Genomic DNA, 72,089 nt, shown 5'->3' with positions numbered 1-72,089 from the left:
CCACTTCCTTAGGTACTGTAGCAAACTTAAATTCTACTTATGTTTGTGTTGGGTTACTGTATTTTCAATCTTCCATGGCTAATACACCCCGATACTATCCATGGTTTCATCAAAATAAGCAACCAACTCAACAAAAACAGAATCTGTTAACAACAGACCAGTCTGTAGCAATTTGTATACTTCGTATACTTCTGGTACTTCAAAAATTCTGAAAATTTACGACAGTCTGAAGAAATTGTGTACAAATCAGCAGCAAAAAGAATCAACTCAAAATCTCTAACAGAAAAAAATGAAAATTCTTTTCGTGAGCAGAAAGTTTTTGTCTTGTCCAGCGTGATCAAACAATCATCACCAAGACTAATCATAACGGCTTTGCTTGGAACAAACACAAAAAGAAACACAAAAAACACCATCATAACAAAATTATGAAAGTGTGGAAAACACAAAACAGAAAATAAAAAGGATAAATTCGTTGGGTTGCCTCCCAACAAGCGCTATTGTTTAACGCCCTTTAGCTAGGCATTGATAATTCAATGATGCTCACACAAAAGACAAGAATTGAAGCACAATGAGAGCATCATAAAGCATGTGAAAATCACATCTAAGTCTGACATACTTCCTATGCATAGGCATTTTATAGGAAAACAAATTTTCAAGACGAACAATAGCTGCCAAATGCAAGGAAGAAGAAAGAGACAAGAGCAATCTCAACCTAACGAGAGGTAATTTAGTGACATGAAGGTCTTTACCAAAACATTTTCCTCTCTCATAATAATTACATGTGGAATCAAGATCCACATGCATGCAAAGTTGATGCTCTTCAAAAATAGTGGGATAATCATCAACTAAAGTCATGACGTCTCCAAACCCACTTTCAGTAATATTGCAAACATCATATTCATCATGAGGCTTAAACAAATTTTCAAGATCATAAGAAAAATCATCACCCCAATCATGATGTTTGCAACGAGTAGTGGACATAGCAAAACTAGAATCCCCAAGCTTAGGGTTTTGCATATTTTTAGCATGATTGTCACTCATAGAATTTATAGTGAAACCATTGCAATCATGCTTTTCATCCAAGGAGCCCTCGTGAATCACTTCATAAATTTCTTCCTCACAATTTTCAGATTCACGCATCTCAAGCAAAACTCCATAAAGATAATCTAGTAAGCAAAACTCACTAGCAATTTGTTCAACATAGTTGGACCTCTTGAAAAGATTAGCAAGTGGATGAGGATCCATGTCACAAGATTCTTAGCAAGCGAAGATGCAAGCATTTTGAAGGCACATGGCAACACAAGCAAACGGAAACCAAGCGAAAAAGACGGGCGAGAGACAAAGGCAAATGAAAACGGCAAATGTGAAGTGAGGGAGAGGAAAACGAGAGGCAACTGGCAAATAAAGGTAAATGCAAGAGATGAGTTTGTGACACTTACTTGGATAGATCTTGACTTGATCCTCCCCGGCAACGGCGCCAGAAATCCTTCTGCTGCTGGCTACGCCTATAGGGACTTCCTTGGCAAATATGCAAAGGGTTCCCCCGCGGCCTTGGAGCCTTGCGTTGGTGTTCCCTTGAAGAGGAAAGGGTAATGTAGCACAGCGGCGGTAAGTATTTCCCTCAGTTTGAGAACCAAGGTATCAATCCAGTAGGAGGATCGCGCCAAGTCACAAGTACCTGCACAAACACAAAGAGCTGGCACCCAACACTATGAAGGGGTTGTCAATCCCTTATAGATTGTTTGCAAAGTGAGAACTGAAAGCAAAAGAAAGCAAATCAAAGTAAAAGTAAAAGCTGAGATTATAATTGTGAGTAGACCCGGGGGCCATAGTGTTCACTAGAGGCTTCTCTCATGAAAGCAAGTAGACGGTGGGTGAACGAATTATTGTCGAGCAATTGATAGAACCGCGCAAAGTCATGACGATATCTAAGGCAATGATCATACATATAGGCATCAGATCCAAAACAAGTAGAACGATACTTTCTGCATCTACTACTATTAATCCACACATCGACCGCTATCCAGCATGCATCTAGTGTATTGAGTTCATAAGAACAGAGTAACGCCTTAAGCAAGATGACATGATGTAGAGGGACAATCTCAAATCAATGATGAAAACCCCATCTTTTTACCCTTGATGGCAACAACACGATGCGTGCCTTGCTGCCCCTTCTGTCACTGGGAAAGGTCACCGCACGGTATGAACCCAAAACCAAGCACTTCTCCCATTGCAAGAATCATAGATCTAGTTGGCCAAACAAAACCCAAGACTCGGAGAGACTTACAAGGATATCAAATCATGCATATAAGAGATCAGCAAGGACTCAAATAAAACTCATAGATAATCTGATCATAGATCCACAATTCATCAGATCTCGACAAACACACCGCCAAGCATGTGGGTCTTCACTTGGTTCTTCGGAAGCATGTGGGGCTAGCGAGGGTGATGGTTCCACTTGAGTAGAGCATTGTCCTTCTCCTTCAGCCACAGTGGGTTCCTCAATGGGGAGTATTTGACCAATCCCCATTCTTCTTATGGATTGGGGAGGAATTTTATCACCTACATCATAGAGACCACTTTGCTCCACTTGGGAGCCATTATTTTCATCAAACTCCACGTTACACATCTCCTCAATTAGTCCGGTGCACTTGTTGAGGACGCGGTAAGCATGAGAGTTTGTAGCATAACCAAAAAATATGCCTTCTTGAGCTCTTGAATCAAATTTAGCCAAACATGCACCTTTGTTGAGAACGAAGCACTTACAACTGAACACCCTGAAGTACTTGAGGTTGGGCTTGTTCCCGGTAAGGATCTCATATGGGGTCTTATTCAAGCCTTTGCGAAGGTAGAGCCGATTGGATGCATGACATGCTGTGTTGATGGCTTCGGCCCAAAAGTTATATGGAGATTTGAACTCCGCCATCATTGTTCTTGCCGCGTACATCAACGTCCAGTTCTTCCTCTCCGCCACACCATTTTATTGAGGGGTGTAGTGTGCTGAGTATTGATGCTTGATCCCCTCGTCACTAAGGAACTCATCCAAGGTGTAGTTCTTGAACTCGGTGCCATTGTCACTTCTAATCATCAAAATCTTTGCTTCACGTTGACGTTGAGCTTCATTAGCAAAATTGATGACGGTCTGTCGAGTCTCACTCTTCCTCTTGAAGAAGTGTACCCAAGTGTATCTTGAGTAATCATCAACAATCACCAAGAAGTAATTTCTGCCCCCAAGACTGTCAAAGGATGGAGGACCAAAGATATCCATACGAAGGAGCTCCAAGGGCCTCTTCGTGTAAATGAGAGTCGTGGGACAATTCGTAGTTTCATGAATCTTCCCTTTAATACAAGCACTACAAGCACGATCTCTCGCAAAAGTCACATTTGTTAGCCTCACGAGTGGTAGTACCGCCCCATGAGCGGTAGTACCGCGTGGTTACAGATCTCATAGTGCAGGATACACCACTTCAAGGGCTGCTGATCGCATGGAAACTGAGACTAAGGAGGCTGATACTGATGCTGGTTCTGAGGATGAGAGCAACCCTGACACACATACCCGTTCTTCTGTTGAGCCATCTTGGGCCTCGAAGCTGAAGGACCAGATGAGGACGTTATTCTGCATGCAGGCGAAGGGGCAATACATTACTCACGTGCCCAGAAGGAGAGCCATCAGAGAGATAAGCTTATCATGAGGAAGCTTGACGTACACTCCTCGAGCGGTTCTGAGGAGGTCATCACTCCAGAGGCTGATTGGATGAAGGCGAGAGACCTACAATGGGCTGAGTCTAATGAGGAGGCTGAGGAGGAGGCTGAGGAGGAAACTGATGAGGAGGCTACAGAGGACTCTGATGAAGAGTCCGATGGCTGAGCTACCGCCTGTGTCGTAGGTGTCCTCTGTGCCTTTTTGGTGTCCTGATGCCAAAGGAGGAGAGAGTGTAGGGATCTACTGTTGGTTTATCTTTATTTTTTTAGTCTCTCTTTGCTGAACTTGGCTGATTTTATCTTGTTGGATGGTTTATTATGTGTGTGAGACTCTTAGTCATATGGTGTGAGACATATGATATCCCTTTATTATCTTCATTGTCTCTCTATATGTGTGCCCTTATCCTTATGCTCACATGCCATACCTTGGTTCCTTTCTTAGTGTTGTATCAAGTCGTTGCAAGGAGTATCCGTCTATGTTCTCTAGGGGGAGTGCTTTTCCGTGGATTGTGTGCTTTGCTGTTCATAGCACTACTCTAATCATGCACACATCCAGGGGGAGCCAGTCTCTAGTCTATAGACTTTGGGTTTGCATATGTCTTCATTATATTATCTTTTGTGCAAATCTGGTATTTTCATCAATTCACCAAATAGGGGGAGATTGTTAGGGCATATTTCTTCCTAAGTGATTTTGGTGATTGATGACAGTACCTCTGTGGACTAATCGTGTGCATTGAGCATTTGAGATAATACATAGCAAGGCACAAGACGATTCAGTGCCCCTCGGTGTTCTTGAAGCACGGTGGCTTCTACGGTTCTCTTTGGTAGTCTTGAGTCATAGGAAAGCCGTACTATTAAGAGGGGGTCCGCATCGGAAAGGTTTGGGTAGAATCAACTCTTAGGCACACTCTTATTCTTTCCACCACCTTTCCCCTGCATCAATGGAGCTCCGACCCTTTCATTCCCTGCCTGTGCAGAAATTCCAGGGTAGTACCGCTTGGCGAGAGTTAGTACCGCTCCAGGGGGCGGTAGTACCGCTTCGGGACGGTAGTACCTCTCTCTGAGCGGTTGTACTTCGTCGAACTTTTTGCGAATACTTTTTCAGCAGTGGTAGGCCCGGTAGTATTATTTTTACTACTGTGGCTATGTGCCTACCAAGCGGTAGTACCGCTCCAGGCCTAGCGGTAGTACCGTTGGGGCTAGCAGTAGTACTGCTCCCTGCCAAACGGTAGTACCGCTAGGGGCAGCGGTAGTACCTCTCCTCGCCAGCGGTAGTACCGCTAGGGGCAGCGGTGGTACCGCTACTCCCGAGCGGTAGTACCGTGCTGCAGGTGCTATAAGTGAGGGTTAACGGTTGGATTTGTTCCCTCACTATATAAATGGTTCTTACGCTCCAAGAACCCTACATCTTACCTCCCTAAGCTCCATTGTTGCTCCAAAGCTCGTTCTTGCCTGATCTCTCTCCCTAGCCAATCAAACTTGTTGATTTCTAGGGTTTGATTGAGAAGGCCCTGATCTACACTTCCACCAAGAGATATTTGATTCCCTCCACTAATCCCCTTTGGATCTTGTTACACTTGGGTGTTTGAGCACCCTAGACGGTTGAGGTCACCTCGGAGCCATATCCATTGTGGTGAAGCTCCGTGGTCTTGTTGGGAGCATCCGAGCATTGTGTGGAGATTGCCCCAACCTTGTTTGTAAATTTCCGATCACCGCCTTCAAGGGCACCAATAGTGGAATCACGGCATCTCGAATTGTGTGAGGGCATGAAGAGAATACGGTGGCCCTAGTGGCTTCTTGGGGAGCATTCTGCCTCCACACCGCTCCAACGGAGACGTACTTCCTGTCAAAGGGAAGGAACTTTGGTAACACATCTTCGTCCTCACCGGTTCCATTTGCGGTTATCTCTTATCTTTACTTTATATTTACTTGTGTTGTGGTGTATCGTTTACTTACTTGTTGTTGTTGTGGTTGTTAGCATCATATAGGTTGCTCACTTAGTTGTTCATCTAGAGAACCTTTTTGTTGCTAACTCTAATTTGTTAAGTAAAGCTAAAAATTGGTAGTTGCCTATTCACCCTCCTCTAGTCAACCATATCGATCCTTTCAATGTGGTATGCTCCTATAATACCACAGTTATAACACATGGTTTGTAACTCTATGCATCTATAACCTTCCTCCTTGGATGTGCATGAAGCGGAAGTTCATTATGATGCCGGTGCTCATCCAAGGTCGTAAGCAACCCGACAATGATATTGTTGTGTACCTAAGGCCATTAGTTGAAGAACTTTTACATTTGTGGGATAAAAAATGTGCACGTGCGTGGGATGAGCACAAACAACACGAATTTGACCTACGAGCATTGCTGTTTGTAACCATCAATGATTGGCCTGCTCTTAGTAACCTTTCAGGACATACAAACAAGGGCATCCTTTTCTTTACCAGTCACTCTCGTGCAATGACAAGTGAATAAACATTCATAATGAGAATAACCCGCTTAGCATGGAAGATATTGACCGCCCCGATCACTCCATGAGCGGTATGGGCACACAAAACAAATGTTTATTTGAAGGTTTTAGAGGTGGCACATGCAAATTTACTTGGAATGGCAGTGAAATACCATATATAGGTACGTATGGTGGACTCTCATGGAAGAAACTTGGCTCAAGGATTTGGATGCACAAGTAGTATCTCTACCTAGTACGAAGTTTTGGCTAGCAAAAGGTTCTAAACAAGCATCACGTGTTGGAGGATCCATAACAATATAGCTTCTATGCAAATATACCCCAAACATAAATATCACTTTGTCTTCCTTGTACAACTTCAACTAATTGATCAAGGTTGAAAATAATTAATGGGTATTTACAGTCATAAAAGATGTCCAAGATAATATATTTGTATGTCGAAATTCTCTTTCTTATACTAATCATTCGTGAATTGCTTGTATGACCAATATTGTGATTGTCAAACTTCAATGTATTTTTATTTCTAAACCAAATGTGGAACTACTACTAAGCATAAAGCACATTGATAATTTCAGATTTATGATATTCAATTCATTCACAATTTACTCTGAGGATGTAAGTGAAGCACATGAGTAAACATGAGAGTGCTCTCAAAAGATATAAGTGAAGATCAATGAGTAGTTTAAACAATCAAGTAGCTAAGTGGGGACTCTCTCTCAATGAAGATTTTCAGATATGTGATTTATTTCAACAACAAACTAAACAAAAAGACACTCCAAGAAGAGCACATATCATGTGGATAAATAAAAAATAAGGCTCAATATAGGCTAACCGATAGTTGTTGACGAACAGTGGTGGGATGCGTAGCATCCCCAAGCTTAGATGCTTGAAACTTCTTGTAATATTTACTTGGGGTGCCTTGGGCATCCCCAAGCTTGAGATTTTGCATCTCGTTCAATCATCTCATCTCCCAGTTTCACCTAAGTCTCTAAAACTTCATCCACACAAAAATTGAAAAGAACTTGTGAGATAGGTTAGTACACATAAGAATAAATCAACACTTGATGTACTGCAAAGACAAGTTGTATAATATTTTTCAAATATAAGGTATCGTATACTATCATTTTCACAATTTATATCTACCAATATAAGCTACGAAAACTCTAGGATAAGTAGACAACAAAACTATGATAACAATATGTCCAAATAGAATTGTTTGTGTCAATCTATTTAAAGAATGTACTTCTGTAACTCCAAAAATTCTGAAAATGTAGTACATGATAAAGAGTTTGTATGGAAGTAGGGTGTAAATTGTTTAGAAACTTTCCATGTTCCAATATAATCTTATAATTCAAATACTACAGCAAAAGTTTCTGTTTTTGTACAACACATATCACACATGTTGAAAGGACGTGGATGTCGCCTAGAGGGTGGGGGAGGGGGGGTGAATAGGCGCTTTAAAATAATTATGGTTTGGGCTTGAACAAATGCGGAATAAAACTAACATTTAATTTGCCAAGCACAAAATCTAAAACAACTAGGCTCACCTATGTGCACCAACAACTTGTTGGGTAACGTAGCGAAAATCAAAAATTTTCCTACGCAAAGAGGATCTTCCTATGTAGAGACCAGCAATGAGAGAGGGGTGAGTGCATCTTCATACCTTTGAAGATCGCCTAGCGGAAGCGTTGCAAGAACGCGGTTGATGTAGTCGTACTCACTGCGATCCAGATCGCCGCGATCTAGTGCCGAACCACGGCACCTCCGTGTTCAACACACGTGCCGCCCGGTGACGTCTCCCGCGCCTTGAACCAGCAAGGAGGAGGGAGAGGTTGGGGAAGTACTCCGACAGCACGACGGTGTGGTGTTGATGGAGAGACGAGGTCTCCCGGCAGGGCTTCGCCAAGCACCGGCAGAGAGAAGGAGGAGGAAGAGCAGGGCTGCGCCAACAGGAGAGGAATAGGTGTGTTCCCCAAAGGCCAAAGTGCCCACTATATATAGGGGGAGGGGAGGGTTGTGCCACCAGGAGGGTTTCCCTCTCCTGGGAGGGGCGGCGGCCATAGATGGGAGAGGGGCGGTGGCCAGGGTGGGAAGGAGGGGTGGTGGCGCCCTCTCGTGGGCCTAAGGCCCACCTGCGCCTAGGGTTGTCCCCCCTTCCCCACCTTCTGTGCCTTGGGGCCACTTGGGGTGGCGCACCAGCCCCCTTTGGGCTGGTTTCCCACCACCTTTTGGTCCACGCCACCTCTCGGGGTGGTGGTCCCCCGGGGCCACTTCCGGTGGTCCCGCTACGTTACCGGTGACGCCCGAAACACTTCCGGTGTCCAAACCCATCCATCCTATATATCAATCTTCATCTCCGGACCATTCCAGAGCTCCTTGTGACGTCCGGGATCTCATCCGGGACTCCGAACAACTTTCGGTAACCTCGTATAACAATTCCCTATAACCCTAGCGTCATCGAACCTTAAGTGTGTAGACCCTACGGGTTCGGGAGACAGGCAGACATGACCGAGACACCTCTCCGACCAATAACCATCAGCGGGGTCTGGATACCCATGGTGTCTCCCACTTGCTCCACGATGATCTCATCAGATGAACCACGATGTCAAGGATTCAATCAATCCCGTATGCGATTCCCTTTGTCTATCGGTATAGAACTTGCCCGAGATTCGATCGTCGGTATCTCCATACCTTGTTCAATCTCATTACCGGCGAGTCTCTTTACTCGTTCCGTAGTACATCATCCCGTGACCAACTCCTTAGTCACATTGAGCTCATTGCGATGATGTTCTACCGAGTGGGCCCAGTGATACCTCTCCGTCACACGGAGTGACAAATCCCGATCTCGATTCGTGCCAACCCAACAGATACTTTCGGAGGTACCTGTAGTGCACCTTTATAGTCACCCAGTTACGTTGTGACGTTTGATACACCCAAAGCACTCCTACGGTATGTGGGAGTTGCACAATCTCACGGTCGTAGGAAAAGACACATCGACATTATGAAAGCTTTAGCGTACGAACAACACGATCTACCGCTATGCTCAGGATTGGGTCTTGTCCATCACATCATTCTCCTAATGATGTGATCCCGTTATCAATGACATCCCATGTCCATGATCAGGAAACCATGATCATCTATTGATTAACGAGCTAGCCAACTAGAAGCTTGCTAGGGACACATTGTGATCTATTTATTCACACATGTATTACTGTTTCCTGTTAACACAATTATAGCATGAACAATAGACGATTATCATGAACAAGTAAATATGATAATAACCACTTTATTATTGCCTCTAGGGCATATTTCCAACAGTCTCCCACTTGCACTAGAGTCAATAATCTAGTTACATTGTGATGAATCGAACACCCATAGCATGGTGGTGTTGATCATGTTTTGCTCGTGGAAGAGGTTTAGTCAACGGATCTGCAATATTCAGATCCGTGTGTATCTTACAAATATCTATCACTCCTCTCTGGACCTGGTCCTGGATGGAGTGGAAGCGGCGCAGGATGTGCTTGGTCTTGCTGTGAAACCTGGGCTTCTTGGCTATGGCAATGGCTCCAGTGTTATCACAGAAGAGTGTCATCGGACCTGGCACACTTGGAACCACTCCAAGGTCGGTGATGAAGTCCTTCATCCAGACCCCTTCATGAGCCGCTTCAGAAGCAGCTATGTATTCCGCTTCACATGTAGATGCTGCCACCACGTCTTGCTTGTTGCTGCACCAGCTCACTGCCCCACCATTCAGAACATACATGTATCCGGTTTGTGACTTAGAGTCATCCGGATCTGTGTCGAAGCTAGCATCAGCGTAACCCTTTACGACGAGCTCTTCGTCACCTCCATATACGAGAAACATCTCCTTAGTCCTTTTCAGGTACTTAAGGACATTCTTGACCGCTGCCCAGTGTTCCATGCCGGGATTACCTTGGTACGGACCTACCAAGCTTATAGCAAGGTTGATGTCAGGTCTGGTACAGAGCATGGCATACATTAGAGAGCCCACGGCTGAGGCGTAGGGGATGGTTTTCATCTTCTCTCTACCTGTTGCCGTGGTCGGCGACTGAGTCTTACTCAATCTCATACCTTGTAAAACTGGCAAGAACCCCTTCTTCGAGTTTTCCATATTGAACTTCTTCAATATCTTGTCAAGGTATGTACTTTGTGAAAGACCTATGAGGCGTCTCGATCTATCTCTATAGATCTTGATGCCTAATATGTATGCAGCTTCTCCAAGGTCCTTCATTGAAAAACTCTTATTCAAATAGGCCTTTACGCTCTCCAATAGCTCTATATCATTTCCCATCAATAATATGTCATCCACATATAGTATGAGAAAAGCTACAGAGCTCCCACTCATTTTCTTGTAAAGACAGGCTTCTCCATAAACCTGTATGAACCCAAACGCTTTAATCACCTCATTAAAGCGAATGTTCCAACTCCGAGATGCTTGCACCAGCCCATAGATGGAGCGCTGGAGCTTGCATACCTTGTTAGCACTCTTGGGATCGACAAAACCTTCCGGTTGCATCATATACAACTCTTCCTTAAGATGCCCGTTAAGGAATGTTGTTTTGACGTCCATTTGCCAAATTTCATAATCATGAAAAGCGACAATTGCTAACATGATTCGGACTGACTTAAGCTTCGCTACGGGAGAGAAAGTCTCTTCGTAGTCAACTCCTTGAATTTGTCGAAAACCCTTTGCGACAAGTCGAGCTTTATAAACGGTCACTCTACCGTCTGCGTCAGTCTTCTTCTTAAAGTTCCATTTGTTTTCTATGGCTTGCCGATCATCGGGTAAGTCCACCAAAGTCCATACTTTGTTCTCATACATGGATCCTATCTCGGATTTCCTGGCCTCAAGCCATTTGTTGGAGTCTGGGCCCACCATTGCTTCTTCATAGTTCGAAGGTTCACCGTTGTCTAACAACATGATCTCCATCACAGGGTTGCCGTACCACTCTGGTGCGGAGCGTACCCTTGTGGACCTTCGAGGTTCAGTAGTAACTTGATCCGAAGTTTCATGATCACCATCATTAGCTTCCTCTGCAGTTGGTGTAGGAGCCACAGGAACAACTTCCCATGTTGTGCTACTCTCCGGTTCGAGAGGAGGTACGGTTACCTCATCAAGTTCTACTTTCCTCCCACTTACTTCTTTCGAGAGAAACTCTTTCTCTAGAAAGGATCCGTTCTTGGCAACAAAAGTTTTACCTACGGAACGAAGATAGAAGGTGTACCCAATAGTTTCCTTAGGGTATCCTATGAATACACATTTCTCCGCTTTGGGTTCGAGCTTCTCTGGTTGAAGTTTCTTCACATAAGCATCGCAGCCCAAAACTTTAAGAAACGACAGCTTAGGTTTCTTTCCAAACCATAATTCATACGGTGTCGTCTCAACGGATTTAGACGGTGCCCTATTTAAAGTGAATGCTGCAGTTTCCAAAGCGTATCCCCAAAATGATAGCGGTAAGTCGGTAAGAGACATCATAGATCGCACCATATCCAATAAAGTGCGACTACGACGTTCAGACACTCCGTTACGTTGCGGTGTGCCAGGCGGCGTAAGTTGTGAAACAATTCCACATTTCCTTAGGTGTGTGCCAAACTCGTGACTCAAATATTCGCCTCCATGATCAGATCGTAGACACTTTATTTTCCTGTCACGTTGATTCTCAACCTCACTCTGAAATTCTTTGAACTTTTCAAATGTTTCAGACTTGTGTTTCATTAAGTAGATATATCCATAGCTACTCAAATCATCGGTGAGAGTGAGAACGTAACGATAGCCTCCGCGAGCTTCAACATTCATTGCACCGCATACATCAGTATGTATTATTTCCAATAAGTCAGTTGCTCGCTCCATTATTCCTGAGAACGGAGTCTTGGTCATCTTGCCCATGAGGCACGGCTCGCATGTGTCAAATGATTCAAAATCAAGAGACTCTAATAGCCCATCAGTATGGAGTTTCTTCATGCGTTTGACACCGATATGACCAAGGCGGCAGTGCCACAAGTATGTGGGACTATCATTATCAACTTTGCATCTTTTGGTACTCACACTATGAATATGTGTGACATCACGATCGAGATTCATTAGAAATAAACCATTCACCAGCGGAGCATGACCATAGAACATATTACTCATATAAATAGAACAACCATTATTCTCGGATTTAAATGAGTAGCCGTCTCGCATCAAGCAAGACCCTGATACAATGTTCATGCTTAAAGCTGGTACTAAATAACAATTATTGAGGTTTAAAACTAATCCCGACGATAGATGTAGAGGTAGCGTGCCGACGGCGATCACATCGACCTTGGAACCATTCCCGACGCGCATCGTCACCTCGTCCTTAGCCAGCCACCGCTTATTCCGTAGTTCCTGCTTTGAGTTGCAAATGTGAGCAACAACACCGGTATCAAATACCCAGGAGCTACTACGAGCGCTGGTTAGGTACACATCAATAACATGTATATCATATATACCTTCAACGTTGCCGGCCTTCTTATCCGCTAAGTACTTGGGGCAGTTCGCTTCTAGTGACCAGTTCCCTTGCAGTAGTAGCACTCAGTCGCAGGCTTGGGTCCATTTTTCTTCTTCTTCCTGGCAACTGGTTTACCGGGCGTGGCAACAGCTTTGCCGTCTTTCTTGAAGTTCTTCTTACCCTTGCCTTTCTTGAAACTGGTGGTCTTATTGACCATCAACACTTGATGCTCTTTCTTGATCTCTACCTCTGCAGATTTGAGCATCGAGTACAACTCGGGAATGGTCTTCTCCATCCCTTGCATGTTGTAATTCAGCACAAAGCTTTTGTAGCTAGGTGGGAGAGACTGGAGGATTCTATCAATTACAGCATCATCTGGAAGTTCGACTCCAAGCTGAGTCAGACGATCGTGTAACCCAGACATTCTGAGTATATGCTCACTGACAGAACTGTTCTCCTCCATCTTGCAGCTAAAGAACTTGTCGGAGACTTCATATCTCTCGACCCGGGCATGAGCTTGAAAAACAAGTTTCAGCTCCTGGAACATCTCATGTGCTCCGTGTTTCTCAAAACGCCTTTGGAGCCCCGGTTCTAAGCTGTATAACATGCCACACTTAACCAGAGAGTAGTCATCACTCCGCACTTGCCAGACGTTCAGAACATCTTGTGCGGCTGCGGGAACAGGAGGGTCACCTAGCGGTGCTTCAAGGACATAAGCCTTCTTGGCTGCTATGAGGATGAGCTTCAAGTTGCGGACCCAGTCTGCATAGTTGCTACCATCATCTTTCAGCTTGGTTTTCTCTAGGAACGCGTTGAAGTTCAGGTTGACAGGTGCGTTGGCCATTGGATCTACAATATTTGTAAAGGCAACTTTTAGACTAAGTTCATGATAATTAAGTTCATCTAATCAAATTATGTATGAACTCCCAGTTAAGTTGACATCCCTCTAGTCATCTAAGTGTTACATGATCCACTTCGACTAGCCCGTGTCCGATCATCACGTGAGACGGACTAGTCATCGATGGTGAGCATCTCCATGCTGATCGTATCAACTATACGACTCATGTTCGACCTTTCGATCTCTTGCATTCGAGGCCATGTCTGTACATGCTAGGCTCGTCGAGACAACCTAAGTGTTCTGCGTGTGTAAATCTGGCTTACACCCGTTGTATTCAAACGTTAGAATCTATCACACCCGATCATCACGAGGTGCTTCGAGACAACGATCCTTCGCAACGGTGCACACTTAGGGGAATACGTTCTCGAAATTTTATGAGGCATCATCTTATTAGCTACTGTCGTTCTAAGCAATAAGATGTAAAACATGATAAACATCACATGCAATCAATCAATGATATGATATGGCCATTATCATCTTTGCTCCATTGATCTCCATCTTCGGGGCATCGCATGCTCATCACCATCGCCGGCATGACACCATGATCACCGTCATCATGATATCCATCATTGCGTCTCCATGGAGTTGCTGCGCCAACTGTTACTACTACTACTATAGCTAACTATTAGCAATGCAGTAAAGTAATGAAAACATGGCGTTGCATCTCATACAATAAATTTTGACAACTCCTATGGCTCCTGCCGGTTGTCATACTCATCGACATGCAAGTCGTGATTCCTATTACAATAACATGATCATCTCATACATCACACATGTAACATCACAACTTTGGCCATATCACATCATATGTCATACCCTGCAAAAACAAGTTAGACGTCCTCTAATTGTTGTTGCAAGTTTTACGTGGCTGATTTGGGTTTCTAGCAAGAACGCGTTCTTAGCTACGTGACAGCCACAACGATGATATGCCAAAGCTATTTACCCTTCATAAGGACCCTTTTCATCAAATCCAATCTGACTAGAGTGGGAGAGACAGACACCCGCTAGCCACCTTATGCACCATGTGCATGTCAGGCGGTGGAACCAGTCTCACGTGGTTACGTGTAAAGTCGGTCCGGGCCGCTTCATCCCACAATACCGCCGGAAAAAGATAAGACTAGCAGTGGTAAGCAATTGACAAGATCATCGCCCACAACCTTTGTGTTCTACTCGTGCTACGAATCTATGCATAGAGAACCTTGGCTCGGATGCCACTGTTGGGTAACGTAGCGAAAATCAAAAAAATTCAGACGCAAAGAGGATCTTCCTATGTAGAGACCAGCAACGAGAGAGGGGTGAGTGCATCTTCATACCTTTGAAGATCGCCTAGCGGAAGCGTTTCAAGAACGCGGTTGATGTAGTCGTACTCACTGCGATCCAGATCGCCGCGTGATTCCGATCTAGTGCCGAACCACGGCACCTCCGCGTTCAACACAGGTGCAGCCCGGTGATGTCTCCCGCGCCTTGAACCAGCAAGGAGGAGGGAGATGTTGGGGAAGTACTTCGATAGCACGACGGCATGGTGTCGATGGAGAGACGAGGTCTCCCGGCAGGGCTTCGCCAAGCACCGGCAGAGAGAAGGAGGAGGAAGAGGAGGGCTGCGCCAACGGGAGTGGAATAGGTGTGTTCCCCAAAGGCCAAAGTGCCAACTATATATAGGGGGAGGGGAGGGCTGCGCCACTAGGAGGGTTTCCCTCTCATGGGAGGGGCGATGGCCACAGATGGGAGAGGGGCGGCGGCCAGGGTGGGAAGGAGGGGTGGTGGCGCCCTCTGGTGGGCCTAAGGCCCACCAGCGCCTAGGGTTGCCCCCCTTCCCCACCTTCTGTGCCTTGGGGCCACTTGGGGTGGCGCACCAGCCCCCTTTGGGCTGGTTTCCCACCACCTTTTGGTCCACGCCACCTCCCGGGGTGGTGGCCCCCTTCCGGTGGTCCGGGTGGTCCCGGTACGTTACCGGTGACGCCCGAAACACTTTCGGTGTCCCAACCCATCCATCCTATATATCAATCTTCGTCTCCGGACCATTCCGGAGCTCCTCGTGATGTCCGGGATCTCATCCGGGACTCCGAACAACTTTCGGTAACCTCGTATAACAATTCCCTATAACCCTAGCATCATCGAACCTTAAGTGTGTAGACCCTACGGGTTCGGGAGACAGGCAGACATGACCGAGACACCTCTCCGGCCAATAACCATCAGCGGGGTCTGGATACCCATGGTGGCTCCCACTTGCTCCACGATGATCTCATCGGATGAACCACGATGTGAAGGATTCAATCAATCCCGTATACGATTCCCTTTGTCTATCGGTATAGAACTTGCCCGAGATTCGATCGTCGGTATCTCCATACCTTGTTCAATCTCGTTACCTGCGAATCTCTTTACTTGTTCCGTAGTACATCATCCCGTGACCAACTCCTTAGTCACATTGAGCTCATTGTGATGATGTTCTCCCGAGTGGGCCCAGAGATACCTCTCCGTCACACGGAGTGACAAATCCCGATCTCGATTTGTGCCAACCCAACAGATACTTTTGGAGGTACCCGTAGTGCACCTTTATAGTCACCCAGTTACGTTGTGACGTTTGATACACCCAAAGCACTCCTACGGTATCCGGGAGTTGCACAATATCACGGTCGAAGGAAAAGACACATCAACATTATAAAAGCTTTAGCGTACGAACAACACGATCTACCTCTATGCTGAGGATTGGGTCTTGTCCATCACATCATTCTCCTAATGATGTGATCCCGTTATCAATGACATCCCATGTCCATGATCAGGAAACCATGATCATCTATTGATTAACGAGCTAGCCAACTAGAGGCTTGCTAGGGACACATTGTGATCTATTTATTCACACATGTATTACTGTTTCCTGTTAATACAATTATAGCATGAACAATAGACGATTATCATGAACAAGGAAATATGGTAATAACCACTTTATTATTGCCTCTAGGGCATATTTCCAACACAAGTTATGCTAAGCAAGATAAACAACTAAGTGATATCAAGATATATGACAAGAAACAATATGGCTATCACAAAGTAAAGTGCATAAGTAAAGTGTTCCGGTAAGAGATAACTGAGGCACGCGGAGACGACGATGTATCCTGAAGTTCACACCCTTGCGGATGCTAATCTTCATTTGGAGCGGTGTGGAGGCACATGCTCCCAAGATGCCACTAAGGCCACCGTAATCTCCTCACTCCCTTGCACAATGGAAGATGTCGTGGTTCCACTAAGGGACCCTTGAGGGCGGTCACCGAACCCGTACAAATGGCAACCCTTGGGGGCGGTCACCGGTACCCGTAAAAATTGCTCGGGGCAATTTGCACAACCTAATTGGAGACCCCGATGCTTGCCCGAAGCTTTACACCACAATGATTGAGCTCCGAGACACCACCAAGCTTCTAGGACGCCAAAGCAACCACGAAGAACAATCTCTAGGGTGCTAAGTGCTACTTCCTAGTAACGTTACCAGAAATTGGCAATTTAACTCGAGATTGTGTTGGTTTTTCCCTTGAAGAGGAAAGGGTGATGTAGCACAGCAACAACAAGTATTTCCCTCAGTTTGAGAACCAAGGTATCGAACCAGTAGGAACTCCAAGATAAAGCTCCAAGTGACCTGCACAAGAAACAACAACTTGCACCCAATGCGACAAAGGGGTTGTCAATCCCTTCACTATTGTTTGCAAAAGTGAGATCTGACAGAGAAAGTAATATAGATCTGAAAACAGTGGATGGAAAATAGACCCGGGGGCCATAGTGTTCACTAGAGGCTTCTCTCATAAAAGCAAATATCACGGCGGGTAAACAAATTAATGTCGAGCAATTGATAGAATCGCGCAAAGTCATAAAGTTAACTAGGCAATGATCATGCATATAGGCATCACGTCCGAGACAAGTAGACCGATACTGTCAGCATCTACTTCTTATTACTCCACACATCGACCGCTATCCAGCATGCATCTAGTGTATTAAGTTCATGCAAACAGAGTAAAGCCTTAAGCATGATGACATGATGTAGAGGGATAAACTCAAACCAATGATGAAAACCCCATCTTTTTACCCTTGATGGCAACAACACGATATGTGCCTCGCTACCCCTTCTGTCACTGGGTGAGGTCACCGCACGGTATGAACCCAAAACCTAGCACTTCTCCCATTGCAAGAATCATAGATCAAGTTGGCCAAACAAAACCGATAACTCGAAGAGAATTACAAGGATATGAAATCATGCATATAAGAAATCAGCAAAGACTCAAATATATATCATAGATAATCTGATCATGAATCCACAATTCATCGGATCTCGACAAACACACCGCAAAGAAGAATTACATCGGATAGATATCCATGACGATCATGGAGAACTTTGTATTGAAGATCCAAGAGAGAGAAGAAGCCATCTAGCTACTAGCTATGGACCCGAAAGTCTGTGGTGCACTACTCACGCATCATCGGAGGGGCAATGGTGTTGATGTAGAAGCCCTCCAACTCCGGATCCCTCTCCGGCAGAGTATTGGAACGGCCTCCCGATGGGATCTCGCGGAAGCAGAGGCTTGCAGCGGCGGAAAAGTAATTGCGGCTCTATTTTCTTCCATGGCACGATTTATCGAAATTTATAGGCGGAAGATGGAGGGCACCGGAGCCACGTGGGGCCCACGAGCCCCTACGACGCGGCCAGGGGGCGGTGGTGGCTCGTGGCCTCCCACGTGCCCCGCTGCCTTGGTTGTCAAGTCTCTTGTTCGTCATATTTCCGGAAAAAAATTGTGGCGAAAGTTTTATTCCGTTTGGACTCCGTTTGATATTCCTATCTGCAAGAGGTCAAAAACAAGGAAAAAACAGGAACTTGCACTGGGCACTGAGTTAATAAGTTAGTCCCAAAAAATATATAAAACATCATATAAATGCATAGGGAACATCCAAAGTTGATACTAAAACAACATGGAACACTCAAAAATTATAGATACGTTGGAGACGTATCAAGTATCCCCAAGCTTAACTCCTGCTCGTCCTCGAGTAGGGAAGTGATAAAGACCGAATTTTTGAGGTGGAATGCTACCTAGCATATTTTGTTCTTTGTAACTCCTTCATTGTGGCATGAATGTTCAGATCCATAAGATTCCAAATCATAGTTCAATGTTGACATGAAAACAATAATACTTCAAGCATGCTAGCAAAGTAATCATGAACTTTTGAAATAACAAGGCCAAAAGAAAGTTATCCCAACAAAATCATATAGTCTGGCTATGCTCTATCATCCTTGCACAACGAATTTAAATCATGCACAACCTCGGTATTGGCCAAGTAATTGTTTTCACACCTTTACTTTCTCAAACTTTTTCATCTCTCACGCAATATATGAGCGTGAGCCATGGTTATAACACTATAGGTGGAGTGGAATATGGTGGAGGTTGTGAGGCAAAAATGAAGAAGATGGTCACATTGACTAGGCATATCAATGAGCTATGGAGATGCTCATCAATAGATATCAATGTGAATGAGTAGAGATTGCCATGTAATGGATGCACTTGAGCTTATAAGTGTATGAAAGCTCACAAAGGAAACTAGTGGGTGTGCACCCAACTTGCTTGCTCACGAAGACCTAGGGCAATTTTGAGGAAGCCCATCATTGGAATATACAAGCCAAGTTATAATTAACCACTAGTAAATGGAAGTGACAACATAAGAGACTCTCTATCATGAAGATCATGGTGCTATTTGATGCACAAGTGTGGAAAAAGGATAGTAGCAATTGTCCCTTCTCTCTTTTCTCTCATTTTTTGTGGGCTCTTTGGCCTCTTTTATTTATTTATTTATTTTGGTGGGCATCTTTGGCCTCTTTTTTCTAAATGGGCTTCGCTAGCCTCTTTTATTTCATCACATGAGACAATGCTCTATTAATGATGATCATCACACTTACAACTCAAAACTTTAGAGCAATGATGACTCTATATGAAATGCCTTCGGTAGTGTACCGTGACAATGATCTAGCATAGCACTGACATCAAAAAACGGACAAGCCATAGAAACATCATGCTAGCTATCTTATGATCACGCAATGGTAATATGGAAGTGGTGACACATGTCATGAGATGGAACGGTGGTAGTTACATGGCAATATATCTCGGAATGGCTATGAAAATGCCATGATAGGTAGGTATGGTGGCTGTTTTGAGGAAGGTTATATGGTGGGTTTATGCAACGGCGAGAGTTGCGCGGCACTAGAGAAGGTAGTAATGATGGAAGGTAAAAGTTCATCTAAACCATGGACTCATATTAGTCATGAAGAACTCATATACTTGTTGCAAAAGTTTTAGTAGTAATCGAAACAAAGCATTCAACGCATACTCCTAGGGGAAGGGTTGGTAGGTATAAACCATCGCGTGATCCCGGCCACTACACAAAGGATGACAATCAATAAACTAATCATGCTCAAACTTCATCACATAGCGGTTCAGCATACGTGCATGCTACGGGAATCACTAACTTTATCACAAGTATGTCTAGATTCACAACATCCTACTATCATAACTCTAATATTACCATAAGCACATCTCAAAACTAAGCATGAGGAAGCAAATTTCTCCTACTAATCAATGCACTTAAATATGGAGGTTTTTTTATTGTATCCTCTTTGGATGCCTATCACATATAGGACTAACTTCATAGCACACGCCAACTACCAAGTTCTTTAAGAGAGCACTCTCAAAAAGATATAAGTGAAGATCGAGAGTTTCTATCTCTACAAAATATGCCACCGCCGTGCTCTAACAAGATTTAAGTGAAGCACTAGAGCAACAAATCAACTAGCTCAAAATATATAGGTGAAGCTCATGGGAGCAAAAGTGTCTAGCTCAAAAGATATAAGTGAAGTTCATAGGAGCAAAACGTGTCTAGCTCAAAAGATATAAGTGAAGCTCAAAGAGTATTCTAACAAATACACGATGAGTGCGTGTCTCTCTCAAAAAGAGGTGTGCAGCAAGGACAATTGTGGCACAACTAAAATAAAAAACTAATATAACACACGACGCTCCAAGCAAAACACATATCATGTGGTGAATAAAAATATAGCTCCGAGTAACATACCGATGGATTGAAGACAAAAGAGGGGATGCCTTCCCGGGGCATCCCCAAGCTTAGGCTTTTTGGTGTCCTTGAATTTGGCTTGGGATGCCTTGGGCATACCCAATCTTAGGCTCTTACCACTCCTTGTTCCATTGTCCATAGGAAGATAACCCAAAACTTGAAAACTTCACAACACAATACTTAAACAGAAACTTGTGATATCATTAGCACAAGGAAACAAACTACTAACTTGAAAGGTACTGAAGTGAACTTGAATTCCATTCATATTGGTGTTACACTACTGTATTGTAACTTTTCCATGGGTCGTACCCCCCGAAACTATCCATAGTTTCATCAAAACAAGCGATCAACGCAATGAAAACATAATCTGTCAAAACAGAACAGTCTGTAGCAATCTGTATACTCCATATACTTCTGTTACATTAAAAAATCTGAAAAATTACGAACGTCTGGAGAAATTGCGTAGAAATCAGCATAAAAAATAATCAACTCAAAATCTCTTCCAGAATAAAAATGAAAATTCTTTTCGTGAGCAGAAAGTTTCTGTCTTTTCCAGCGTGATCAAACAATCATCACCAAGACTAATCATAACGGTTTCACTTGGCACAAATGCTAATTAAAACACAAAAAAGACTATCATAACAGAATTATGAAAGTGTGGAAAACACAAAACAGAAAGCAAAAGGCAAAAATAAATTGGGTTGCCTCCCAATAAGCGCTATTGTTTAACGCCCTTTTAGCTAGGCATTGATAATTCAATGATGCTCACATAAACGATTGCAATTTGAACACGAAGAGAGCATCATGAAACATGTGAAAATCACATCTAAGTCTAACATACTTCCTATGCATAGGCATTTTATAAGCAAACAAATTACCAAGACAAGCAATAACTGCCATATGCAAGGAAGAAGAAAGAGACAATGTCAATCTCAACATGACGAGAGGTAACTTAGTAACATGAAAGTTTCTACCAAAACATTTTCCTCTCTCATGATAATTACATGTTGGATCGTATTCAAATTCATGATCCACATGCATGCAAAGTTGACACTCTTTATTATTGCAATCATCATGAGGCTTAAACAAATTTTCAAGATCATAAGAAAAATCATCACCCCAATCATGATCATTGCAACAAGTAGTAGACATAGCAAATATAGCATCCCCAAGCTTAGGGTTTTGCATATTTTTGGCATGATTGTCACTAATAGAATTTATAGTGAAACCATTGAAAGCATGCTTTTGGTTCATAAATTTCTTCCTCGCAATTTTCAGATTCACGCGTCTCGAGCAAAACTCCATAAAGATAATCTAGTAAGCAAAACTCACTAGCAATTGGTTCAACATAGTTGGACCTCTTGAAAAGATTTACAAGTGGATGAGGATCCATGTCACTAGATTCTTAGCAAGCGAAGATGCAAGCATTTTGAAGGCACATGGCAACACAAGCAAAGGAAAAGCAAACGAAAAAGGCAAATGGGTGAAGTGGGGGAGAGGAAAACGAGAGGCAACTGGCAAACAAAGTAAATGCAAGAGATGAGTTTGAGAGGTACTTGGTAGATGTGCTTCACTTGAAATTCCCCGGCAACGGCGCCATAAATTCTTCCTGCTACTTCCGAGTCACGTCACCAGAAATTGGCAATTTGACTCGAGATTGCGTTGGTTTTGCCCTTGAAGAAGAAAGGGTGACGCAGCACAGCAACATCAAGTATTTCCCTCAGTTTGAGAACCAAGGTATCGAGCCAGTAGGAACTCCAAGATAAAGCTCCAAGTGACATGCACAAGAAACAACAACTTGCACCCAATGCGACAAAGGGGTTTTCAATCCCTTCACAATTGTTTCCAAAAGTGAGATTTGACAGAGAAAGTAATATAGATCTGAAAACAGTGGATGGAAAATAGACCCGGGGGCCATAGTGTTCACTAGAGGCTTCTCTCATAAAAGCAAATATCACGGCGGGTAAACAAATTACTGTCGAGCAATTGATAGAATCGCGCAAAGTCATAAAGTTATCTAGGCAATGATCATGCATATAGGCATCACGTCCAAGACAAGTAGACCGATACTGTCAGCATCTACTTCTTATTACTCCACACATCGACCGCTATCCAGCATGCATCTAGTGTATTAAGTTCATGCAAACAGAGTAAAGCCTTAAGCAAGATGACATGATGTAGAGGGATAAACTCAAACCAATGATGAAAACCCCATCTTTTTACCCTTGATGGCAACAACATGATACGTGCCTCGCTACCCCTTCTGTCACTGGGTGAGGTCACCGCACGGTATGAACCCAAAACCAATCACTCCTCCCATTGCAAGAATCATAGATCAAGTTGGCCAAACAAAACCGATAACTCGAAGAGAATTACAAGGATATGAAATCATGCATATAAGAAATCAGCAAAGACTCAAATATATATCATAGATAATCTAATCATGAATCCACAATTCATCGGACACCGCAAATAAGAATTACATCGGATAGATCTCCATGAAGATCATGGAGAACTTTGTATTGAAGATCCAAGAGAGAGAAGAAGCCATCTAGCTACTAGCTATGGACCCGAAGGTCTGTGGTGAACTACTCAGGCATCATCGGAGGGGCAATGGTATTGATGTAGAAGCCCTCCAGCTCCGGATCCCTCTCTGGTGGAGTACCAGAACGGCCTCCAGATGGGATCTCGCGGAAGCAAAGGCTTGCGGCGGCGGAAATGTAATTGCGGCTCTCTTTTCTTCTGTGGCACGATTTATCGGAATTTATAGGCGGAAGAAGTAGGGCACCGGAGCCACGTGGGGCCCACGAGCCCCTACGGCGCGGCCAGGGGGGGCGGTGGTGGCTCGTGGCCTCCCACGTGCCCCACTGCCTTGGTTCTCAAGTCTCGTGTTCGTCATATTTCCGGAAAAAAATCGTGGCGAAAGTTTTTTTTTCCGTTTGGACTCCGTTCGATATTCCTATCTGCAAGAGGTCAAAAACAAGAAAAAAACAGGAACTGGCAGTGGGCACTGAGTTAATAAGTTAGTCGGTTAGTCCCAAAAAAGATATAAAACATCATATAAATGCATAGGGAACATCTAAAGTTGATACTAAAACAACATGGAACACTCAAAAATTATAGATACGTTGGAGACGTATCACTAAGTACCAAGGGTAATAAGCCTCTCAAGCTTCACTTCCACGTATCACCGTGGAGAAATCAAACAGATGCAACTAATGCAATGGCAAGAATACACAAAGTGGTCAAGTCCCTCACACTCAAATCTCTTCACAACAACAAAAGCTATGGATAAATATGAGAGGAAGAACAAGGAGCTCACAAAGAACTCCAAGATCTAGATCCAAGGGGTTCCCCTCACATAGAGGAGAAAGTGATTGTTGGAGAAGTGGATCTAGATCTCCTCTCTCTTTTCCCTCAAGAACAAGCAAGAATCATTGGAGGGATTGAGAGTAAGCAACCTCTAAGAAGGTAAACAATGGGGGAAGAACATGAGCTCAACGGATAGATAAAGTCCAAGAGGGAAGAAGACCCCTTTTAAATAGTGGAGGGAAAGAATCAGACTGTTACCCCGCTTACAGCCCGAGCACAGCGGTACTACCGCTGGCGAGGAGCGGTACTACCGCTGGTGAGGAGCGGTACTACCGCTGCCCCTAGCGGTACTACTGCTTGGCAGGGAGCGGTACTAGCGCTGCCTCTAGCCTACCGTCGCTGGAAAAGTATTCGTAAAAAGTCCGATGAAGTACAATCGCTCAGAGAGAGGTACTACCGTCCCGAAGCGGTACTACCGCCCACCCGGAGCGGTACTACCTCTAGGGAGCGGTACTACCGTTCAGAAAGCGGTACTACCGTTCGCCACTGAAACATCCATAACTTTCGCATACAAGCTCCGAATCGAGCAAACCCAAGCTTGCTGGATTCACGACGATAAGAGCTATCCAAACAGCGACTGGAAAGTGGTACTACCGTCAGCTAATTATGCAGCTAACAGCAAAGGTTGATTAAAATTTCAAAGAAGTTCTCATTTTAAATTTTGTTCATAATTTCAAAAATGGTTCGTGTTTCAAAAAAGTTCAGGAATTTCAAAAAATGTTCCTGTCTTCAAATTTGTTCACAATTTCAGAAAAGTATTCGTGTTTCAAAATATGTTCAGGAATTTCAAAAATTATTCTCGTTTTCAAAATTTGTTGACAATTTCAGAAAAATGTTCATGTTTAAAAAATGTTCGTGCCTTCATCATTTTGTTCCCAATTTCAACAAATGTTCCCCATATTTCCAAGTTTTTTCACATTTCCAAAAAAGCGTACAATAGAGATTTGTTTGCATTAAAAAATGTTATGTTTTAAATTTTTTCTTCTGAATTCAAAAAGTGTTCATATTTTCTATTTTTATCCAAAAATTAAATTATGTTTGTGATCTCAGGATAAAATAAGAACTGTAAAAAAAGGTTCAGATTTTTAAAATTTGTTCATTTTTTCAGAAATTTTAAATTTATAAAAAAATGTTCATATTTTAGAAATATGTTCTCGTTTTTAAAATTTGGTCATAATTTCAAAACTTGATAAAGTTTCGAAAAAGTTCATGAATTTCAAAAGATGTTCCTGTTTTCAAATTTGTTCACAATTACAGAAAAGTATTTGTGTTCCAAAATATGTTTAGGACTTTGAAAAATTGTTCTTGTTTTCAAAATTCATTGACCATTTCAGAAAAAAATTCATGTTTAAAAAAATGTTCGCGGTTTCATCATTTTGTTCGCAATTCCAAAAAATGTTGCCATATTTCAAAGTTTGTTCACATGTACAGAAAAAGTACAATAGAAATCTGTTTGCATTAAAAATGTTCTGTTTTAACTTTTTTGTTCTGAATTTAAAAAGTGTTCATATTTTGAGCCAAAATATTTTTCAAAAAATTCAAAATGTTCGTGTTTCAAATAAATATGCATGTTCGTGGAGAAAATTTGGCATTTCAACTTAAAAAAGGAACATGCCGCTTGCTTTCTTTCTTTAAGCTTTGTGCTGGTCATTTTACTCACTAACCGTTGTCAGGCTGTGTGGCATATTTTGCGGATTAAGCTTTAAGCTTTAAGCTTTACTCACTAACTGATGTATGAACTACCTACATGACACGCCCTGCTGGTCCGGCCCAGTCAGGGGCGTCCTCTTTGAAGCCCCAAATGTTTGCCGCAATATGCAGCTGCGAGGCGAAGAGGATGCTTGCATACAACTAGGGATGTAAGGTGACGCCCGAACCCGTGTCGCTTTGTATTCAAATTAGAAATTTTTTGTTCCAGCTAGGCCATGGTGATGTTAGCCTAATTTGTGCTAATTCAACACTTTCGCGGGACTATGTGGACGCAGCTCTACATTCCTACATACAACCCAGGATAAATGGGTTGGGCCCAAGTTGTCGCTCGCATAGCGTTCATGTGAACCAGCATAAAGCATAAGGTACACATGCATTTTTTATCTTTATTTTCCAGCTTATTATTTATTTAATTATATCTATTAATAAAAAAATATTTTTAGGAAAATATAGTTTATATGTAATTTATTCATGCAATTAAAAAAAAGTGTCCATGCATCCTAGGATTCAGAGTAGTGCCCATGCAGTTTTAACAAACTAGTCTTGAAATTTTTGAAAATGTTACACGATTAGGTTGCTTTTAGGAAAACCTAAATTGTTTACACATTTTAATAAAATGTTTGTGGCAATTAAAATATATTTGTACCATGTAATAGAAATATGCACACGTTTTTAAAATAGTTGATGACATCTCTATCTCTTTTCACAAGTACAAATGGCCATGAAAGATTAAAGCTATAACAAAAATAGGTTCACATAAGAAAGTACCTGTTAGTTTGCATAGGAATGCCCGTTTTAGTGTACGGAAGAGTGCAGGTAGAATAACAAAATGGGTTATTCATGTGAAAGTCACACTAGTAGAAAACACGGCTTCGGTTTCACCAGATCAGAGCAACAGTCCCGATCGACTAACGAACCGGGATTAATGCTTGCACTAGTCCCGGTCTGAGCGGCCAGGACACCGGTCGGGCCTTGGCGGGCACCAGTTCTAGTTCGTCTAGGACCTTTAGTCCTGGTTCCAGCCACGAATCGTGACTAAATGTCGACTAGCCCGTGTCCGATCATCACGTGAGACGGACAAGTCATCGATGGTGAGCATCTCCATGCTGATCGTATCAACTATACGAATCATGTTCGACCTTTCGGTCTCTTGTATTCGAGGCCATGTCTGTACATGCTAGGCTCGTCGAGACAACCTAAGTGTTCTGCGTGTGTAAATCTGGCTTACACCCGTTGTATTTGAACGTTAGAATCTATCACACCCGATCATCACGAGGTGCTTCGAGACAACGATCCTTCGCAACGGTGCACACTTAGGGGAATACGTTCTCGAAATTTCATGAGGGATCATCTTATTAGCTACCGTCATTCTAAGCAATAAGATGTAAAACATGATAAACATCACATGCAATCAATCAATGATATGATATGGCCATTATCATCTTTGCTCCATTGATCTCCATCTTCGGGGCATCGCATGATCTTCACCATTGCCGGCATGACACCATGATCACCATCATCATGATCTCCATCATTGTGTCTCCATGGAGTTGCTACGCTAACTGTTACTACTACTACTATAGCTAACTATTAGCAATGCAGTAAAGTAACGAAAAAACATAGTGTTGCATCTCATACAATAAATTTTTGACAACTCCTATGGCTCCTGCCGGTTGTCATACTCATCGACATGCAAGTCGTGATTCCTATTACAATAACATGATCATCTCATACATCACACATGTAACATCACAACTTTGGCCATATCACATCATATGTCATACCCTGCAAAAACAAGTTAGACGTCCTCTAATTGTTGTTGCAAGTTTTACGTGGCTGATTTGGGTTTCTAGCAAGAACGCGTTCTTAGCTACGTGACAGCCACAACGATGATATGCCAAAGCTATTTACCCTTCATAAGGACCCTTTTCATCAATTCCAATCCGACTAGAGTGGGAGAGACAGACACCCGCCAGCCACCTTTATGCACCATGTGCATGTCAAGCGGTGGAACCTGTCTCGCGTGGTTACGCGTAAAGTCGGTCCGCGCCGCTTCATCCCACAATACCGCCGGATAAAGAAAAAGACTAGTGGTGGTAAGCAATTGGCAAATCAGCGCCCACAACTTTTGTGTTCTACTTGGGCTACGAATCTATGCATAGATAACCTTGGCTCGGTTGCCACTGTTGGGTAACGTAGCGAAAATCAAAAAATTTCCTACGTATAGATGGGATCTTCCTATGCACAAACCAGCAACGAGAGGGGAGAGATTGCATCTTCGTACCTTTGAAGATGGCCTAGCGGAAGCGTTGCAAGAACGCGGTCGATGTAGTCGTACTCGCTGCGATCCGGATCGCCGCGTGATTTCGATCTAGTGCCGAACCACGGCACCTCCGCGTTCAACACACGTGCAGCCCGGTGACGTCTCCCGCACCTTGAACCAGCAAGGAGGAGGGAGAGGTTGGGGAAGGACTCCGACGGCATGACGGCATGGTGTCGATGGAGAGACGAGGTCTCGGCAGGGCTTCGCCAAGCACCGGTAGAGAGAGGAGGAAGAAGGGCAGGGCTGCGCCGACGGGAGAGGAACAAGTGCGTGCCCCCGATGGCCAAAGTGCCCGATATATATAGGGGGAGGGAGGGCTGCGCCATCTGGGAGGGTTTCCCCTTCCTGGGAGGGGCGGCAGCCCTCCAGATGGGGAGGTGTGGCGGCTAGGGTAGGGAGAGGGGGTGTGGCGCCCCTGGTGGGCCTTTAGGCCCGCCCTGGTTAGGGTTGCCCCCCCCTTCCCACCTCCTCCTGCGCCTGGGGCCACCAGGGGCGGCGCACCAGTCCCTCTGGGGCTGGTTGCCCACCACCTTTTGGTCAGCCCCACCTCTCAGGTGGGTGGCCCTCTTCCGGTGGACCCTCGTGCCCACTTCCGGTGGTCCCGGTGCATTATCGATGACCCCCGAAACACTTCCGGTGTCCGAATCCATCCATCCTATATATCAATCTTCGTCTCCGGACCATTCCAGAGACCCTCGTGACGTCCGGGATCTCATTCGGGACTCCGAACAACTTTCGGTAACCTCGTATAACAATTCCCTATAACCCTAGAGTCATCGAACCTTAAGTGTGTAGACCCTACGGGTTCGGGATACAGGCAGACATGACCGAGACACCTCTCCTGCCAATAACCATCAGCGGGGTCTGGATACCTATGGTGGCTCCCATTTTCTCCACGATGATCTCATCGGATGAACCACGATGTGAAGGATTCAATCAATCCCGCATACGATTCCCTTTGTCTGTCGGTATAGAACTTGCCCGAGATTCGATCGTCGGTATCTCCATACCTTGTTCAATCTCGTTACCTGCGAATCTCTTTACTTGTTCCGTAGTACATCATCCCGTGACCAACTCCTTAGTCACATTGAGCTCATTGTGATGATGTTCTACCGAGTGGGCCCAGAGATACCTCCCCGTCACACGGAGTGACAAATCCCGATCTCGATTCATGCCGACCCAACAGATACTTTCGGAGGTACCCGTAGTGCACCTTTATAGTCACCCAGTTACGTTGTGACGTTTGATACACCCAAAGCACTCCTACGGTATCCGGGAGTTGCAGAATCTCATGGTCGAAGGAAAAGATACATTGACATTATAAAAGCATTAGCGTACGAACAACACGATCTACCGCTGTGCTCAGGATTGGGTCTTGTCCATCACATCATTCTCCTAATGATGTGATCCCGTTATCAATGACATCCAATGTCCATGATCAGGAAACCATGATCATCTATTGATTAACGAGCTAGCCAACTAGAGGCTTGCTAGGGACACATATTGTGATCTATCTATTCACACATGTATTACTGGTTCCGTTAATACAATTATAGCATGAACAATAGACGATTATCATGAACAAGGAAATATAATAATAACCACTTTATTATTGCCTCTAGGGCATATTTCCAACAATGTGAACATCAAAGTGTCTGTGCAATGAGCATTACATGTGTATGTGTTATGCGAATATTAATCAATGACGGACCATATTGACACGGATGGTCGGTGGTGACCTTTCTTTGCCGCCCCTTCGACATTCATGAGTGACCGACCCACCGATTAGTGGTGACTAGCCATTACCCACAAGTCATTTAGCCAGTCAGTGATGAGGTAGTCATGAGCGACGAAAAACCATTGATGGGTCACCGACTAGTGAGTGATGGTAGTTTTTCGGCGATTGATGACTGGCTTTGTAATAGTGTCCGACTTTAGTTGCTACCTAAACGGGCACGTCAGATCTTCACAAACACTTGAGCCTCATGCCCATCCATATGAAAAGGCACAACAGATGACACTGTTGCACTGCCATGCAATCCGTATGTTTTATGTAACATCATATCACATAATCTTATTGTCTACAACACTAAATAGTATGACGAGACTGAGCGATTTGGACTGGTTGCCGTATCCATTTATGTTGATGCGATTGTTGATTGATCGGTGTGAGCGTATGCATCGCTATGACTAATAACTCTGCGCAAAAAGAGAAGAGGGACCAACGAACTCAGCTACTGTGATGGTTTGATGGTCTAGGCTCCCCCAGGGTTGAATGCCCGACTCCGACAGGATTTCCATTCCATTTTGAACAAGAGACATATAGTTTCAAGGGAGGCCTACTATTGACATCGATGGAGTGCCAAGTGACCAGGAGTCGAGAGTGATCCTAACATAGAAGTAGATCACGCGCCCACAAAGCGACCGAACGTTATTTACCAAACACTTGAGCGTACATCAATAACCGCTAACCATCAATAACCTTATCTCCTACTGTATTGATGGCGACAACAAATGTTGACATGTGCTCTAGTAGTATTATGTAATGCTTAAAATTAAGTAGTAGGAAAAGAAGATTATGCGAGTAAGAGCTGACATCTTGTTAGTTAGCATAGAAACATGTATTATCTTAAGCGCGAAAGGATCACGATCATCTCTTCGCTCAGCAATCATCTTACGTACGGACATGGCATCGCGAAGATAACTCTCATATCATTCTATTATTATACTCCCTTTGTTTTATTATGTAAGAGCGTTCTTGACACTAGCGTGGTGTCAAAAAAACTTTTATATTATGAGACGGAGCGAGTACATATCATGATTGGTTGATGGCGAAATAAAAGTATGTGGAGCGTATGCATTCCTAACCCTTGTGCAGAGTCACTTGACATAGGATGGTTTGATGAGGAGAAAGTTCCTTTTGGCACGATTATTTGTGCAGCTTGAAGATGTCTGAAACACAACCACTGACAGACATGATCTTAACACTCAGAATCCAAAGGATCGATGCCTTTTCTTCCTCTTGTTACAAGCCACACCCAATCAACAACACGCAGCCGACAGACACAGACCACAGCACCCTGATTGTTTATCAGTTAGCATCAAGATGACGACGACGATATATATTTTCTCACCAAGAACCTGAACCACCATATCTCTGTCTGTCTGTCTGTGCACCACGGAAACTTCAAGACGCTGCCATGACTCATTTTTTTAGATATTTTGTCGATTCTTAGCAGCTTGTGTTTCTCCAACAACTTGAATCCGCTTACTGTGATGTTGTTGGTGTTAATGCAATTACTGATTGATTGGTTGATTGGTCTGAATGTATGCATCGCTATACATAATCAACTCAGGTAGTGTGATGGTTTAATTGATGGTGTAGGCTTCCCCGGAGTTGAATGCCTGATGCCGACATGATTTCCGTTCCATGCATTTTGCACAAGATACATGTAGCTCCAAGGGAGCCCTACTACCGACATCGGAGAAGTAGATCACAAGTGACCCGATGTTGAGAGTGAACCTAGCTAGTCCTTACAAGCTTGCCCCGTGCATTGATCCTAGCATAGAAGTAGACCACACCCACAATTCGACATGACCTATTTACAAAACACTTCAGCGTACGAATACCTTAGTAAAAAGTCGTCCTATAGGACCCTACTAAAAAAATTCCACAACCACTAAGCATCAATAACCTTATCTGCTATTGTATTGACGGTGACAACAAATCAACAATGCTGACATGTCTCTAGTATTATGTAATGCTTAAAATTAAGTACTCCCTCCATCTCGATGCATTAGGCATCTTACGAAAATCAAATAATCTTAAAATGCAAGGCACATTATAGTAATACTAGTTGCATGCATATCAATTAAACCCTATATATTAATTGAAGGACCAATATATGCAGTTTATGTGACACATTTTTTGGATTTGAAAAGATATCCTAATTAATAGCACGTTTTTAGTTGAGAAAGAAATAGTATGATTGGCTTCTAGGAAAGTTGGTTTCAGTTCAACCTGCATCCCGCTTAGCTCTGTGGCGGACACCCGCATCCCGCCCCGCTTACAACCTGACTCGTTGCAGCACGCTGCTTCCAGGAAAGTTGGTTTCAGTTCAGAGCTCATCTCGATCTCGCAGACAGATATCTGAATCCATAGGATCGATGGTGCTATACCGAAGAAGATGTAGCCGACAAACACAGACACGGACTACAGAACCCTGATTTTGTTTATAAGTTAAGTACATAAACAAGATGAAAACGATATTTTCTCACCAAGAGCCTGAACCTGAAGGACGAATATCTCTGTCTGTCGTGGTTGCGGTTGGTGTTAGCACCACGGAAACCCACGCACATGGAAAACGCCCGCACTTGTTTGGCCTGATTTCTCATCGGATGCAGATGCAATTATTGGTTGATTGATCGGACGGACTCTCATCGTCGCTGCAACTAACGACTCTGCATGCAGAAAACACATGCAAGATCAATCCACTCAGGGTGTGTTTGGTTGCCCGCGTTGCACCTGCATGACATCCTAAATGCAATTTTTAACTTGTTTGGTAAACTGTATGGTCATCTGGGCCTGGCCCAACTGATGCAAAAAGTACCCTCTCAGCCAGGCTGAGAGCTACACTGGATTCAGCCGTTCCTTGGATGCATTCACGAGTTGTGCAAAATGCCTGCACCCACCCCTGCATCCGTCGCCTCCTTCTCCTCCTCCCCGCCGTCGCCTCATTCTCACCCTCGCCGCCGTCACCTCCTTCTCCTCCTCTCCGCCATCGCCTCCTTCTCACCCTCGCCGCCGTCGCCCCCTTCTCACCCTCGCCGTCGTCGCCTCCTTCTCCTCCTCTCCGCCGTCACCTCCTTCTCACCCTCGCCGTCGTCGCCTCCTTCTCCTCCTTGCCGCCGTCGCCTCCTTCTCCTCCTCTCCGCCGCTGTCCCTTTTTGCTGGTTGCCGTCCACAGGAGATAAGGCAGGAGAGGAGCAAAGTTTGATCTGGTGCGGGATCCATGAATTTTTGCACGGGTCACTGGATCTGGTGCGCTTAAGGCCGAGCCGGGCTCGCTCGACGTCGAGCGCTGGCAAGTGGATCCCGCGACGACCGCTGGCAAGTGTCTCGATCCCGCGGTGGTGGGGGGTGCTGGGCTCGCTCGAAGTCGGAGGAAGTTCTGAATTGTTCTAAAGTTTTGACTGAATTTAGTTTACAGCTACATTCTGACCGCTAGTGCCCTGGCTGATGTCTCCTGTGTCTGTTGTTGTATTTGTAAACAAAGATTACCTGTTAATTTTATCTGAAACAAACATGCTTCTTTTGGAACCAATTAACCAAACAATATCTCACTCATCCTGTGGCACCTCATACAACCTACCAAACACATATTTATCCTGGCCAGTCCCACGGCACACGAGCAACCAAACACACATTTCGTATACCATTGCATTAACCCAGCCTGGCCACAATCAGCCAGCTTGCTAGATGCGATGCACCCAAATGTGACCCGGGCAACCAAACACGCCCTTAGATACTGTACTACTAGCATGATGATATCGGGAGTTGAATGCCTGGCGCCGACAGAATTTCAGTTTAATTCCATTTCATCCGTCATCACCATCGATTTTGAACTGAACGTAATGTGGTCGCACGCTAACGGTTTTGCACGATCGCTATCAGGGAAAGAAGCGTTCAACAGGAAAGAAATTCAGACATGACAATGGCATGGCATGGCAGCAGCATTTCTACTTGGATTTGAGAATCACAAACTCACATGTATCTGTTCAGAATTTAGAAAAACAAGAGCCAACATTCAACATTCAACATGTATATATGGATTTCTTCTTCTTCTTCTGTCTCTGATTTTTTACAAGCGGCCGGAGGGACTAAACAACGGACTCACTCATCTCCGCCGGTTTCGAGGGGATGGGGATTGATCGTGAAAACACTCAAACTTAGCGCATCACTGCCTGCCTGAACTCGCCCGAGGCCGGCGGCCGAAGAAGGCCACGCAGAGCACGGCCAGCCCCGTCGCCGGGAGCTTCCCGGCGAGGCCTGCGAGGATGACCGGGACGAACGCCGCGGGGAACCTGCCCCCGCGCCTTTCCGTTCCCACCGACGATTCTGTGCTTGGTTCCAACGGCGCTTCCTCTCTGCCGGTGGAAGTGGAAGGGGCTAGAGAGTAAATTACACATAAGTACCACAATTGGGGCAGAACGTGCAGATTGGTATCAAGATTCCTAATTTTTTCATGTCAGTACCAACTTTGTATCAGACCGTTACAAAAAGAACTAATTCATGTATAAACACGTATTGACGGTGTATCTGACCGACGGGGCCCGTCTGTCAAGTGCTGATGTGGTAGTTTTTTTGCAGGAAACCCCCTTACTTTATACGTAATCACGTAAATATCCTTTATTTCGCAGAAAAAAAATCCAAAGAAAGAATAATTTTTTTTTTTGTAAATTTTCAATTTTGAATCAGACTTTTTTGAGAGTTTCCATCAAATTGGACATTTAAATAAAACAGCTGAAAATCTGGACCAGCGGGAATCGAACACGCGATCGCCTCCACACCCGCGTAGTGACCGACAAATCGGGCCACTCAGTGGCTCGCACTACACAGTGATGCCACATTCTTCTTATACTATGCGTGCTGGGATGGCTACTTGGGCCAAGCGAGGCCTATCTTTTTTTCCTTTTCCTGTTTTAATGACCTGGTGAAGTTTACTACACCTGCAATTTCTTTTTTCCAGAAATTTCAATTAAGTGTTGCTGTGTGTATGATCCAGTGCTCCAAGTGACAAAACGAAAGATTTTCAAATATCTCTTTACATGTTATGGTCATTTTTAAAATTGCGTGATTTTTTTACATTTCAAGGAATTTTGTAAAATGCATGAAACATATTTTTAAACACGTGGTTTTTTAATTGTGTAATTTTGTAATTGTCAAACCGCTTGTCATGAAACAAAAATTCAAACATGAAGATTTTCTGGAATTTTCAAATAATTCTATAAATGGAAACATTTCTTGAAACTCCCAACAAAATTTGAAAACAAGCAGATTTTGCTAAAATTGGTGAACAAATTTTGAAAGGGGAAGATTTTTTGAAACTCCGAAATGTAATTTGAAAATGCGAACATTTTTTAGTTATAGTCTTATTTTCGAAAAGAAAAGGATTTTTTATAATATGGGAACATGTTTTGTAAAATCTCCCAAAAATAGAAAACATGAATTTTTTTTCCAAACCGGAACATTTTTCTAATTCAAAAACAAATTTTAGATAAGCGAACATTTTCAAAAAATGTCCAGCAAAATTTTGATATGATGAATGATTTTTTGGTGAATGTATTTTTTGGTCTGGTGCCTGACATTGAATAATACATATTTGTAACCACAAGAAAATATACATTAATACCGTAATGAAAAAATGTGAAGTTGTATTATCTAAGCACTGGTGCAAGTGTTTGTAAGATATTTTCTTGTTTGTCTTTTTAAGAAGTTGTATTATGAATCTTTGCACAACCTTCTCGGGTACAATAAATATAAGACATTCAGTTCAACACAAGTAGCAAAAAAGTAAGACAAATAAACAAAAACAGGATACTAGACTGGACGTCCTAGTAAACGTGGCCAGCCCATTAAAACAGGAAATGGAAAAAAAGATAGGCCTCGCTTGGCCCAAGTAGCCAGCCTAGCACGCATAGGATAAGAAGGACGTGGCTCCGATTGTAGCGCCAGCCACTGGGTGGCGCGATGTTCCGTTGCTGCGAATGCAAGGAGGTCGTCACTGGTTCGATTTCACTTGCTCTAGATTATTAGCTGTTTTATTTAAATGTCCAATTCGATGGAAACTTTTGAAATAGTCCGTTTCAAATTTGAAAATTTATAAATAAAAATTATTCTTTATTTGGATTTTTTTTCTGCGTAATAAAGGATATTTATGTGATTACGTATAAAGTAAGGGGGTTTCCTGCAAAAAAAACTACCACATCAGCACTTGACAGGCGGGCCCTGTCGGTCAGATACACCGTCAATACGTGTTTATACGCGAATTAGTTCTTTTTGTAACGGTCTGATACAAAGTTGGTACTGACATGAAAAAATTAGGAATCTTGGTATCAATCTGCATACTCGGGGCTAGAATTAGAAAGGCCTCGCTTGTTGTAGTTGGCTCAGGCTGCTTGAGCTCGCCGTCGCTGGAGCCCGAGGCGTCCTTTGCCTTGGGCTTCTTCTTCTGCAGCGTCTTGGAGAGTATTTTCCGCAGCGATCTCTTCGCTTTCGTCTTCGGGGTGGCCGGATCTTCGCTGCCGGAGACGAGCTCGCGCGTCTCGGAGGGCTCACTGCTCTTGTCGGAATCCGAGCAGCTGGATGACCGGGGCACCTCTTCCACCTCCTGAATCGACGATACGGGGCCGCGGACGCCCGAATCGGGCAGTTCCTCCGGGCCAGAGCGTCGTCGACACGCGGACTCGATCCAGAGCAGCAACAGCGAGGCGACGGCGAAGGCCGCGACGGTCCCCTCGCTCCACACGGCGAGGAGCGCGAGCGCCACGGCGCCTCCGAGCGCGAGGAGTTGCGGGCGGGGCCGGAGGAAGGCGGCGCCTTTGGGCCGCGCCACCGGGGCCGAGGAGCCCGGCTCTACGGCCACCGGCGAGGAAGGCTCGGGCGAAGGCGGCAGCGAAGGGGTCTCCCCCGCTACAACCATCGGGGTCTCGACCGGAGACAGGGGCAGCGCCGGAGGGGCGGTGGGGCGGCGCGGCTTGCGGGGCTTCGTGAGGCGGGCATGGTTCTTGACGAGGAGGTCGGCGAGGGAGGTGGGGAAGCCGGTCTGGACCGGGACGCGGGAGGGAGACCGGAGGGTGGCGAGCAGGCGGCCGAGGGAGGGGCGCTTGAGCGGACCGGGCATCGCCGGCGGCGAGCATGCAGGAGGAGAGGAGGCGGCCGAGCTGCCGGAGTGTGGAGTGGGAGGTGGTCTCTTTTGGCTTTGGCTTTGGCTTTATGGGAAGTGAGGGAGGGCCTCAATTCTTGTTTACTCTGGCTTTGGAGTTCGTGAGCTGATAACAAGGAAACCGTCGCTAATAAGTGCAAACATTTACACACTCTTTGATTTCCAGGTGTGAAACACGCTTTCTCCGTTTTTAAATATAATTTTAAAAAAATCATGAAAAACTACGTACCGATATATATAGACATATCTTAAAATATATAATTATTTATTTTATTTAATCTATAGTGAATTTAGGTAGCGGTTGTAAATTTTAGTAGGCAATTTAGTTAAAACGGAAAATCTATACCAGATTTTTCGGCGGTGTGAAACCTTTAGCATGAAACCTATGTTTTGTGGTGCTACGATTTGCAGCTATGAACACATTTAGGTTGACAGAAACCTTTAGCATGAAACCTATGTTTTGTGGTGCTACGATTTGCAGCTATGAACACATGGTGAAGTACTTTTAGGTTTGTCAATAGGTTGATTTTCGTAAGAAACCTCGTTGGATAGTGAGAAAATGTTGTGGACGAAGAAGGTCGACAATTTCACATGCATACGGTTGTTATAACAGATAAAACAGAGGCAATGATATAGTTTTTATACACATATTGTATGAACAGGAGCAAGTCTAAATATTATGAGGTGAAAAAAAGTTGTCCCATTTATATAGTCATATGGCCGATTATGTCACATTCGCTTTAATTAATTGATGGGGACAAGGTTAACATGCAACGCTTAAAAAATAAAAAATGTTCCTCTCAATCTTAACAAGATAAGGTATCAAGCCAAACCATAACAATTATTGAAAAAGAAATGCTTTGACATTCTCAATATAGGATGAAAACTTTGCCACAAATATATAAAACCAAACCATCCGTGCTGGTTCTCTGAGGCTTAGCACAAACACTTCCCGAGTTTCTGCTACAATAAGACTTGCTCAATTCTGGACTTTGGTGAGGAAGGGCCGATGATGACGGGCATACGGTTCATTCGGCTTCCTCCGATGCTTGTAGTCGTTGCTAAATCGTCCTTTCATAGGGTTGTAATTTTTTTTTTACTTATAAAGATCTTTGTATTTTCATATTATTAATACTTCCTCCCTACCTCCATCTGATTTTGTCTTAATACTACTCTATATTGCTGTGAAATTTTAATGATAGAATTGTTCAATTCCCCTGTGCATCCTGTTAAGTACACGTACCAGGGCGAGTCGTATTCAGTATTTGTTAGATGTCTGGTTGGCCAAGACTTGTCCCGTCGCCCAGCCCAGGGGCACCAGCAGGCAGTGTTGGTGTTGCATCCATGTCCAAAATCAATACCGCGTGTTACATCATTCTTATATCATACTCCCTCCGTTCCTAAATACGGAGTATAAGTCTTTTAAGAGGTTCCACTAGGGGGACTACATACAGATGTATATAGACATACTTTAGAGTATAGATTCAATCATTTTGCATCGTATGTAGCCCTCTAGTGAAATCTTTAAAAAGACTTATATTTAGGAATAGAGGGAGTAGAAAAGACAAAACGATGGTTTCAAAATGATTTTTAGCAAGAGGAGGCGGAATGAAACGAGTGATGCTTCGAACTGCTCGTGCCAAATATTGTTCTGTCGCATTCAGCCGGCAACAAAAGAAAAAAACTAATGCATTTATTAGAAGAAGAAAAAGGACGTGCACATACAGCACTCAAAATAAAACCCGAGCTCATGTGCTCTTGCATGAACAATAAATTTGAAAAGAAATATTTTCTTTACATACTGTTCATTTGGGAGCCAAAATGCGCGGAAAATATCAGGTGCTCGCCCACACCACAAATGCTCTTATGCTCCGTCATGTGGAAACGAAATTTAATTTCTTTAAAAAATTCCGAAAATATTAAGACATTTTATACAATCTCTAATATTTAAATTTAAATTTAAGATACATGTTATGAAATATAAGGGAAAAATCCATATGAATAGTGCTAGAAAAATGCAAAGCAAAAGGCATGCACTATTCACATCCTGATTTGTCTTTTTTGTTTCTCCATGTGTGTTCCGAATTTAGATTTGATTGTTTACGGATTGTAGACACATATCTTGTGAACAGTCACACTTTTTAAAAAGGATCTTAAGAAAACAAACTATTTATTTTAAATGTTGGAACCCTTTAAGGTGTGGAAGTACAGGACATGCACTCGCCAAAATGCTACATTATACTACTGTAAGTAGTATAATCGTTTCACTTGTCAAGAAAATCTTATTGGGAGAGATAGTATTGCGTGAAAACTAAATTACAATGCTTTTCTTTTTAATGAAAATCATGTTGGGAAGTTGTAAAAAAAATCGCAAAAGCATATTGTTTGTTACAGAGGTGACGTTTGATAAACCTGTGGGTTGAAGTTCAAACTCATATTCATTTGGGACGTAAGAAAAAAAAAAGATGAACAACAGAGTTGTACTGTTTGACATTATTTATTGTGAACCTGTTTCTCGTAATTCCAAAATGAATGTGATGTTAATTAAACAAGAAATTATATATATTTTTGTAGAATATCGCCTCTTCAACTTACAATTTTATTTCACGATTTGAAGAAACCTGAAACATAGTGTGGAATTTGCAGTCAGTTTGTTACAAACCGTGAAAAGGGGCACGGAGGCGAGGATCAATCCATCCAGAGACCAACCACACGATCCTTCCCAGTATCAAATACTGGCAATGCAATATAGTCATCAAACATTATATGGAAGTATACACATATTTTTTATATGCAATAATGTAAATAACATTGGAAATTCAATACCACCACATATTTTTTATGTGCAATAATATAAATAACGTTGGAAATTCAATACCACCAAATTCAAATTACGAATACATGAAAATAAGATATAACCACATGCAAACAAGAATGTCCTCGACATTATTACAACCCCATAGATGTGTACTGAGCGAGCATACAAAGTGTCCCGGTAAAACGCTCGGATTAATAACTATTATAAACCTTAAACTTGACCAAATTCTGTAGACGCGCTTCATTCCCCACCATCAGCAGCAGTTTGTTTCCCAAGCATCAGAGTACCGCGAGTTACTTCATTCATGGAAACAAAGAGTACACAAATCAGCTCTATGACAAGACAAATAGTGAATAGATCAAACTAGGAATGCTACGGAATGCAGTTGCATTCAACTTGCAGTCAATTAGGCTATATGATCTTTGCTTGCGGCATCTCTAACTATTCGGTTAGCGTCTTTCACTTAATGAATCACGCGTTTTTCAAAGCATTACTCTTCCTCTACCATTTCAAACAGCAACGGGGAAAAATCTTCATGTTAATCATCACACACTAAGATATGGTGCTAGAATAAAACAAGATACAATTTAAGGGGAGGAATCAGCACAAGCTAAGCTTCATTTTATTCACTGTTAAATATCAACGTTTACTCATTTCAATGCAAAAAAAAGAAAGAATTAACAATCACTCCATTCATATCCTATAGCTAAATCAGGACATCCAATTTCGACTAAATTATCGCAATGCGAAGCCAAAAAATTTCATGAGAACAGCCTTCTTGTGGCATCTCATTCCAATGGATTGTTCTCAGGTGGACCCCAAGCACATGTTCTGTACTGCAGTATCGTTTCTTACCAGTTCTGACATGGCACTGGACAATTGTCATGTACTCCACATTTAATTGAGAGTGAAGTTCAGTAGGTAAATAGATTCAAGTGTTTGATTGGTTTCTTGGAAATAATGATACACTTAAGGCACTACAACAATCCTCAAGTTAGCAAGGGAGAACTTAGTACATGACCGACAGAAAAGGCTAGATAATTGATTTCACATCAGTATATCACTACAATGTTAATTCTCCTCGGTTACCTAACATTCTAAGGAAATTCATTGTCACATTGGCCTCAGTAGTTAACAATCGCAAGTCTTGCAGATTTGGCAAGTTTTTTTTTTATCTTAACGGTTGCAGCTTGTACAAGTAATCACAGGACATGGCATTAATTTGATGCTACAATGTATATAATTACCTGGCATAGTAGTCCCATTCAGGCAGCTGGAGTTGAGATCCTACAAGGAAAATAGTTGAGCCACAAGTCGGTGCTCCTTTCAGTTTCAATCATAGCCATTGCTTGTACTTGGTTGTTGGCCATGTCAACAGCGAGAAGACATGCCTTTGGGTGCCTGACTTTGACGCTGGTGATGAGGTAAACAACAGTGCCTTGACCATTCAGGCTGACAACAGGCTGATATGTCCAGAGATTTTGCAGGTTTCTCTCTGTAGCCTCACATGCACTGTTGTCAGTCTTACGCAGCAGCATTCCACAGCGAAGCAATCCGGACCGCATTGCTGTGTCGATTCGGATGTTGGATGCATTGACGGTGAAGTCGGTTTTCCAATCGTCAGGATCCCCAGTGATGTCGCAGTTGGTATATGTGGTGAGTGTCCAGTCATCAACTCTGATGTTGGGGCCCCCGGTTTCAGGGTCTTTACCAGGAAGACGATCGCCGGAGGGTTCCAGCTCGACAAACTTGAGGCAATCCCCCAAGACAGAAACACTTCGGTAAGGCTTTGGACAGCACTCAAGCGCATGGCCGCCATGGCTTTCCAGCCTTACCGGCAGCGGCACGAAGCGGAGTTTGTTGTCGTCGTCAGGGAGCTCGTCGTAGAGCAGTATTCCGTTCCAGAGATCAACCCAGCCAATGGCTCCCCTGCTCCCGATGGTGATGACCGAGCTGGTAACATGCCCAAAATGGCGGCGGCCAGGGGGTAGCGGCTCCGGGAAGGGTGTCTGGGGCGGGTCCACTAGCACCTCCCTGGAGGTCCAATACCAGTCCTCGGACTTGAAGAGGTAGAGCACGAATTTGAAATACGAGGGTTGAGTCAGCGCAGCGATGGTGAAGTCGTCGTCGCGGGGGAGGAGACCAACGTCATCGTCTCTGAACAAGTGAGGGTAAGGGTGAGGGAGGAGCTTGAGCAACGGACCTGTGGAGGTAGCCAGCTGGTAGATGAAGTAGTCGCTCATCTTGTATGTGGGTCGTGTGGAGATGGAGCCGATGGCGACGCGGAGGAGAAAAACGCAGTCCGCCGCGCAAAGGATCTTGGGTTCATGGAGGAATTCATGGCCGGGATGCATCCACTTGACGTGCACGGAGAGACGGGATGGGATCGGCGGGGATGCAGGCCATAGGGAAACCCCGATGTGGTTGCTTGTGTTCGTGAACTCTTCGGCCGTGCTGCCGTTGGTGTCGTCGTCGATGTAGGCCTTGGAATCGACGAGGACCCAAGAGCAGGCGGCCGCCATGGAATGGAAACCCTAGCAGGAAGCCAAGATTTGGATTTGGATTTCTCTTAGGTTGGGGATGGGTGGGCGGTGGGGGGCAACAAGAAAAAGACAGCGCGACAAGCTGGTGGGAGGAAACCTAAGGCTGTTTGGTTCCCAGCCTAAGGTTGCCACGCCTAACCTTAGTCATGCCACAATACCATAGGCATGTGTTTGGTTCATTGCCATACTTGTGGCTTGCCACACTTTTCTAGTTATATGGTCCGCATGTCATACACTTAGTTTTTTGCCAAATCTTACCACATTTATGGTATTCATTTTGTTAGCCACACTTTTTGTGACAGCCACACTTTTACCTAAGGTTAGTTGTGACAAAGTTAGTCATGAACCAAACATGCCCTAACTATCCCTAGCCTAAGTAAGCATACACCTCCAGTGCAAAGCTGGTCAAACGGGCCGCCTCGGCCCACTGCAATCGTACCATGGCACGATTAAGCCGGGCCGGCCCGTGGCTGTGATATGAGCCGGCACGCTGCCACGTTAGTAACAGAATTTCCTATTTTCTGTGAAATACCTCGGAAAACAAAGGTAAAAAAAGACAGTAAATTGAAAATTTCGGTAAAGTGTTATGTGGGACAAATCTATAGTTTTACTAGCCATATCCGCGCCATGCCCCATCGATACATAGTGTTTATAGTGGCATCTTTATTGTACGAAATAGACTTCAAATTGAACTAAACGGATTTACTAATTCTCATCTACGTGAAAATTAACAAAGTCTCATCTAACTTTCACACATCATTTAAATAATCAACAAAGTATATAAAAAAACTGCATGCATCTTCAAAAAAATTAAATGGCATATGAATTAGATGTGACTTGGTTAAGTCTCATCTAGATGAGCGCTAGACACACCTCTGAACTAAAATAATTGTGTCGGTAAAGTTGTATTTAAAAAAAATGCATAGAAGCAAATTGAGAAGGATGCATTCATTTTCACGATGCGGGGTGCATCTTAGACAAAAGAAAATGAACGTTGACACTTTTTTAATAAGATTAAACATCATACATTCCATTAATTTATAACCTATATCGTTCTACTTCTATTTCTGATCTACATCATTCAAGTGATGACTCATAAAAATAAGACAATGTTAGGCATATTTAATTTAGAGTCATAACATTCTCAAATTAATATAAAATAGCATATCATAAAACATGAATAAAATATCTCGTTGGTTTAATTTTATCCAGAACAATGACATATTTTGGAAAAAAAAATAGTGCAAAAACATGGAACATGAACATAAAATGCACCAAAAATAGAAAGGAAATATGCAAGAGATGTTTTTGCCCACAGTCCAGTAGAGCTTTTTTTCTAAGGGTAAAAGTCCAGTGTCTGAAAGCAAAAATATAAATCATTTCTACTAGGCTGAGACAACTTGGGACGGAGCCCATGGCTAGAAGTGGCACATTAGAGCAACTCCAACGGAACGATTTAAACGGACGCACGCTTTGTTCGCTTTTTGTCCATTTGGGTTGGCCAGGCGGACGCGCGCGTCCGGTTTTTCAATTGGGTCGGTAATGACGCCCAACGAAAAGCCGACCCATTTATGATGACGTGGCAAAAACTGAGGCATAATCATAATTAAACATAAAATTGTCGGTCAAACATCGGCCAAAGTCCACTTAAACATAAATTTAAAATATAAAACTCTAAATAAATAAATGTCCGCTCGCACGCTGCCCTATACCACCTTGCCCTTGCCCTTGTCGTCATCGCTCTCGCCATCGATGAGGTCAATGAATACGGAGGTGAGGCCCAGCCCAACCGAAAACGGCTTGATAGGTTGCCAGGGCTGCCTCCTCTGGTGTCTGTACTCGGGCGTCCGCTATTGCGCCAGTGTGAGCTGCACACCTCCTCGTCGTGCGCCCGCTGTGACCGTGAAACCGTCAGCATCGGGATCCGATGCGGATCGAGGTGCCAGTGGTGCGGCATCGTCACGTCGGGGTAAGGCAGCGGCTGCCTGTACTCCCAGTGCCACCTCGCTTGGTGCAACGGGATGTGCATACTCCACCGACCTGAGCGGTCACGCGCCGGTGGTGAAGTAGGAGGGGGAGGAGGAGCACGTGAGGATGAGGCGTTAGGCCGAATGCTAGGGTTTCGGGTGTCACCGGCGAGGAAGCACGAAGGGGGTGGTGAGGGACAGATGTGGATGGAAGTGGACGAGCCCCCTCCCCCCCCCCCCCCCCCCCCCCCCCCGCGCACGCGTGGGTTAAAAAACAACGCTTCCACTGGTTGACTAGTGGGCTTGGTGTCGATGGTCGTCATAAATTAGACGACGGGCGGTAGTTGGATGGCCACCAAGTGGGACCGCGGCGGACATCGAGGAGACGCGCGGCACGTCCGCTTCGCGTCCGCACCGACACATTTCAGACGCAAATTTAGGTCGAAAGTGGATCGACGTGGATGCAAAGCGGACACCTTTTGAAAATGGATCGGTATGTTGGGTCGGTGTTTTTGTCCGTACGAAGTCAAATGGATATTAACGAATAAAATGAGTCACCCTCAACATCGGACGGTTCATGTTGTCAGCAGATTGGATAAAAAATGCCGCCTTTGCTAAGCCTAGCTCATTTCTCTATGTTTTACGGTAGCATGGTAGAGGATGTGCTCGTCGAATAAGCATGTCGTGGACCGAGTCCGACGCGCTCTTCCGTCACACATGGCTAGTGGCAGCGCACTCATGCATGCATGGCGTCAAGGGGCATGAGATCTGTGTCGTGTAGTTCCAATTGGGATGACGACAACGAGACCGATCTGAAGGCCGAGCAAGCTTTCGTGGACGGCGGTGGTCGTTGCGGCCATCTTCGTTTGATATACTCCCTCCATACTATAATATATAACGTTTTAGCAGTTTATTTAAGCTCCTAAAACATCATATATTATGCTACAGAGATAGTATAATCCAAGCATAGTCGCTAAGCATTTCAGCTAATATTTTGTTAAGATGAATAACTAAATGGAAAGTAGACATACAAAAATATCATATAGTTGCTAAGTATTTCATCTAATATTGTGTCAAAATGGAAAACTCAATATTTTCATTTGAAATAGGAAGTTCCATGCGCTTCACTAGTGGGCCAAAGAACCAAAATTCAATGTAAACATCTTTTTGTCTTCTTGCCTAAGTTTCATATAACTCAACCCCGCTTTCCAGAAAAGAGGTATTGAGCATGTCATGACATTGTTAAGATTTCATAAAGACCCTTATGGCCAATACCCCAGTTGGTCTTGTACATATGACCTGCAATTAGAATAGCAATAGCTAAATGATGGTGCACAATATTGGTCAGCGAGAGACCACCGGTTACTGGGTCTAGTCCTCCGTGAAAAGTCACAAATTCAGCGTATTTGGACTAATTTAAAGTGAAAATGGGGTTGCTCCTTCGGCAAAACTAGGATAAAGTTGAGCCAGGTTTAAGATAAATTCATAAGGAAAGTGGTATCTCTTTAGGATCGGCCCAAGCGTCAAGAAATTGGTTGACTTGTACATCCACCGCCTATACCTACCATTTAGGTGGCACTAGTGAGATCGAACTAAGGTAAGGAACTTTGTGTCGCTGCACCTGCTCCACTCCGCTGGGTCTTTTGAACTAAACTTTGGTGCCTTCCCACGCGCGAAAGGCATGGGCGTTGTGTCCTCGGTCAATTTTGGGGCGAGGGGGGGGGGGGGGAGAGAAAGCAGAAGAATAATTCATTTGGATCGACGATCCATTTCGTGAATCAATAGAATGTCTCTCTATCCATATCTATTATATCTTTATATGACGGGCCATAAAAAAGATGTCTTTATTTTATGGCATGTGGGATGATCGCGCCTAGTAGCCACATATCAGTTGCGCTCAATTTCTGATATTGACGGGGCACTAGTTGTCGGTTAAAAGAAGATCAATAGAGATAGTTGAAGGCATGCGGACCAAATATAACAATAATAACAATATATTATATCTACTAAGCTAGCCTGCCTGAGGTGAATTCCCTGTTCTAGCGGTGACTCTTTCCTTTATTGACACGTGTGTTTGGTTTTCTTCTGGTCCACTACCGATTTTTCCACCGGTTCGATTGGGCGTTGTAGTCTCCGGCCCACTGCTTTGACCTCTGATGTGCTTCTCTGCCCCTCAATTCTTTCCACGTATCACCTGTTTCGACCCATCTAGAAAACTACAGCCAATTTCTCCTCTAGCCACCTCCTCCTCTCCAAATCTCTCTCTCTCTCTCTCTCTCTCTCTCTCTCTCTCGGACCATGGGATGGCGGCAGCGGGGCGGCGCATCAGCGGTGATGGCGTACAAGCTAGGGGATGAGGTGTTGGTCGGAAGAACCAGCAGTCGCAGGGGCGATGATCATGTGCAGCCGGCTCCGCGAGAGATTAGGCGGAAGCACCTTTCTGGGACGACATGGATGAGCTCATGCGGCTTCCTTGGCTCGGCCTGCTGGAGGCGTTCATCACTGGCGCTGGCACTGGCCACGTTGTGCGGCCTCCCTTCCATTGCCGTCCTTGGCTTTGGAGTTGTCAAGGATGGGCATGGTGAGCAGTGGCATGCTCAATCGGTTTGCTGGAGCATGACCAGAGAAGTGATTGGCACGTGGATCTTAGATGCAGGTGCCTAGCCCCTGTCTCTTGTTTCTGAATCAGTTTTCCCATTTTGATGCCTGACGTTGATGTGCAGAGGTAAGAGGTAATCTCCCTCACTTTACAACACATATCTTTTTCACTATTATACTTTTAATTAGTTGGGATTCATACAGTATAATCTTCCTCATTTTGCATCATAGGTCTTTTTACTTACCGCTTCTATTTTCTATCATTGTATTAAATGATTGTAATTCTTATTTGTTGTAGAAGAACCTGTTGTGCATGAAGTGCAGATGTTCAAAGTTTCAGTACATCAGCTTCATTTTGGTAGCAAAGTTTTCTTTAAGTCAGATTTGGTTAGAATGGTCCAGTAATTCATCATCTCTCAGCACTGCGTACAAAAATTCAGGTAATGGACTTAGGTGGCTCTCTTTCTTATTCTTGTGGCTGTTTGACTAATTTGTTTGGATGACCTCTTTACATGACTTTTAGATTGAGCCCATTTGTACCTGTCAATCTTATATTGTTCCAGGTCTTCCTTACTCTTTCATGCATATCTCCTACGAACTAGAGCAGACAGTTCTGCTGTCCGAACAAGCGGCACTCATGATACAATAGATAAAAGATTCTGGTTTCCGGATCTTTGGCTACATATACTGGCTAACTATGGATCCAGTTTATCTGTATACTTTATTTTGTTTTGAGCTTACAAACTGAAGGCCAGTTGGCCACTGATCTTCTTCCATTTTTGCATGCTCTTGCATCTTTCTTTATACATCAACTTCTTTTTCCAAGCCATCAGCTGCAAACAGTTGACTGAAACGGATGCTGAACATCTTTCGTTTTCTTCATTTTCTGAAATTGTTAGCAGTCATATATAGTCTTTGGACCAAATAACAAAGCCAGTACACATAATTAAAAGGTAATAGAAAGTTCTTGGCCTTTTCCTTCTCTGCTCCTCACTTCTTTGTGACAATATCATCCTAACTTGACCAAACTACACTCTACTAAGGAACATATAGGCCTAAAAGCTCTATAGATATACTTTGACAAATTTTCTCATACATATACTTCAACAAATTTTCTCATACATATTGTATGAGTGCTTTCAGCACATCTTAGAGTCCTGTCAAATATTTCTATTGTTGACTAGAGATACCAATTTATAATCTCTTGAATAACTCTTTTCATACATATTATGCAGTCCGCTTTAGGTACATTCTAGCCCTTCTCTTCTTTTGCTTATATAATTTGAAAACTGTCAGCGATCATGTAAACTATTTGGACCAAGTAGCAGCAGTGACTAAAACAAGAGTGAGACAATAAAAAAGAGATCCCTTTCTCATGTTATTCTCGATGCTATACTTTCCATCTCTGCCGATTATCCTGCTTTGATGTACACACTTATCACATATTGTGCAGTTTGCATTACTTACACACTGGTCCTTCTCTTTTTTTCTTATACATTTTGAGAACTGTCAGCAATCATATACTCCTACTCTTTAAATACATAACAACACTAACTAAGATAATAGTGAGGCACCAATTAAAAAAACCCTTCTCTCATGTATTAATGTATATTGGCAATCATTTACACATTCTATTTTAACTGCTAATAAATTAATGTTTTCCTAAATACTTTTTTTGTTCTTTGCATCGATATTATTCCATAATCTTTTTCTTACAAAAATCATCTGCTTTGCAATGTGTGTCATTCATACTTAATATTTGTTGTGAAATTCCCCAGGACCATAATGCAACCGAACAATGACTTCCACAAGAATGTGTTCATGGGTCACGCACATCAGCATACAAGACTGTGCAATGTGGCATTATCCGTTTATCATCGAACCACTTTCCCTAATCATCAGGCAAGCACCCGAAGCAATTATTATGGCCATACACGATAAATTTGACACACATGTAGATTCACTCATACACAGAATGAGTGACTGAAGAAAAAATGGTTATTTTTCTATTCCTGGCCATTTTATTTTTCTTAGTTTATTTGTTTCCCTCTGTTAGTTCCTAAAATTGTAATGGAAGACCTTGCGTTTTCATGTAGTATACGAATTGATCATGTTTCTTGCTTTATTTGTACACCACCTCGACAAACAAGCACAAAAGAATACAAGGGTTTGCAAGCAACTAGCTTAAACTCAAACCCACTACCACCCCTTTTCTCTTTGAAATAAACGATAATATAGATGTACGCATGGGCTTCTGCATGGGCGCGGCGTGCCGCCGCGCCTTCTGCCTGCTAGTATGTGTAAGTTTGGGAAATCACTACTGAAGCTCGGATGGGACCACTTTGAAACTCCCATTTATATAATGATGTAGATATATAGATATAGATATACGTATATTCATTCTCGGGTCCTCAATCTTAGTTAAGAATTCAGTCTCATCTTCTTCTTCGACCTAGTTTTTGGATCAAAAACCTATGACTATTGGTGGACTTGCTTCCTCGCTTTCTCTATCGGGTTCCTCTGTTCTCTCTATCGGGACTTTTTACAGATTAGTGGTCAACCCGCACTGCTCCGTTATAACGACTTGAATGTGGCCTCCTTCCTAAATATCTGATCATACAACCGGCACATGATTTTAGAGGATCTAGGTCAGAGATCAATTTGAACTGTAATCTTTCACAATGAAGCATGAAAGCGTTCATGGATCGTGATATATATTTTTTGGGATTGGCCAGTCCAATAAAGTCGAAGTGACCTAAAAGAATCTTTCTCATTCGCAAAGCTGAACAAAGTAGAGAAAAGGGGGTCATCCGATTGGCCAGACTGAGCATCAAGCCGACCAAGAAGTTAAAGCAAAGAAGGAGTGACTCTGCATGAGTCAACACTTACTACTCAGGTCTGGTATTTTTTCGATAAGGGACGCTTTATTACTTAAATATTTTAGCATTACATCCGGCCTTTGCATAACTAAGATGCACACAGTCAATAAGCAATCCATTCATAAAACAAAACCAAAAAAAGAGGCGTAATACACAGAAACATCTATAGTATGTATAATGCCTAAGTCGTAGGGGGGCATTCCTAAGATCATGCTGCCAGCCATGTTGGAGAAAAGTATCCCTCGCGGTAGCCTGCAATCGTGTACACACCTCCGTAAACAGGTCGCGATTCTCCACACATTGTAGAAACAACCATAAATGAAGCGTCCCGGTACATCTATAGATAACCTGCGTTAGAGAAGTACTTTTCCCGTTAAAAACCTTATCATTTCTACATAGCCAAAGCGACCAAATAACAACAAGCGCTCTCACCCTGAGAAGAGTTTTAAACTTGTGTTCAATCCCATGCAACCAGTTGCCAAATATATTAGCGAAACTACGAGGAGGATACAAGCCAGAAGCTATTTGGATGACTAACTATACAGAACGAGCCAATTTACATTGGAAGAACAAATGTTTTATTGTCTCATCATGTTGACAAAAAACACAGAGCGTACTTCCATGCCAATTCCTCTTAATAAGGTTATCTTTCGTAAGAATGACTCCGCGACGAAGATACCATGCAAAAAATTTATTCTTAAGAGGTATCTTCATCTTTGAGACTTCTTGTTATTATCAAGTGGCACATCGGATTGGAGCAGAGCTTTGTACATGGACTCCACTGAGAATTGTCCATTCCCGAGTAGGTTCCAACGAAATACATCGGACTCTTGTGACAACGTCACCGTGGGCAGCCGCTGGAGCAGCGTATTCCATGATTGAAGTCTGGGTCCAATTAAATTTCTTCTAAACATCACATTTGGTGGAAATGATCCCAAAACTGTGGCGATAGTATCACCCTTGTGACGTACAATATTGTACAGAGCTGGATATTGTTCCCGAAGTGAGGCATTACCAGCCACTTGTCCTCCCAGAATCTAATTTCGGAGCCATCCTTAATTGAGAAGGAGCCATAGAGGAAGAAATATTTCTTCGTAGCCATTAGGACCGCCAAAAAGTGAGAGTCACTAGGCTTCCAGTATACCTGGGATATCACCTTTGATCCCACATATTTTCTCTTTAGGAGGGTTTGCCATACACCATCTTCTGTCAATAACTTAAACAACCATTTGCCGAGGAGGGCCTTATTCTTAACCTCAAGGTCATGAATGCCCAGCCCGCCTTGGTCTTTGAGACGGAAAACCACACTCCATTTAGCCAGTATATATTTCTTTCTCTCGCTATCTCATTGTCAAAAGAATCTTGATCGGAAGTAATCCAATCTATGTAAAACTCCTTTCAGCAGCTGGAAGAAGGAAATCATATATAGTACCATATTGCTTAGTACTAAATTTATGAGTACCAATCTTCCGCCCAGAGATAGCAATTTTACTTTCCAACTGCTTAGTCTTTTTTGTAATCTCTCGTCAACGTGTTTCCATTCAGCATTTGTGAGTCTCCGATAATGTATCGCTATCCCCAAATACGTGATCGGAAACTGGCCCAAACCGCAGCCGAACAAGTCAGCATAGAGATGGGCCTCGTCTTGAGCCTCGCCGAAACAAAACAATTCACTTTTATGGAAGTTGATCTTGAGACCCGAGAGTTGCTCAAAAGCTGATAAAACTAACTTTAGATTTTTGCTTTCTCTAGGTCATGATCCATGAAGAGAATCGTATCGTCCGCATATTGAAGGATAGAGAGACCACCATCCACAAGATGATTCACTATCCCATAAATTTGGCCATCAGCCTTGGCACACTCAATCATGACAGCTAACATATGCGCCACTATATAGCATGGGCGATATTGAGTCACCCAGTCTTAATCCTTTTTTTGTTTGGAAATAGGGGCCCACGTCATCATTGACTTTAATGGCCACGCTACCTCCAAAAACGAAAATATGAATAATAGCGTGCCACTCTGCAAAAAAACCTTTCATTTTGAGAGTTTGCTGAAGAAAAGACCAGTTGACTTTGTCATAAGCCTTTTCAAAGTCGATTTTGAGTACCATCCCATTTAGCTTTTTCCTATGCAGTTCGTGGACTATTTCATGGAGGATAGCAACTTCGTCTAGGATGTTTCTTCCTTGCATAAAAGCAGTCTATGAAGGACGAACCACATGTTCAACAATCGAATTTAAAATGGGGAGAATTTCAATTCCCGGCCTCTGCACCAACTAGGGATGCATACAACCATATTAGTATGAGTACCAAGATAAACATGGTCCTCGTAATTTTTTTAAATGAGTATCAAGATATTTCTTGATGAGTAGTTCCACCACACATCAAACTTGATCCTCAATAAATGGGGGAAAACCCCTATGCATCACCTGTCAATTCTAGGAATTGAACTCGGGTCGTTAGGCTGCACAACCGCATGCCCAACCACAGAGCCAAGGCTCAGGTCTTGTATATCTGTCTCAAATTCAAATATATAAATGTTAATGTTATGATTTCGGTATTTTTGAAACTGGCACTAGTTTCATTGCATTCATAGTATCTGCAAGAGGTCAAAAAAACGGAAAAAACAGGAACTGGCACTGGGCACTGAGTTAATAGATTAGTCCCAAAAAAGATATAAAACAACATATAAATGCATACGAGACATCCAAAGTTGATACTAAAACAGAATGGAACACTCAAAAATTCTAGCTACGTTGGAGACGTATGAAGCATCCCCAAGCTTAACTCCTGCTCGTCCTCGAGTAGGGAAGTGATAAAGACCAAATTTTTGAGGTGGAATGCTACCTAGCATGTTTTGTTCTTTGTAACTCCTTCGTTGTGGCATGAATGTTCAGATCCATAAGATTCCAAACAATAGTTCAATGTTGACATGAAAACAATAATACTTCAAGCATGCTAGCAAAGTAATCATGAACTTTCGAAATAACAAGGCCAAAAGAAAGTTATCCCTACAAAATCATATAGTCTGGCTATGCTCTATCATCATTGAACAATGAATTTAAATCATGCACAACCTCGGTATTGACAAAGTAATTGTTTTCACACCTTTACTTTCTCAAACTTTTTCAACTCTCACGCAATACATGAGCGTGAGCCATGGTTATAACACTATAGGTGGAGTGGAGTATGGTGGAGGTTGTGAGGCAAAAAAGGAAGAAGATGGTCACATTGACTAGGCATATCAATGAGCTATGAAGATGCTCATCAATAGATGTCAATGTGAATGAGTAGGGATTGCCATGTAATGGATGCACTTGAGCTTATAAGTGTATGAAAGCTCACAAAGGAAACTAGTGGTTGTGCACCCAACTTGCTTGCTCATGAAGACCTAGGGCAATTGAGGAAGCCAATCATTGGAATATGCAAGCCAAGTTATATAATGAAAATTTTCCACTAGTATATGGAAGTGACAACATAGGAGGCTCTCTATCATGAAGATCATGGTGCTATTTGAAGCACAAGTGTGGAAAAAGGATAGTAGCAATTGTCCCTTCTCTCTTTTCTCTCATTTTTTGTGGGCTCTTTGGCCTCTTTTTTTTGGTGGGCATCTTTGGCCTCTTTTTTTGTAAATGGGCTTCGCTGGCCTCTTTTATTTCCTCACATGGGACAATGCTCTATTAATGATGATCATCACACTTACAACTTAAACTTAGAGCAATGATGACTCTATATGAAATGCCTCTGGTAGTGTACCGTGACAATGATCTAGCATAGCAATGACATCAAAATAGAAACATCATGCTAGCTATCTTACGATCATGCAATGGCAATATAGAAGTGGTGGCACATGTCATGAGACGGAACGGTGGTAGTTTCATGGCAATATATCTCGGAATGGCTATGAAAATGCCATGATAGGTAGGTATGGTGGCTGTTTTGAGGGAGGCTATATGGTGGGTTTATGCACCGGCGAAAGTTTCGCGGCACTAGAGAAAATAGTAATGGTGGAAGGTGAAAGTGCATCTAAACCATGGACTCACATTAGTCATGAAGAACTCATATACTTGTTGCAAAAGTTTTATTAGTAATCAAAACAAAGCATTCAACGCATACTCCTAGGGGAAGGGTTGGTAGGTATAAACCATCGTGCGATCCCGATCGCTACACAAAGGATGACAATCAATAAACTAATCATGCTCAAACTTCATCACATAGCGGTTCACCATACATTCATGCTACGGGAATCACTAACTTTATCACAAGTATGTCTAGATTCACAACACCCTACTAATCATACTCTAATATTACAATAAGCACATCTCAAAACTAATCATGAGGAATCAAACTTCTCCTACTAATCAATGCACTTAAATATGGAGGTTTTTATTGTATCCTCTTTGGATGCCTATCACATATAGGACTAATTTCATAGCACACGCCAATTACCAAGCTTCTTCAAGAGAGTACTCTCAAAAATATATAAGTGAAGATCGAGAGTTTCTATTTCTACAAAATATGCCACCGCTGTGCTTTAACAAGATATAAGTGAAGCACTAGAGCAAAAAATCATCTAGCTCAAAAGATATAAGTGAAGCTCAAAGAGTATTATAACAAATACACGATGAGTGCGTGTCTCTCTCAAAAAGAGGTGTGCAGCAACGATAATTGTGTCACAACTAAAAGCAAAAACTAATATAACACACGATGCTCCAAGCAAAACACATATCATGTGGTGAATAAAAATATAGCTCCAAGTAACATACCGATGGATTGAAGACAAAAGAGGGGATGCCTTCCCGGGGCATTCCCAAGCTTAGGCTTTTGGTGTCCTTGAATTTGGCTTGGGATGCCTTGGGCATCCCCAAGCTTAGGCTCTTACCACTCCTTGTTCCATTGTCCATAGGAAGATCACCCAAAACTTGAAAACTTCACAACACAAAACTTAAACAGAAACTCGTGATATCATTAGCACAAGGAAACGAACTACTAACTTGAAAGGTACTTAAGTGAACTTGAAATCCATTCATATTGGTGTTATACTACTGTATTCTAACTTTTCCATGGGTCGTACCCCCGATACTATCCATAGTTTCATCAAAACAAGCGATCAACACAATGAAAACAGAATCTGTCAAAAACAGAACAGTCTGTAGCAATCTGTATACTCCGTATACTTCTGTTACCTCAAAAAATCTGAAAAATTATGAACGTCTGGAGAATTTGCATATCAATCAGAAGCAAAAAGAAACAACTCAAAAGCTCTTCCATAATAAAAATGAAAATTAATTTCGTGAGCAGAAAGTTTCTCTCTTTTCCAGCGTGATCAAACAACTATCACCAAGACTAATCATAAAGGTTTCACTTGGCACAAACGCTAATTAAAACACAAAAAACACAATCATAACAGAATTATGAAAGTTTGGAAAACACAAAACATAAAGAAAAAAGCAAAAATAAATTGGGTTGCCTCCCAACAAGCGCTATTGTTTCTCGCCCTTAGCTAGGCACAAGGCAAAAAGAATCAAGTGTTGTCATCTTTCTTACTAGATGGTTCACCACCGCTCTTAGGAACGTAAACAAGCTTAGCAGCCTTTCCGTGGGCAGAAGTTGGAGTGCTTTGGACAGCGGCAAAAGCGGAACCCAAGTTAGTTATGACATCCTCTAGTTTGTTAATTCTAGCGGAATCATGATCTAGCTTTTCATTAACTATGGGTTCTTTCTCCTTAAAAAATTTCAAAGTCATTCCCACCTTGGACCCATATTGAGTGATTTGATTGTGGATCTTTTTATCCAGGTTTACAATGAGTTCAATCGTGGCAACTTTGTTCTCAATAACATCCAGCCTACGAATCACATCCTCCAAAGTTAAGATAGTTCCATTAACCATGAGTGGGGGTGAGCCTACCAAATTTATCAAAGCACTATAAGAATCGATAGTGTGGCTTCCCAAGAAATTTCCACCTACTATGGTGTCGAGAACATACCTATTCCAAGGGGAAACACCCACATAAAAATTGCGAAGCAAGACGGTAGTGGATTGCTTACGAGTGGCTCTAGACTGAGCGTTGCAAATTCTATAACAGGCATCCTTTAAATTTTCACCCTCATTTTGTTTAAAGTTAAGCACTTCGCACTCGGGAGTAACAATGGTGGAGCTAGCCATAAGGATGAGCTATCCCACACAAGCAAACAAAAGGCAAGCAAAAAAAGAAGGGCGAGAGAAAAAGGCAAATGGGTGAAGTGGGGGAGAGGAAAACGAGAGGCAACTGGCAAACAAAGTAAATTCAAGAGATGAGTTTGCGAGAGGTACTTGGTAGATGTGCTTCACTTGTAGACTCCCCGGCAACGACGCCAAAAATTGGCTAGTTGACGGGAGGTTTTCTTGTCTTGTCTTGCAACTCCCCGGCAACGGCGCCAGAAATTCTTCCTGCTACTTCCCAGTCACGTCACCAGAAATTGGCAAGTTGACTCGAGATTGCGTTGGTTTTGCCCTTGAAGAGGAAAGGGTGATGTAGCACAACAACCTCAAGTATTTCCCTCAGTTTGAGAACCAAGGTATCAATCCAGTAGGAGTTCCAAGATGAGACGCCAAGACACCTGCGCAAGAAACAACAAACTTGCACCCAACGCGACAAAGGGGTTGTCAATCCCTTCACGATTGTATGCAAAAGTGAGATCTGACAAAGAAAGTAAAATATATCTGAAAACAATGGATGGAAAATAGACCCGGGGGCCATAGTGTTCACTAGAGGCTTCTCTCATAAAAGCAAATATCACGGCGGGTAAACTAATTACTGTCGAGCAATTGATAGAATCGCGCAAAGTCATAAAGTTATCTAAGGCAATGATCATGCATATAGGCATCACGTCCAAGACTAGTAGACCGATACTGTCAGCATCTACTTCTTATTAGTCCACACACCGACTGCAATCCAGCATGCATCTAGTGTATTAAGTTCATGAAAACAGAGTAAAGCCTTAAGCAAGATGACATGATGTAGAGGGATAAACTCAAACCAATGATGAAAATCCCATATTTTTACCCTTGATGGCAACAACACGATATGTGCCTCGCTACCCCTTCTATCACTGGGTGAGGTCACCGCACGGTATGAACCCAAAACCAAGCACTTCTCCCATGGCAAGAATCATAGATCAAGTTGGCCAAACAAAACCGACAACTCGAAGAGAATTACAAGGATATTAAATCATGCATAAAATAGATCAGCAAAGACTCAAATAAATATCATAGATAATCTGATTTTGAATCCACAATTCATCGGATCTCGACAAACACACTTCAAAGAAGAGTTACATCGGATAGATCTCCATGAAGATCATGGAGAACTTTGTATTGAAGATCCAAGGTAGAGAAGAAGCCATCTAGCTACTAGCTATGGACCCAAAGGTCTGTGGTGAACTACTCACGCATCATCGGAGGGGCAATGGTGTTGATGAAGAAGCCCTCCAACTTCAGATCCCTCTCCGGCAGAGTACCGGAACGGCCTCCAGATGGGATCTCACGGAAGCACAGGCTTGCGGCGGCGAAAAAGTGACTGCGGCTCTCTTTTCTTCCATGGCACGATTTATCGGAATTTATAGGCGGAAGAAGTAGGGCAGTGGAGCCACGTGGGGCCCATGAGCCCTCACGGCGCGGCCAGGGGGGCCCGCATCCTGGAGGCTCGTGGAGTCCCACGCGCTCCGTTGCCTTGGTTCTCAAGTCTGGTATTCGTCTTCTGTTCGGAAAAAAAATCGTGGCGAAAGTTTTATTCCGTTTGGACCCCGTTTGATATTCCTATCTGTAAGAGGTAAAAAACACGGAAAAACAGGAACTGGCACTGGGCACTGAGTTAATAGATTAGTCCCAAAATAGATATAAAATAGCATATAAATGCATATGATACATCCAAAGTTGATACTAAAACAACATGGAACACTCAAAAATTATAGATACGTTGGAGACGTATCAGTTACCCCCCTATGTAATCGTTCCCGTGAGTTATATATTAAGAGGTGTCTTAGTTAAGGGCTTTGCTTCATGCCATGATTTTGAGAAAGAATAGTAAAAGAACAAAAGCATGAAAGATCATATGATGATCTTATGGGAAGTGTTAGCTTCACATATAAGAAGAATGTCGATTGAAACTTGTTGTGGGTAGGCAAACGTAGATCTTGGTCATTGTTGCAATAACATGAAGTAATAAAGAAAGAGAGGTTCACATATAAATATATCATCTTTGACACCATCCATGATTGTGAACACTCATTGAACTATTACATGCTAAGAAGTAGATGTTGGACAAGGAAGACAACATAATGATTTATGCCTGATTGGTTCTGAACAATGCTATATGACTAGAGATCACTTAACATGTGACGCTTGCTTCCACTTCATATTAGACAAAACTCCCGCACTAAGTAGAGATACTACTTGTGCATCCATGAACCTTAAACCCAGTTTTGCCTTGAGAGTCCACCATACCTACCTATGGATTGAATAAGATCCTTCAAGTAAGTTGTCATCGGTGCAAGCAATAAAAAAATTCCTCTCTAAATATGCATGCTCTATTAGTGTTTGGAAAATAAGCTTTGTACGAACCTGTGATGAAGAAGACATAAAAGCGACAGACTGCATAATAAAGTTCTTTATCACAAGGGGCAATACAAAGTGACGTTCCTTCACACTAAGAGATCACGCATCCAAACCTCAAAAAGCGCATGACAACCTCTGCTTCCTTCTGTGAAGGGCCTTTCTTGTACCTTTACTTTTGATCTTTAAAAGAGTCATGGTGATCAACACCAATTCCCTTTTGCCGTTATCTTGGCAAGCGTCATGTGTTAGGGAAATATCTATATTCATATTTCAGCTTGGAAACAGGCACTCATGAATTATTATTATTGACATTACCCTTGAGGTAAATAGTTGGGAGGCAAAACTATAAGCCCCTATCTTTCTCTGTGTCCAACTGAAACTTTGATACCATGAGTATAATGTGAGTTTTAGCAATTGTGGAAGACTAAAAGATGATTGAGTATGTGGGTTTGCCTTATAAGCTCTTATTTGACTCTTTCTCATGTTATGATAAATTGCAATTACTTCGATGACTAAAGACTATTGGTTGTTGATTCTCAATAAGGTTCTTGATCCATGCTTTATATTGTGAAAGAATTATCACTTTAGCATAAGAGATTATATGACTTTATTGCTCTTCTAATTGTGATCATGATGCCTGCATGACCGTATTCTATTTTCTCAACGCCTCTATCTCTAAACATGTGGGCATATTTATTGATCTCGTCTTTCGCTTGAGGACAAGCGAGGTCTAAGCTTGGGGGAGTTGATACGTCCATTTTGCACCATGCTTTCATGTTGATATTTATCGCACTTTGGACTGTTATTATACTTTTTGGTACAATACTTATGCCTTTTCTCCCTTATTTTGCAAGGTTTACATGAAGAGGGAGAATACCGGCACCGGAGATTCTAGACTGAAATAGGAGCAAGTCTGGGACACCTATTCTGCGCAACTCCAAAAGCCGTGAAAATCAACGGATATTTATTTTGGAATATATAAAAAATACTGGGCGGAAGAAATACCCGAGGCGCGCCAGCAGGAGGCCACAAGCCTGCATGGCGCGGCCCCCCTGGTCGCGCCGTGGTGGCTCGTGGGCCCCCTGCTAGCCCTCCGACGCCCATCTTCCGCTATATGAAGGGTTTCGTTCCAGAAAAAGTCGATACGGAGCTTTCGGGAAGAAACGCCACCGCCACGAGGGGGAACTTGAGTAGAACCAATCTAGGGCTCCGACGGGGCTGTCCTGCCGGGGAAATTTCCCTCCCGGAAGGGGGAATCGTCACCATCGTCATCACCAACACCCCTCTCGTTGGAGGGGACTCATCTCCAGCAACATCATCATCAGCACCGTCTCATCTCCAAACCCTAGTTCATCTCTTGTATCCAATCTCCGTCTCACAACTCCGATTGGTACTTGTATGGTTGCTAGTAGTGTTAATTACTCCTTGTAGTTGATGCTAGTTGGATTACTTGGTGGAAGATTATATGTTCGGATCCTTGATGATATTTATTACCTCTCTGATTATGATCATATTTATGCTTTGTGAGTAGTTACTTTTGTTCCTCAGGACATGGGGTAAGTCTTGCTAGAAATAGTCATGTGAATTTGGTATTCGTTCGGTATTTTGATATGATGTGTGTTGTCTTTCCTCTAGTGGTGTTATGTGAACGTCGACTACATAACACTTCACCATTATTTGGGCCTAGAGGAAGTCATTGGGAAGTAATAAGTTGATGATGGGTTGCTAGAGTGACAGAAGCTTAAACCCTAGTTTATGCATTGCTTTGCAAAGGGCTGATTTGGATCCATTAGTTTAATGCTATGGTTAGACTTTGTCTTAATACTTCTTTCGTAGTTGCGGATGCTTGCGCGAGGGGTTAATCATAAGTGGGAGGTTTGTCCAAGTAAGGGCAGCACCCAAGCACCGGTCCACCCACATATCAAACTATCAAAGTAACGAACGCGAATCATATGAACGTGATGAAAACTAGCTAGACAAAAATTCCCATGTGTCCTCGGGAGCGCTTTGCTTTATATTTGAGTTTGTTCAGGCTTATCCCTTGCTGCAAAAGGGATTGGGCCATCTTGCTGCACCATTATTACTTTTGTTACTTGCTACTGGTTACGAATTATCTTGTCACACAACTATCTGATACCGACAATTTCAGTGCTTGCAGAGAATACCTTGCTGAAAACCACTTGTCATATCCTTCTGCTCCTCGTTGGGTTCGACACTCTTAGTTATCGAAAGGACTATGATAGATCCCCTCTACTTGTGGGTCATCAATAATCTAGTAAGCAAAACTCACTAGCAATTAGTTCAACATAGTTGGACCTCTTGAAAAGATTAGGAAGCGGATGAGGATCCATGTCACTAGATTTTTAGCAAGCGAAGATGCAAGCATATTGAAGGCACATAGCACACAAGCAAAGGAAAGGCAAACGAAAAAGGTAAATAGGTGAAGTGGGGGAGAGGAAAACGAGAGGCAACTGGCAAACAAAGTAAATGCAAGAGATGAGTTTGCGAGAGGTACTTAGTGGATGTGCTTATCTTGAACACTCCCCGGTAATGGCGACAGAAATTAGCAAGTTGACGGGAGGTGTTCATGTCTTGTCTTGCAGCTCCCAGGCAATGGTGCCAGAAATCCTTCTTGCTACTTCCCAGTAACGTCACCAGAACTTGGCACGTTGACTCGAGATTGCGTTGGTTTTGCCCTTGAAGAGGAAAGGGTGATGCAGCACAGTAGCAGTAAATATTTCCCTCAGTTTGAGAACCAAGGTATCAATCCAGTAGGAGCGTCAAGATGAGGTGCCAAGACACCTAAGCAAGAAACAACAAACTTGCACCCAACGCGACAAAGGGGTTGTCAATCCCTTCATTATTGTTTGCAAAAGTGAGATCTGACAGAGAAAGTAAAATAGAGCTAAAAGTAATAGATTGAAAATAGACCCGGGGGCCATAGTGTTCACTAGAGGCTTCTCTCATAAAAGCAAGTATCACGGTGGGTGAACAAATTACTGTCGAGCAATTGATAGAATCGCGCAAAGTCATAAAGTTATCTAAGGCAATGATCATGCATATAGGCATCACGTCCGACACAAGTAGACCGATACTGTCAGCATCTACTTCTTATTCCTCCAAACATCGACCGCTATCCAGCATGCATCTAGTGTATTGAGTTCATAACAAATAGAGTAAAGCATTAAGCAAGATGACATGATGTAGAAGGATAAACTCAAGCATATGATGAAAACCCCATCTTTTTACCCTTGATGGCAACAACTCGATACGTGCCTCGCTACCCCTTCTGTCACTGGGTGAGGTCACCGCACGGTATGAACCCAAAACCAAGCACTTCTCCCATTGCAAGAATTATAGATCAAGTTGGCCAAACGAAACCAATAACTCGAAGAGAATTACAAGGATATGAAATCATGCATATAAGAAATCAGCAAAGACTCAAATAATAATCATAGATAATCTAATCATGAATCCACAATTCATCGGATCTCGACAAACACATCGCAAAAGAAGAGTTACATCGGATATGTCTCCATGAAGATCATGGAGAACTTTGTATTGAAGATCCAAGAGAGAGAAGAAGCCATCTAGCTACTACCTATGGACCCGAAGGTCTGTGGTGAACTACTAACGCATCATCGGAGGGGCAATGGTGTTGATGAAGAAGCCCTCCGTGTCCGGAGCCCTCTCCGGTTAGGGCATGTTGGAATTATGCCTTAGAGGCAATAATAAATATAGTTATTATTATAATTCCTGTATCAAGATAATCGTTTATTATCCATGCTATAATTGTATTGAATGAAGACTCATTTACATGTGTGGATACATAGACAAAACACCGTCCCTAGCAAGCCTCTAGTTGGCTAGCCAGTTGATCAAAGATAGTCAGTGTATTCTGATTATGAACAAAGTGTTGTTGCTTGATAACTGGATCACGTCATTAGGAGAATCACGTGATGGACTAGACCCAAACTAATAGAAGTAGCATGTTGATCGTGTCATTTTGTTGCTACTGTTTTCTGCGTGTCAAGTATTTATTCCTATGACCATGAGATCATATAACTTACTGACACCGGAGGAATGCTTTGTGTGTATCAAACGTCAGAAGGTAACTGGGTGGCTATAAAGATGCTCTAAAGGTATCTCCGAAGGTGTTCGTTGAGTTAGTATGGATCAAGACTGGGATTTGTCACTCCGTGTGACGAAGAGGTATCTCGGGGCCCACTCGGTAATACAACATCATACACAAGCCTTGCAATCAATGTGACTTAGTGTAAGTTGCGGGATCTTGTATTACGGAACGAGTAAAGAGACTTGCCGGTAAACGAGATTGAAATAGGTATGCGGATACTGACGATCGAATATCGGGCAAGTAACATACCGAAGGACAAATGGAATGACATACGGGATTATATGAATCCTTGGCACTGAGGTTCAAACGATAAGATCTTCGTAGAATATGTAGGATCCAATATGGGCATCCAGGTCCCGCTATTGGATATTGACCGAGGAGTCCCTCGGGTCATGTCTACATAGTTCTCGAACCCGCAGGGTCTGCACATTTAAGGTTCGACGTTGTTTTATGCGTATTTGAGTTATATGGTTGGTTACCGAATGTTGTTCGGAGTCCCGGATGAGATCACGGACGTCACGAGGGTTTCCGGAATGGTCCGGAAGCAAAGATTGATATATAGGATGACCTCATTTGATTACCGGAAGGTTTTCGGAGTTACCGGGAATGACGAATGGGTTCCGGGAGTTCACCGGGGGGGGGGGGGGCAACCCACCCCGGGGAAGCCCATAGGCCAATAGGGTGGCGCACCAGCCCTTAGTGGGCTGGTGGGGCAGCCCAAAAGGGCCCTATGCGCCTAGGAAAGAAAATCAAAGAGAAAAGAAAACAAAAGGAGGAGGTGGGAAGGGAAGGAAGGACTCCCACCCACCAAACCAAGTCCAACTCGGTTTGGGGGGGGGGAGCCTTCCCCCTTGGACTCGGCCGACCCTCTTGGGGCTCCTTGAGCCCCAAGGCAAGGTCCCCTCCCTCCCACCTATATATACGGAGGTTTTAGGGCTGATTTGAGACGACTTTTCCACGGCAGCCCAACCACATACCTCCACGGTTTTTCCTCTAGATCGCGTTTCTGCGGAGCTCGGGCGGAGCCCTGCTGAGACAAGGTCATCACCAACCTCCGGAGCGCCGTCACGCTGCCGGAGAACTATTCTACCTCTCCGTCTCTCTTGCTGGATCAAGAAGGCCGAGATTATCGTCGAGCTGTACGTGTGCTGAACGCGGAGGTGCCGTCCGTTCGGTACTAGATCGTGGGACTGATCGCGGGATTGTTCGCGGGGCGGATCGAGGGACGTGAGGATGTTCCACTACATCAACCGCGTTCACTAACGCGTCTGCTGTACGGTCTACAAGGGTACGTAGATCATTCATCCCCTCTCGTAGATGGACATCACCATGATAGGTCTTCGTGCGCGTAGGAAAATTTTTGTTTCCCATGCGACGTTCCCCAACAGTGGCATCATGAGCTAGGTTCATGCGTAGATGTCTTCTCGAGTAGAACACAAAAGTTTTTGTGGGCGGTGATGTGCGTTTTGCTGCCCTCCTTAGTCTTTTCTTGATTCCGCGGTATTGTTGGATTGAAGCGGCTTGGACCGACATTACTCGTACGCTTACGAGAGACTGGTTTCATCGCTACGAGTAACCCCGTTGCTCAAAGATGACTGGCAAGTGTCGGTTTCTCCAACTTTAGTATGATTGTGATTGTCTAACTTGTTGTAACCCCGTTGTCTAACTTGTTTTTGCAGGGTATGATTGTGATGTGATATGGCCAATGATGTGATGTGATATATTGGATGTATGAGATGATCATGTTGTAATAGAAATATCGACTTGCACGTCGATGGTACGGCAACCGGCAGGAGCCATAGGGTTGTCTTTATACTAACGTTTGTGCTTGCAGATGCGTTTACTATTTTGCTAGGATGTAGCTTTAGTAGTAATAGCATGAGTAGCACGACAACCCCGATGGCAACACGTTGATAGAGATCATGGTGTGGCGCTGGTGACAAGAAGATCGTGCCGGTGCTTTGGTGATGGAGATCAAGAAGCACGTGATGATGGCCATATCATGTCACTTATGAATTGCATGTGATGTTAATCCTTTTATGCACCTTATTTTGCTTAGAACGACGGTAGCATTATGAGGTGATCTCTCACTAAAATTTCAAGACGAAATTGTGTTCTCCCCGACTGTGCACCGTTGCTACAGTTCGTCGTTTCGAGACACCACGTGATGATCGGGTGTGATAGACTCAACGTTCACATACAACGGGTGCAAAACAGTTGCGCACGCGGAACACTCGGGTTAAGCTTGACGAGCCTAGCATGTGCAGACATGGCCTCGGAACACATGAGACCGAAAGGTCGATCATGAATCATATAGATGATATGATTAGCATAGAGATGCTTACCACCGAAACTATTCTCGACTCACGTGATGATCGGACTTGAGCTAGTGTAAGTGGATCATGAACCACTCAAATGACTAGAGAGATGTACTTTTTGAGTGGGAGTTTAGCAAATAATTTGATTAAGTTAAACTCTAATTATCTTGAACATAGTCTAAGTCCACTTTGAATATATTTGTGTTGTAGATCATGGCTCACGCGACAGTCACCCTGAATTTTAATACGTTCCTAGAGAAAGCTAAGTTGAAAGATGATGGAAGCAACTTTGTAGACTGGGCTCGTAATCTTAAGCTAATCTTACAAGCTGGGAAGAAGGATTATGTCCTTAATGCTGCGCTAGGAGATGAACCACCCGCTACGGCTGATCAGGATGTTAAGAATGCTTGGTTAGCACGTAAGGAGGACTACTCAGTAGTTCAATGTGCAGTATTGTATGGCTTAGAACCGGGACTTCAACGTCGCTTTGAGCGTCATGGAGCATTTGAGATGTTCCAGGAGTTGAAGTTTATCTTTCAGAATAACGCCCGGATCGAGAGGTATGAGACCTCCGATAAATTCTATGCTTGCAAGATGGAGGAGAACTCGTCTGTCAATGAACATGTGCTCAAAATGTGTGGGTACTCAAACCGTCTAGCTGAGCTGGGGATTGAACTCCCGCAAGAGGCTATCACTGACAGAATCCTTCAATCACTGCCGCCAAGCTATAAAGGCTTTGTGTTGAACTACAACATGCAAGGAATTATGCCCTAGAGGCAATAATAGATATAGTTATTATTATAATTCCTGTATCAAGATAATCGTTTATTATCCATGCTATAATTGTATTGAATGAAGACTCATTTACATGTGTGGATACATAGACAAAACACCGTCCCTAGCAAGCCTCTAGTTGGCTAGCCAGTTGATCAAAGATAGTCAGTGTCTTCTGATTATGAACAAAGTGTTGTTGCTTGATAACTGGATCACGTCATTAGGAGAATCACGTAATGGACTAGACCCAAACTAATAGACATAGCATGTTGATCGTGTCATTTTGTTGCTACTGTTTTCTGCGTGTCAAGTATTTATTCACAAATTCTTTGTTGGCCAGATCTGTTTCTGAAACAAACAGAATGCGGTTTATGTGATGGGCAGATTGTAGTTCGCTCGACGACAAAGATTCTCTTGTTCAGTTCGTGCCGATAAAATGATGGATTTTCTTAGAACATTTCCATAGTTATGTTTATGTAATGTTGCTTGTATATTTGGGTCACATTCTCAGCATGCATAGAGATTTCAGTAAGATGTGGCTGGGCGTTATGGCCTTATTTTCTCCCAAAATACGATAAGTTTGATTACCCGCCAACAAAAAATTCAATAAGTTTGATGCTTCTCAAAAATACCCAATTAGGAGTATAGGACTTGTTTGGACTCAGTAGCCAAGAAAATCATGATGAAAACAGTTTTTTTTTTCATGAACCTAATGTTTCATCTTGAATTTGCTTTACTTCTGGTTTGGTCTTCAGAATAACTCGTTGCCATTCAATAAGTACGCCTATCTCACTACGCACAATTCATTCGCGATTGTTGGGGAACCATCGCACACCGGAATTCCACGCATCTCCTTCGACAACCAGGAGGATACAGTCACCGATCAGTTAAATGTAGCTTCTGCGTCATCTTATAAGACTGTTCTGTTGTTCTACATGTCCTATCTTATGAACATCAATTCTCATCACAACTGCATCGCTCTACAGAATGGTGTTCGCGCGCTAATGCTCGACACATATGACTTCAAAGGGGGTGTATGGTTGTGCCATTCCAGTGGAGGCAAATGCAACGATTTTACTGCATTTGTGAGTACATAGTGAATGTGCCTTCCTCTGACCATGTCCAGGGAGTTTCAGAATACAGCCTATAAATATTATTACTTGATTGTAGGAACCGGCACTGGACACATTCAAGGAAATTAGGCGTTTCTTTCTGCCAACCCATCTGAAATCGTTACGTTGATCCTGGAAGACTATGTTCGTGCGCCAAATGGCTTGACAAACGTGTTCAAGGCCTCTGGTCTACAGAAGTACTGGTTTCCCGTGTCGAAAATGCCAAAGAATGGTCATGAGTGGCCTCTTGTCAGCGATATGGTCAGAAGCAACCAGCGCCTCCTTGTGTTCACCTCTGCCAGATCGAAGCAAGTCGCAGAAGGAATAGCATACCAGTAGAATTTCATGGTTGAGAACAATTGTGAGACACTTCCTCCATACGAAACATTCTGCTGCAGTTCCTAATTATGTTAACTACTGTTGCTATGAAACTGATTGATTTCACTGTGTTGAAGATGGCGACGATGGAATGGATGCTGGAAAATGCTCGAACCGTGCGGAGTTGGCGCCGCTCAACGACAAGACCAAGTCACTAGTCCTCATGAATTACTTCCCATCTGTCCCAATGAAGCTGACTGCATGTTTGCAGCACTCGAGGGGCCTCGCTGACATGGCTAACACATGCTACGGTGCAGCCGGAAACCGATGGGCAAATTTCATCGCAGTTGATTACTACAAGGTACTGAACACAGGAATCAATATATATTTATATGTATACTATATACATAAAACTAAGGAGAAATTCCATCACAGTTTTCTGTTCGAGTACAACAAAGCTATGTTGTTACTCAAAATCATTGATGTTTGTGCATGTTTCTGGAATGAACTACATTCAGAGAAGTGAGGGAGGGGGCGCGTTCCAAGCCACCGATCTGCTCAACGGCATGCTCCTGTGTGGATGCCAGGACGTCAGGGCTTGCCAGGTGAGCGTGCAAGCAAGATATAATTTCTTCCTCCTTTGTTGTGCATCTATGTCTCTTGATATCTTTGTTGTGTGAATCATGACATGGGTTCACCTTTCTTTCATCGTGTGGCCTTTTGTAGGGAGGATCTAGTGTAGTATGCTCTGCCTGAATCCGGGAGAGCTTAGGACATGTAGCAACTGCACATACATAGAACAAGGTATGGTGCCTGGACAGGACTTTTACTTTCTGGCAAACAAATAAAAAGTTGGGTTTCTTCTCATGTTTACTTTTACAGAACAAGGTATGACTTTTACTCTCTGGCAAACAAATAAAAAGTTAGAATTCTTCTCATGTTTTATTTTCAGGGGAGCTTCTTAGGGTTTTCGGGTCCTTACTTTTTCTGGCTGACTTGAACCCTTATAAAACTGCTGCAGCGGAGAACTTTTTTGGCTGACTTGAACCCTTATAAAACTGCTGCAGCGGAGAACCGGAGATGCATGGTGTGATGAGTTAGTCTTAGAGGGTGTTTGGTTAGGCTGTGGGCTGTGGAGAAGCTGCTGTGAGCTGTGGGCTGTGAAAAAGCTGCTGTGTCAGGAAAGCTGCTGTGAGCAGTGTTGTCGTTTGGTAAACTGGCTGTCTGAACTGTGGTTTTCGAGTAAATGTCTGGAATATCCCTGAGATGCTGAGACGGTGTATATGTACTGATATTATGGTAATAATCTATTTTTTGACATGTTTCACTAATTTTTAGTTGATGCATGTATTTTGGAGGTAATTAAAATGTGATAATTGCTAACATTGTTCATATATAACATTAGTTGTTCATACATCATCATGGACATTGTTCATATATCATTGTCCACATATTTATACCAAAATATACTTCCTATTTCCTACATCTACACCAAAAGACATTACTTGTTCATACATCATCAGTCAAATATCTTTGTCACGTAACTTGGTGTCCCGAATATCGAACTCTTTGTCACGTAACTTGGTGTCCCGAATATAATTATGAAGTGCCATACAAGCAACAATAATCTTCTTTTGTCATCTAGGCTTGAATTTTGGCACCTTTTTCAAGATGCGCCACTTTTCCTTGAGCACACCAAATGTGCGTTCTACCACATTGCGAAGTGAAGAGTGAACATGATTGTATACCTCATACTTCCCCGTCGGTTCTCTTCGCCTATTGCGAAACTCCGGTATATGATAGGTTTGGCCTTTGTATGGAGCAAGGTATCCACTTCGGTTTGGATAGCCTGAATCGACAAGGTAGTATTTGCCTAAAAATTACAACAAAGTTAGCGTTACAAAAAGAAAACTCGAAACTAAATTGCTTTGAAATGAGTATTGTTTTGTAGTACCATGTGGAGGAAGAGGGAACTTATGTGCATACTTCTCCACGGTATGATTCAAAATCCTTGTGTCATGTGCCGAGCCCGGCCACCCAACAACGACGAAAGTAAACCTCATGTCAAAGTCACAAACAGCCATCACATTTTGAGAAGTAAATCCATGTCGCCCAGTGTGGGTAATGACATCTAATGCTGGAACTGAAACTGTTATGTGACATCCATCTATTGCTCCAATAGCACCCTCAAAATGTGGCCAAAATCGATCATCTTTAATTCTTTCATGAGGAGTTGAGAAAGAATAATCAGTGGGTTTTATGTTGTTGGATGATAACTTGCATAGACAATCCAACACTTCTTTGAACTTTCGATGAATTGTTCCAGTTGATCTTGCAAAACGATTTTCAACTTGAGAGAAAGATTGTGGGGCTCCAACCATCCATAAGAACATAGCTAATGATTCCAACGATGTCATGCCTCTACTTGATTGCAATCCATAATCATCAACTAGAAGATCATGCAATGACATAAAAACATCTGGGTACATCCTAAACATTTTGTAGCACATCTTTCTACTATCAAGATTCTCCATGACCCATTCATAACCAGTTTGTTGAGGAATTCGATATGGTGCTTTGTTCAAATAAGTCTGACTATACTTGTTACCTATTTCACCCAGCATAGCAACTTCATATGAAATGTGTGTCATTTGAAGAAGAAAAGTCCTCTCAGCCTCGTCATCAACCATCTCAACACTTTCATCCATCTACAAAATAGAGCAGCAAACGTATAAGTACATGGCAGCCCAAAAAATGGCAGCAACCATCACATATGAGATGCACATCAGCCCAAAAAATGACAGCAAATGTATACGTACATGGCAGCCCAAAAAATGGCAGCAAATGTATACGTACATGGCAGCCTAAAAAATGGCAGCAAATGTATACGTACAGGACAGCCCAAAAAATGGCAGCAAACATATGAGTCAACATTTTTCATTACAACTGAAATAGTTCACATTCAAACTGAAATAGTTCACATTCAAACTTAAATAGTTCCGAAAAGACAACAACATTTGGAAACATGTTTTTAATACAACTTGCTACTTGCACATTGCTTCGTGCTCCCCCGTAAGCCAGTCAAACCTGCCCTCCTTGGTTTTGATCAACATAAACAACTCACGATACTCCGGCTTCATCACAATCTTGGTCGCGGTGTGGAACAAAGGAGTCCCTTCCTCGGCCCCACACTCCACCATCAAATTAAGTACTTCTGCCATGGTTGGAGTAGTAACTTTGGGAACATGGTTAGCTGATCCTTCACAACTCATTCTTGAATTTATGTTTCCCAAGGTTTGCTTATACACACGAAGAAATGGGTTCTTGTCCTCTTCATCTTCTACATTAGACTTAGATTTGCGTTTGCCTAATGTTTTACCTTGCCCTCCTTTCTTCTTCAAAGATTTCAAAGGAGTTCCCAAATCTTCACTTTCTTTTACCTCCACAATGGCATCATCATCATCATCATCATCCGAGCTATTGGATATCTCTCCTGGAATGGAGGATGTTTCCCCGGTGACATGAGCATTCTCAAACATAACATCCATCTCCTTCAAGTTGGGAGGGCCCATGTACCGCCACTTTGCATGTCCTGGGTATTTCTGAAAATAACATACAAATTAATACAATGACATAAACAATTAGAAAACTTAATCATAAATAATTTATGGCCATCCTCACCTTAAGATGAATGTCCCACCAACTATCATCAGCTTCAATTGTTCCCATCTTTTCATTCCAACCAAGTCCAGTTGCAGAATTCTTCAACGCCATAAACCGAGCATATTGTTTCTTCAATTGGTCCCATTTGTTTTTGAATTGCCTTCTTGTGCGTCTTTTCTTAGTTAGCTCAAAATTTTTCTCCTGAAGATTGTTGTAACCTTTGGGACTCAAATAACCTCCCGGCCTATTGTGCTTCTCCGTCTCTTCTTTGCATATCTCACAAAATATTTTAGTATGATATGCATCCCAATTTGCTTTGTCCATCTATTTTATTCAAAGTTAAACATTCTCCTCAAAACGTGTATGTATATGGCCTATTGGCATGCATACATATGAAAGCATCTATATTCAAACATATATACATGTATTTTCTGCTAATAAAATAAAAAACGAGGGCATGTAGTTCTGTGGCAATGGAATTACACACAACCATATTTGCATCTATTTTTTGTACACAGTTCATGTACAGGAAAGGAAAAAGAAGAACAGAGAGCTACCTTCCAGATCCTGAGAAGGCGAGCAGGGAGACGTGCGTTCAGAGCAGGCGGGCGACGCGAGGGCGGCGGTCTCCTGCGGCGGGCGACGCGAGGGCCGCCCTTTCCGGTGGCGAGCGAGGCAACAGGGGCGAGGGTCGTCCGTCTCTGTTCGTGAGGGCCGGCTGTCTCTGTTCGCGAGCGAGGCGAACTCGAGAAGCACGGGCGAGGGAGGGCGGGCGCCGGCAGGCGCGGTCTCCGGCGGCGGACGCGGCTGGCCACGAGTAACCGTAGCGACGCCCTTGCTTCATCCCGTGTTTGCTGTGGGGGATAATGGTTGGGAAAAAAAACAGAACGAGGGATTTGCACGTTTATATGGGAGGGGCAGTTTTTATGTAATTACAGCGAAGTGCCAGGGGTAGGATGGCCGTGGGATCGATCCACCGCGGGGGAAAGCTGTCGAAGCTGCTCGGGACCAGCTTCTGTGCTCGCATATAAAAAATCTGCAGCCGTGGTCAAAATTCTTAGGAAAGCTGGCTGTTTGGTTGGGCTGCGGGCTTCAAAGCTACGAAAGCTGGTAGAAAAGTCCAACCAAACACCCTCTTAAGATGAGACAAGACATGCTCTTTTTTACTTTCTGGGTAGAAGAAATATGTACTTAGGATCCAAATTTTCCGAAACTGGAAGTTGAAAAATGACTGGTTTCTGCAACGGAAAATTGGTGAAGATGTTGGATAGTGCATTACAACTGTGAACGTGATTCGTCAATGTGCTGTACTCTCGGAGACGTTGTAGTTGCGCCTCATCGAATATTTGGCATAGATTGATT

General features: G+C 43.2%; 2 protein-coding genes and 1 pseudogene across 2 annotated transcripts; 1 reads left to right on the top strand and 2 right to left on the bottom strand.

The window, feature by feature from the left end:
- Window positions 1-30,988: 30,988 nt before the first annotated feature.
- Window positions 30,989-36,962, bottom strand: LOC123424844 (nascent polypeptide-associated complex subunit alpha, muscle-specific form-like). The gene is made up of 8 exons (XM_045108540.1): window positions 36,188-36,962; window positions 34,038-34,228; window positions 33,828-33,833; window positions 33,093-33,240; window positions 32,417-32,520; window positions 32,081-32,272; window positions 31,131-31,200; window positions 30,989-31,011 (listed from the first exon to the last, which is right to left on the bottom strand). The coding sequence occupies exons 1-8, from the start codon at window positions 36,960-36,962 to the stop codon at window positions 30,989-30,991; spliced, it is 1,509 nt and encodes a 502-aa protein (XP_044964475.1).
- A 2,967-nt stretch (window positions 36,963-39,929) lies between these two features.
- On the bottom strand, window positions 39,930-42,373 carry LOC123429109. The gene is made up of 2 exons (XM_045113175.1): window positions 41,070-42,373; window positions 39,930-40,118 (listed from the first exon to the last, which is right to left on the bottom strand). The coding sequence occupies exon 1, from the start codon at window positions 42,342-42,344 to the stop codon at window positions 41,088-41,090; it is 1,257 nt and encodes a 418-aa protein (XP_044969110.1). The 5' UTR covers window positions 42,345-42,373; the 3' UTR covers window positions 39,930-40,118; window positions 41,070-41,087.
- A 6,803-nt stretch (window positions 42,374-49,176) lies between these two features.
- On the top strand, window positions 49,177-68,329 carry LOC123424843 (annotated as a pseudogene).
- The last annotated feature ends 3,760 nt before the right edge of the window (window positions 68,330-72,089 follow it).

Source organism: Hordeum vulgare, chromosome 2H (genome assembly GCF_904849725.1).
Source record: "Hordeum vulgare subsp. vulgare chromosome 2H, MorexV3_pseudomolecules_assembly, whole genome shotgun sequence".
NCBI classification, from domain to species: Eukaryota; Viridiplantae; Streptophyta; class Magnoliopsida; order Poales; family Poaceae; genus Hordeum; species Hordeum vulgare.
Note: the sequence above shows the minus strand (reverse complement) of the source record. Positions and strands in the feature narration are given on the sequence as shown.

Coding starts and splice junctions, on each gene's coding strand:
- LOC123424844 (XM_045108540.1), bottom strand. CDS start 36,962: ATGCCCGGTCCGCTCAAGCGCCCCTCCCTCGGCCGCCTGCTCGCCACC. Junction 34,229..36,187: donor CTTTCTAATTCTAGCCCCGA/GTATGCAGATTG, acceptor TTTACTCTCTAG/CCCCTTCCACTTCCACCGGC. Junction 31,201..32,080: donor CAGAGCTAAGCGGGATGCAG/GTTGAACTGAAA, acceptor ATGGTGGTTCAG/GTTCTTGGTGAGAAAATATA.
- LOC123429109 (XM_045113175.1), bottom strand. CDS start 42,344: ATGGCGGCCGCCTGCTCTTGGGTCCTCGTCGATTCCAAGGCCTACATC.